Source organism: Pinus tabuliformis, chromosome 5_1 (genome assembly GCF_031772625.1).
Source record: "Pinus tabuliformis cultivar Carrire ecotype Pingquan chromosome 5_1, CPIR1, whole genome shotgun sequence".
NCBI classification, from domain to species: Eukaryota; Viridiplantae; Streptophyta; class Pinopsida; order Pinales; family Pinaceae; genus Pinus; species Pinus tabuliformis.
Genome location: NC_142305.1, coordinates 582224846 through 582296934, shown reverse-complemented (window position 1 = coordinate 582296934; position 72089 = coordinate 582224846).

Genomic DNA, 72089 nt, shown 5'->3' with positions numbered 1-72089 from the left:
ATATGTAAAGATAAGTATTGAATTTAACATTATTAATTAATTTATTCAAATACAAAATTTTATTATTATTATTTAAAAGATAAATATTTTTTTAAAAAAATATATGGGGGTTTTCAAAAGAAAATTAAATAATAAATAAGATTTTTCAAAAATTAATATACATTTCTAATATTAATAGATATATTTTAGAGTGGAAGTAGATTAGTGCAATTATGTGACAAACATCATGGTATGTAAGCCTAAATGACTTATTTTTTAAGACTATTATCATTATTAAACCAATTAAACGAGCTTGCATAGTTGAAGCACAATATCACTTTGACCATTAATGATTATTACAACATGTTTTTGATATACAACCTTTTAAGTTGTGACATCAAGGCATTTGTGAGATGTCTCTTAAACACTAAACATTACTTAGACAAGACATGTTTATAATCTTTGTTACATATCTAGATGAACCAAGCATGCTTATTAGGACAGCCATAATAGAATCACCAAACATGCATATGCTAACATCCTCACCAGAATCACACTATAATTTAGAATTGTTTGTCTTACCTCATTTTTTCCTGAATCTACTAAAAACTATAAATTTTGTAGTGCAACAGATTTGAACACATCAGAAAATAAAGTTCCTTCCATTTAATCCAAGATACTTACATGTTCTCATTGTCTTCAGTTTTTTATTAAACCTGCTAAGAATTAATAATTCTAAGCTCATTTTGTAATTGAATTTACTAAGAATTGAGAACTCTAAACTCAAAGCAAACTCCCTTATTTTCTTTTGGTATTACAAAATAGATATGTACACAAAATCTACATTTCAAAAACCAATCTTTATGTGTTATCAAGTGTTCTATAAATCCTATGATTTGTTGCATGGTATATTTGGAAACATTGTATGCCCTTATGGATTTATATGTATCCAAAAGCTAGATTATCAAGTTATAAATGTTTCCAATGCCCAACTCCCTTGACATATTGTGCACATTAGGCACGTCTCATTAGCTCTTGGAAGGTATGTAGGAAACTTAACATATAGGAGCAGAAAAGTTCACATACAAATTTTGTGAAATTAAGGTTCAAATGCAAACTCTTTTCACTCTTTCACAGAGTTGGTCCACTCCACAATGGTAGTAATGATATTGAACTAATGCGTATATGGCTTGCCATTTAAACTCGTATGACCCTTTATATCATAAAACTCTTCAAAACTCTTGAAAATATAGTAATACATCATAAAAACTGATATATATAAACCGTTATGAATATAACGTTATCTTTTAAAATAATACTAATGCATGAATGAAAACAAATAGAAGTTACTTCAATTACATATACAAAAGATAAATAAATTCAATGTTTTGTACCTATCCGAGAATAAACCTGGGAAACATGGAATTCAAATTAAGAAAACACACCATCTTAGCCTCTAACTGGATACCAACATACCAAAACTTAATGGATTTTAAAGAGGAAATGGATAAAAAAACCATATACCATATATTTCCTTTATAGCATATATATTTGTCATTTAGGCCTTTCACTCCTTAGCAATATGGCCACTAGCTATGCCTCTAGACATTTGTGTTGAGTGTTTGCGGGCTGTGAAGGCCTCTGTAATGACAATTACTCTAGCTAATTTGCCCTCCAGCAAACCCTTAATCCCGAGTATTTTCATCTTTCCAACATAGAATTTGCTGCAACCCCGACAAACAAATAAGAGGTGATTGTAATCAAATAGGGTGCAGAGGTAAAAGGACATTTTATCAAGCATGCAATGCAGAAGTTCCTGCAACGAACAAGAGCACTAAAATCAAATTTGTTTAGAAGGACAGGTGGATAAATATTGAACACTTACCCAATTCTGTAAGACACGTGTAACCATGGAAAGGTACCCTACTGATAGAAAGCTAAAGGCTAATCACAGAAAAAATCTACTTATGAACTACTTCTATCTGAGGTGTTGTGATTGTTGCTCAGTTACACTCAACAATCACCTAATTATGCATTTAGAGGTCTTTATTGATAAAACATTTCTAAAAGAATTGAGGGATATTTAAAGTTGCTCGATAATCATGGAGAGAGGAGCATAGAGGTTCATTGCTGCACTACCAAGGAAAGGGAAAAAGACAGGGGAATGATGGTTACAGAGAATGGAAAAATTTACTACAACTAGTGGACCCTATACATTGTATGATGATCTAAAAATTCCTAGGTTGGTCGGACCTATGGTGACAACGCAGATGCCTACTAAGCAGAGTGAAGCCTGAGCCCCAAGTTTTGGCATCTAAAAATCAAAATCAAATTTCTATAAACTGAGATAGACTGAGACGCAATGCTGATTTAGCATCAGGAAATTTAGGATTAGCAAAGAAAAATTTTGTAATATTTTACATGTTTGCTAATAGGGTGATCATTGCATCACAAGAAAAGAAAAAAGAGAATAATCAACTCCTTGAGATTGATTTCTTGGTTTTTAGCAGGCAAATAAGGAACCTCATATGTACGAGGCACTCACGCTGTAACTGTCAGTACTATTGAGGCTAATGACGATCCAACTGTAGCTAATGCTGACGGTAATAGCAAACAAATAAGGGAACTCATATGCAACCCTGTTTACTCACAACCCAAGTTCTAATGGTTGATGTTGTCGAGCCAAACACCAATGCCACTGCCCAACAAAACACGCATCAGATGCTGCGACCAAGAACCTACAACAGGCCACTTGAATTCCTCCAATATAGGAAATAGCTGGTGAAAAGCCCAAATCCTAGACTCCGACGAGCCAAAAAATTTCCCTATTCTGAATTCTCATTCGGCTATATAACCTGTAGCTGCCATTTCTTTTTCTTTTGGCAATTTTTAATGACCATGTACTAAGTCAATCATTAATTTAATGCATTAGTTTAATAAAAAATAAAACATATCACATTTGGCCCTAAGCATCGTTATGACAGATGTAATTGAAATGCTGGGATCTGAGAGACATGTATGAGAAGTTGAACCCATCTCACTTGACATGGACTCTTATTTAAGTTATGTTCGAGAAAGTCACATATAAATGGCCCATTCAAACCCTTATAACTCTTGCACCAACGATAAAAATCAATTGATTCCGAGATTTGAGCCATTTTTTATGGGCTAGGATCCATACCTTTACCTAAAAATTGATGAAACACTTAAAAATGATAAATGACATGCAGAAAAATCTTTTAATTCAAAACTTGATCAAGGACTTAACCTGACCCCACTAACCACGAAAGACATTTCGTCAAACACATCATGACCATGTAATTTACAGGTCATAATTACGTATCTGAAAATAGAGGTCTCATACTAATCTAAGAATAAAAAATAAGGTCTAATTCCCTCTTATAATAGCTACAAAAACATCTATTAAGTCATGCATTCAATAACCATTAATTTACTAATCAAAATATGTTAAGAGCCATACCTAAAATATGTCATCAAACCATATTTATAACCAACATAATAAAAATGATAGAACAACCATGAAAGCCACATAGTAACAAATCTAAATACTCATGAAATACAAGATGAAAAGAGATTTTATTAGCATATGAAAAATCCAACCAAGTCATGAACTTCCACATACCACCTCACCATAGATTGGGCTTAATCAAATATCTCTTTCATCGAATCACCCCCATGCCATATTCCAAGCATAAATGTTGGATCTCATGGAAATAACCAACAAAAATCAAACCAGGGTTTCCAAAGGCCAAAGCACCTCAACCCTCAACTATTGATTCCACCTCACAGTCAGACATCACTAACCATCACAAGATCAGTCTCTACACAAGTTATCTAGGGATCGAGAGCATTTGTTCCAGCTCGGCTCTATGACTAGTAACTCAACCCACAAATGTCACAGGGATCCAAATAATTTTTCAAACCAAGGCTCCAGGACTAATAAGTCAACCCATCAAAGGGCTCTAGAGCATTTGTCCAACCAAGGCTTCTAGGACTAGTAACTCAACCCAAGTTATTCCACATATTCCATAGTGTTTGTCCAACCAAGGCTCTGGTTACTAATAACTCAACCCACAACCATAAGGAACATAAGCACCAACCAGAAACTAAATGGGAAAACCCACAAAACCATGGCTATCCAGGAAATTGAAACGCTAAGAAAAATAATGTCAATCGAGACAATCCTCCATGTAAATGACACATCATAACCAAAAAACCATATGTATATGTCATGCATACAAAAACTAGCAAGGAAATGTACATATAGAGAAAAATCATTGTAGTTGTTAATACCGTTGTCCTCTTGTGATTTCCTACCTTTCTTTTTCCTTCTTTCTCCAAATCCAAAGTATGCCACAATCCTCCAAAAATACTCCAAGAAAACTCAAAGTGTGAAAGTGTATGAGAGAAAGAAAATAGAATGACAGTGCTAAAGATTGAACTGAAAAAAGATGTGAACTAATCCTTAGAAGCCCTTTTATCATTGTGGCCCTTATTTTCTTATTTTACTCTATTTTTCTTTCAATTTTTATCACATGCAATTTTTTGACCTTTCACCTTTATTTTCTCCTATTTTCTATTATTTCATAAATAATATGTCAATTAATGCCTCTTTTCATTTGCCATTACCTTTGTCAATTTCCATAGCCATTTATTAATAAAAAACGATCCCCATTAGTATGTGTTTTCCAACATTAAGTTTGGAATACATGTCCCATGACTTTGTTCTTATCTTTCCTTTATTAACATTATTACATGGATTTTTAACTAAAATTATTACAATTTTATGATAGATTCATACTAATATATAATTAATGGATTAAAAAATATAATTTATAAGAAGAAAACATTTTAATATATATGTCTATATAAACTTTAGAATTTAAATTTTTACCCTTCAAACCTTATCCAACACATATAAGGTCTCAACACAATTTGGTTTCTACATTACCCTAAACTTATATATATATATATATATATATATATATATATATATATATATATATATATATATACTGTTTTGGAAATTAACATAACTTTATTTATATTTAAAAGTTGTAATATTTATTAATTAATTTTACTTTTAATGTAAAGTATTTTTATCTGTTTCGCTTATATAATTAGTATAAATTCATATAAATAAAATGGAAAAAGTGAAAACCTTTTCTATATAAAAATAGGTTGTAATTTCATAGATTTTATCCGTGTAAAAGCATGATAATTAAAAAATCGGAGGGATGATCTGAATATATATACAGGAATTATGTATCTCTCCTAGATCTTATCTCTCCTATATCTAATAATATAAAATCAAAATGTTCTAGCTTTGAAAACCTTTTACTTTTAATGGGAGCACATTATCAAAATGTTTTAACTTTAAGAAACATTTTACTTTCAATTGACTTTTATATATATAGTGTGGATATTCAAATATTTTACACTTGAATTTTGAAAACATTATTTTTTTAATAATATTATTTTATATGTTATATTTGATGTTTGAAAAAATTATTTTTTATTTTAATATTATTTTAGATGTTACAGGTTGAATTTATATTTAATATTAATGGAATTACATATTTTTTTATTGTAATTTGGAAAGCATTTTAAGTAAGATTTTTTTTTTACTTTTAATTCTTTTATTACCATTTACAAAATATATTTAAGATGGAAATAAAAGATATATTTGATATATTTTACCTTAAATTTATATAAATTTATTTTATTTACCATTAAAATTTAATATGTTTTGGTTATTAATATTTCATTGTATTTGAGATTTAATGGTCAAAATTTTGTTGTTTTGGTTACAAGGTTGGTGTCTTGGATAACTCCTTTAGACTTTTATGTGATTCAGTGATATAGATAATCTGGTCTCCACTTTGTCAACGCCCCGATTACTTTACAACTAAATATGTATCCTTAATTTGGATGTGTCTTGTAATCGAAATGTCTTCCTAGTATAAAAATTGCTTGATACATTCTTCTTAAATAAGAGATTTTAATATGACTCATAGATTTGAAAATCCCATAATATGACACAGATTAATTCCAATATCCCTTCCTATCTTATAAAAATGACAATGAAGAGGGAATATGGATCTTTCCAGACCCTTTTAAAGAATCTCAAGGGGGAAACTATCAGTCTCTAGTCTAGAGGTGTATATCTCATTGGAGATCTTAAACAAAGATTTCATAAAAACCTTAGAATAGTATCTCCTTCTCAAAATGTGTTATATGAAGGAAAATTTTACAAGACTCTATGAGACTGAAGGAATATGGCATTGTACAAGATTCTACCATTATCTTAAACATGAGGTTACAAGGTGGACAACAAAGTTTTGAGATTCTTCCATATATGGAAGGTGCACATATGTGAAATATGTGTACCTTTTGTATGTGTACAATAGATGCACATACATGGAAGATGCACATACACAGAATATGTGCATATACATAATTCTCACATATGTGCAACTTTCGTATGTGTACGATAGATGCGCATACATAGAAGATGCACAGATATGGAAGATGTGCATATACATAATTCACATATCTTCTATATATCCACATATTTTCTATCACATATCCTCCATATATGTGCAACTTTTATATATGCACAACTTAACTTTCGTATATGCACATATGAAGAAGTTATGCATATAAAAGATATATTCGTAAATATGGACGTTTCACAGATAAAGAGGTTTTGTATATATGGAGGTTAAAGTTGTTCACAACTTCTATATATGCGCATTTATGAAAGTTGCACATATACGGAAGTTGCGCATGTACAAAAGGTGCACATATTTTTCATATATGCACAACTTACGTATGTGTGCATATATTCCACATATGTGAAACTTCCATATATGCACATATCTTTGGTATATGTGAAACTTCCTCATATGTGAATATCTTTCGTATATATCTAGAAGTTGTGTTCAACTTTCATAATATGCATATATGACAGTCTCTAGATATGGCTACTTTCTGTATATGTGAGACTTTCGTATACATGCAAATTTCGTATATACAAAAATTTCATATATGCACATATCTTTTGTATGTACGCATATACTATATATGCGAAACCTCAAGATATGTGCATATACGAAGGATAAGAACACATAGAGAAGAATCACATATATGGAAGATATGTGCATATACATATGTTGTGCATCTATGGAAGACATATACATATATGAAAGATGTGCATATATGAAATTCGCAGAACTTTTATATATTCACATATTTTGTATCATATTTCTTTGATATATGCACAAATTTCATATATGCACATATATTTCATATAAACAAAACTTTCATATATGTGCATGTCTTTTGTATGTGCATATATCTTTTCTCCATGTGCAACTTCTGTATATGTGTATATTTCTTGTATATGCACATGTCTTCCATATATTCACTTATATAGAAATTGTGCATATACATAAGTAGTGCATAACTTTCTTAATATGCATATATGAAAACCTCAATATATGCATAACTTTTGTATATGCACACATCTACTATATATGTACAACATCTGTATATGTGCATATATTCCATATATGCGTAACTACCATATATGTACATCTTTTGTATATGCACATCTACTCTATTTGTGCAACCAAATGACCTAAATGGCCGCATTGAGTACTCCTCTATACTTAGCCTATATTGATGATAAATTAATAACAACCTACTTCTTGCTAACCATCAAATATAATCAGATCTCAAAATAAGAACATTTATAGAGGTGGAATCCTTCTCTACAAATGGACATGGAGGAATAAGATTCCCTTTCAGAAGTAGAGGTATCAACTACCATGTTTGGATCAAGGAACAAAACCAATATGGATTCCCTAAAACTTCAACATGTGTTTGACGATTAGATGCATCTCACATATATGCATGCATGGTGTTCTATATGCTTCCTTGGATGGATGCATGCATGGGAATGCATGGTGTTATAAATGCTTCTTTAGATGAGTGCATGGGAATGCATAGCTTTACAACTAAAAGTTCATGTGTGGCATCATCAAATTAAGACCTTGTCAAATTTGCACCATCAACATTATTAATAATCAATAGTAGAGGAATCAAAGTCTTCTTCTATTATTTTGATAGTGAAGGAATCAAATTCATCTTCTATACTTTCAAAAGTAGAGGAATTAAATTAAAAGTAAAAAAATAAATATTAAGTCATTAATATTTATAATTATTAATAAATTACTTTGACTCATTCAAATTACACACACACACACACACACACACACATATATATATATATAATATAATATAAAAATTATTTATTATAATTATAAATATAGTTTATTTTTCTAAGTAATGCTATTCTATAAATGGAAAAGGTAAAATTATAGCGAGGCTCCAGCCTCTGCAGTGCTGAACATAGTTATATCAGTATGGAACGAAAATCCAAAAAACATGACTACCCACTGAGGGGAAACCAGTCTGAATGTATCCATAATCAAAGCCCACACAGGGGTCCCAGATCATAAACAAAAAACAAGTAAAGCCCACATAGGGGTCCTGAGTAACATCCAGCCAAAATGAAACATGTGGCTTGAAAAACATTAGGAAAAGAAAGAGTTGGAATTTGGCTTGCACATCTGTCAAGCGGAGCCCAGTAGGAATCTTGTGGATGCTCCTCCACAATTCGACAGCCATAGTCAACCCAATCCACTCGCTCTTCCTCAATGTGATATTCGTAGTCATCCCCCTCCATCACCACTGTAGACCTGCCACCGTGGTTGCCACCGACCTCTTGCATGCCGCCCGAGCAGCCAACAACTGCATGTTGGCCGCCATCCATTTCCACACCATGCAGGGTGTTGCCATGTCCATCTTTGTGCCTGAGCGAGGATGTCTTTCTATCCATGTTTTATCCAACTCCTTTGTCTCACGTCTCGTCAGCCTTCTCCTGCTTACTGGTCTTCCCTTCCTTTGGTTTAGGTCCTTGAGCTCATGTAGCTTGCTCCTCCTGCTGACTCAATTCTTCGCTAAATGCCACTGTGATTGTGGCAATAATGGTAGGTCAATGTAGCGTGCTTTGAAAACGAAACTTGCAGTGTGGTAAGATGGGTGAGCAGGGTTAGGAGGGCTAGTCATTTGGATGGTAGCATGCACTCTTCAGGACCCATAATCCTATGCCCGGTCTCTGCCACTATGGGTATTCGGGTAATGGCCAGTGTGATGACCATTAGACTGATCAGAAGAAGGGGTGGAGGAAGGGGTCTTTGGTTCAGGGATGGACGGTGAGGCTAGGTGAGTACTACGGCCACGACTAAACCATGTTTTCTACGCATCCTATGGTGAGTCCGTGTCATGGCAGGTTCAGTAGGTTGGTGATTAATGTTTTGGGCTGGGATGACAAAGGTATAATCAGAATGAGTAGTTGGTGAGGTATAGTTCACTTTGGGATTACCGATGTTGTTGAGTCTGGATGCAAGGGATTTTTGGGTATAATTCAGAATACATTGAGTGGTTTGGGTGAAATGGAAGCCATTTCCCAAATCCATGCAGCTGAGTAGCCAATAGCGTCACCCTATGACTATGCAGAAGATCGGGTCCTCAACTTGAGGGGGGTAAGAGCATCTAAGCAGGGAGGAGGAGAAAGAATTATGGCTAGCATTTGCCATGACCTTAAGCCTATTGCAACCATCTCAAATTGACCACCAGATTGATGGTGCATGCATGTTGACAGTGTTGTGCCATAAATTGGCATGGAGGGGGCTGCAGGTGGGCATGTGGCTCAATCGCCTACCGTTCTCCTATCATATCTTCATTAATTTCCATTTAATCACCCGCATTCGGGTGTGCCCCATCACTTTGTACCAGATCCTTGTATTCTTGTAAATGGGAAACATTGGTAATAATATTGCATGAACCTATGTGTAGAGTTCGATCACTATCCACCCCCAAATTTCCCAGGAGATCTGCTGCTTTATTGCCATCTCTTCTTATGTGTTTGAAAGTCATTTCTCTATTATTGGTGCTAATGTTCTATGATCTCTAGCCTTTTTTCCAGTCACCAGCTATTGACCACTTTGTATGCAGGTGTCCCCTAAAAAATCTATTTGGCCATATTGATTAGAATCTGAGAGTCGCCTTCAATAACTAAGGGAAAGAATCTTTATTGTTGGGCTAAAAGAAGTCCTTACCACAACCCTTCTACCTCTGTTGAATTGTTCATATCCCATCCAATTGAGCCCAGAAAGATTAAAAGTGGTTTGCCCCTGTGATCCCAAAATATTCCTGCCTATCCTACCCTGCCTGGGTTGCCTTTGGATGCTCCATCAAAGTTTAATTATATCATATTATGTGGCAGAGTCCATTTGCTTGGGAAATGTGATGAGAAGAGGATCTAGTATGTTTTGCCTTTACCAGATTCATCCGTAGGTTCCAATTCATCCATATGTTCGGTTCTTGTGGGAGGGATGGAAAGTCCTCTTCATTCCAAGTTTGGAGTGTTAAGATTTCCTAAATATTATTGCAAAAGTTGCTCCATAGAACTTCTAAAGATGTACATTGATCTTTGAAGATGTGGTGGTTACTTTCTTTCCATATAGACCACATGAGAAGGCCTGGAATGATTTTCCACAGAGAGTTGAGCAATTTTCTTTTATATGGATTGGTTTCCCATCTACGTATGGTGTTGGTAATATCTTCTTTATCTCTTCCTTCTTTTTGGAATTTGAAAATTACTTTTTCCTAGAGTTTTTTTGCCAATTCACAAGTGTACATGAGGTGCTAAATGGTTTCTTCCTATTGTTTACAGTTGGGACATATGGAGGGTCCATGGAAACTCTTTTTCCTTAAATTACCCTATTTGAGTATTTTTTTTTGGCATATCAGCCATAGAAAAGTGGATACCTTGGGCCAAATATTGGGTGACCAGAATTTATCCCATAGAGGATCCTTGACTGTTTGGTTTCCAATTATGAGTTTGTATGCCTTCTGAGTGGTGAAGGTACCTCTGGCATTATAGACCCATTGTATTTTATCGTTTTTATCAGAGAAATAGATTTTCTTATTATTCAACTTTGTATCCAAATCCTTATGTGAAGATTTAGTTTCTTGCCTTATAATATGTGCCGAGCTTATCGATTGTCTATAGTGCTGAATGAGGGTGGGCTTCCAATGTTGGCTAACTATATCCATTTGATGCGCTTCTCAATCTAGTGCTTCATAAGGTCTGATTAGGTCACTTAAATTTGGTCTTTGCTACCAAGAATCACCATAGAAGCATGCATTATTGCAATCCCTTATTTCCTAGAAGCTGTGTTTTTGGATTATAGCTTTGTGCTAACTGGATGCATTACAAATTAAAGATCCTTTTCCCACTTCTGTGAGTCTAATTAACTCATCTATCGGGTGGTTGTTTGCATATTTGGCAGTCTAGAGGATTTCCCAAGGTGTGTGCGGTGCATAAATCTATTTCCACCATAATTATACGCCCATGACTACATTTCTATGTTGAGGGTCTCTGAGGCTAGTGCCCCCTAATAATTTTGGAAGGCATACATTTGACCATTTGGCCAGTGCCGAATTTCTATTCTATCTTGAGGAACCCCATAAAAAATTTCGTTGCAAATTTTTTCTTTTCATAAGCACCCTTTTTGGTGCTGCCAAAATAGAGAAAAGATAAAGAGGCATAGATTGCAGAACAACTTTGATTAAAACTATGTGACTAGCCATGTTGAGTGCTTTGAAGGTCCAGGAGGAAAGTCGAGTTTCAAATTTTTCTAGGAGCAGTTGCCATGAGGAATGCTTTAAGGCAGAGTCAGTCATGGGGGCACCCAGATATTTGGAAGGGAGAGAGGCGACTGTGAATCCAAAAATATGGGCCATAGAAGATTGAGTGATGGGGGGTATGAAAGAAAAATATTTGGGATTTGACATCATTAATGTTGGCTCCAGAAGCTTCAGAGAACTCATTCAGAAGGCATTTGAATCTAAGGGCTTCTTGAACCGAGGGATGTCCAAATAGCATATTATCATCCACAAATTGTTGATAGGTAAAAGCAGGGGTATTGGGGAATGAAATTCCTCTGAGTTGCTGTAAATGCAGTGCATTTTTTATACTTCTACCTAGCCTTTCTACCATGAAGACAAAAATAAAGGGAGAAAGAGGATCCCCTTGACTTATGCCTCTGGAGGGATGAAAGGGTTTGGTAGGTATGCCATGGACAAGAATGGAGAACATAGTAGAGGTTATCAGACTCATGAACCATCTAATCCAAGGAGGAGAAAAGCCAAAAGCTATTAGCATCTTTTGGATGAAAGGCCAACTTAACTTATCAAAAGCTTTTGAAGGTCAATTTTTAAGAGCATACCTACTTTTTTGAGATGTTTCAGGGAGTGTATGATATCATGGGTGAGAATGATTAAATTTTTTATTTTCCTTCCTTCCACATATCCCAATTGATCTAGCGAGATTAGCATAGGTAACAATGGCTTCAAGCGAGAATCTATGACTTTAGATATGATTTTGTAAATTATATTACAGAGAGCAATAGGACTGAATTTTTCTAGTGTGAGAGATTGCTCTTCCTTAGGTATAAGAGCAATGAAGGTTGCATTCAGAGTGAGAAGCATCCAGTGAAGAGTGTGAGACTCTTCAACTACCTGCCATACCTCCTTTTTAATGAGATCCCAAAAGTAATGGAAGAAGTTGGTGGTGAAACCATTTGGACCAGGTGCTTTTCCTTCCTTGAGCTATCGCATTGTCGATTCCACTTCTTGTATGGAAATCAGACTAAGGAGTAGCTGATTCTGTTCTTCTATTATAATTCTTGGGGTGTTTTGAATAATCTTCTCTATAGATAGTTGTCGGTCGATTTGTTGTTCTTGATGCACTTTTTTGAAATGAGTAAGAAAATCTTGTTCAATATCCTCATGGGTTTCCAATCAGTCTTCTCGTTGATTCTAAATGTGAGCAATATTGTTTTGCATCCTTCTTTGTATGGTGGTGCAGTGAAAAAAATTTGTATTCCTCTTGCCCTCCCTGAGCCATCTGACTCTAGATTTTTGTCTCCAAAGTATCTCCTCCTGCTTTTCTCTTTCTACTATTTGATTCTAAAGTTGTTTTTCCTACACTAAGAGGGCTTCCATTCTTCCTTATGTAATGATTGTCTGCTGGATGCTACGCATTTCTTGATCTAAAGCATTATGAGCCTAAAAGATATTTCCAAAGGTTAGTTGATTCCATTGATTGATGTTCTTTTTGAGATATTTGAGTTTTTGTTGGAATTGAAACATTTTTTATCCTTCTGGAGGACTGAAGCTTTTCCATGCTTATTGGACCAGATTGTTGAAGTCAGGATGGGTCAGCCAAAAGGCTTCAAAATGGAAGGGTCTTTGAGTGATGTTCCCAGGTCTTTTCCATTGAATCAAAATGGGCCAGTGATCTGACCCATCAAGAGGTAAGATCGAGGTTGATAAATCTCCTCCAAGATGTATGGCATTGTTTGAAAGCAGAAATTTGTCAAGTCAGGAGGTAATTTTTTGGGTTCAAGTACTTATATTGTTCCAAGTGTGAATGCCATTGTTGAATGGCATGTCAATAAGCTAGTTGTTTTGTAAGAAATTCTTTAGATGGGTACTATCACTATCCAATTTCTTTCTGCCTCCTCTTTTTTCTTCCATTTTGGTAATCATATTGAAGTCACCTCCTAATATCCACAACGGATGTGTTCTGGTGGATTTGAGGAATGTTAGTGTATTCAGTATTTCTAACTTATTTTCTACGTCCCGGGGGAAGTATACATTGGTGAGGTGACCAAGTAGATTTTTCCCTGGTATATGGAAAGTGGCTTGAATGAAATGATGACTTCCGTGGATGTTTGTGAGTGTGATGGCGCGTTCATCCCATGCTATTTCTAATCCTCCTGAGGCTCCTAGAGCATTCACTATTATTGTTTGACTACCTCGCCATGCTTTAGAAATAGTTTGGCCCAGTGTGATAGTATTGCATTTTGTTTCTTGCATGAATAAAATTTAAGGTTTCCCCTGTTGTATCAAATTTTAGAGAATTTTGTATTTCCAAGGGCTATTTAGCGCTCTTATATTCCAAGATATGAGCTTCATAGTTCATTATTTGGGAGGGGACTATAATACTTTGTAGGCTTTGAATATCTTCCTGGTTCCACCAGCATTTCCCCAATGTGGATGGTTCTTTGTAGGTTTGTCATTCTCCCTCTTTTTTTAGTGTCTTCGGGAATACTTTTCCCATCGAATGACTTCCTGGTTGAATTCTTATAGATCTTTGCTAATGTGCTCTAGAAATAATGAATTCCAAGCTTTCCAACTATCTTTCTGGGATTTTGTCAAATTCCCTTTTCAGTAAAGCTTCCTCTAGGCCAAAAATGCCTAGATCTCCTAGGTCTATAGTTTTAGGTTCTTCCACCATATGATTGGTTCCATCATTTTTTGTTAATAAGTCTATTGAAGCGGTGGGTATTTGATGAAGGATGTCAGTATCCATGCCATGAGGTTTCCATATTGGTGTCTTGCTGAGAGGGGAAGTGTTGGACTCTTTGGTTTCCAAGGGCTTTTTAGTATAGCCTGAGCTTGTGGGAATGACCTTAGAGGTTAACTTGAGAGTTTCACTGGAGGGAAAGGGGGATTCATTATCTATTGATGCATGATGGGCTAGAATGTCAAAGCTATTACTAGTGGAGGGCATTGATGTATTGATAGGAGGAGTTTTGGCTTGAGATGCAGGTGAAACCTTCAAAACCAGGTTTCTCTAAGGAGGTAGAGGTTGTGGGCTTCACATTTAGCGGGCAGTAGTGAAAACGATGGCCATGAGCATGACATTTTCTACATCTTAATGGAACATGTTCATAATCTATTGTTTTTACCCACTCAAAATCATCATGATATAGACTTTCCGTATTCAAAAGAGCGTTGCTTAGATGCATGTAGACACAAATGCGGGCATAGGATGTGTATCATTTGAGTTTTGTCTCTTCTGCAAGTTTTATGAACTCCCCCAAACCATTTCCGATGTCTTTAAGTGAGTCTTCATCCCAATATTCCAGCGAGAGGGAGTAGAGGTGAATCCAAACCCAGCTTAGATCCTCTTTGTTTGGGTTGAATCTCTCGATCCATTCTCTCAAGTAAAGACCAAAAACATTCAAGAAATAGGGTCCCCCATCTATTACCATATTCCTATATTTGATGCAGTTAAGAACCGTCGTGAAGAAACCTTTTGGTCCCAACTGCACGGAGATATGCCCTTTGGGTTTCCATTTAGCTGCAATTTGTTTGGTCAATTTAGTGTTGTCTAAATTGCTATCATAAATTGTCAACCCAGGGCTCGTAAGCTGATGAAGTGAAGTGTACAATATATACTTAAGCAACCTTTCCTAGTTCTTTTTGTCGTTTTTAGTTCATGTTTGACTTATCTTCCTAATGTGATGTGATGAAGTTATAAACAAGTGAGTGAATGTGTGTGTATGTGGCGATTTCTAAATGCTTCTTGAAATTTAAAGAGAAAACTTGAACAATAACTTGGAATGAAATTAAAGCTTCAAATGAAAGTAAAGCATCAAACAAAAAGACCAATGGCACTAGTCCAATACCTTTACTGTTGATAAGAATAAAAATGACATCTACATTAACTCAATTGAAAACAAGAACACTACTCTAACTCCTCTATTGAATCTAAAGCAATGCAAAAATTAAGTGACAAATCACACTACTTAATTCTTCCTTAACATTCTGCCTTTAGCTAAATTGATCATGTGAAAAAGAGTTAGGAGTGAATTAGCAATATGAGTCTAAAACTAAATAAACCAAGCTGCAATTAAATGATGTTTTGGTGCCATAAAAGTTAGTGAATTATGATAAAAAGAACCATAAAGAGATTAGCAACTTGACAAAAATTGATAAAGTAAACTAAGCAAGGAAACTAAATAAGCGAGGAAACTAATGAAAATCAAAGCAACAGTCAGCAGTTTAGATAAGACAACTTCAAATGCCACTAGTGATAAAAAGAAGGAAAAGCACACTGTCCCGGGCTCCTAATAAAGCTGCAAAAACACACACTGATCAATCATGAAAAGTACGGAAATGTAAAACAGCATAATTCAAACTGTACAATAATATACATGTCAAAAGAAATCAAAATTGCAGAAATCAAACTGTACATTAATATACATGGAAAATTAGAAAAAAGAAATGCAGGACAATAAATTTAAAAGCTACTGTACGATGGTTGTAGCAGACAGGGGCCCTCCATCGACTTCAACCAATTAAAAATATCAGCTACGCAGGTAAGAACATAACTGTCTTCTTGGTATTAAATCAGCACATAATAAAATACAGTGGGGAGTGTGAATGTTGTGTAAAATAGTCTTGAAACAGAGTTTTACAAACTAAATAACAACAGCAAAAGACTAACTTAAAGGCTAACTAATCAGCGTGTGGAAACGCTTTATTTATAGCAGAAACACAAACTGTTCTATGCGTAAACTAAGCTAACTAACAGCTGTGCAAAAGACACGTTCAGCAGCACCGTGCACGGATTTAGGAAACGGTCATCATGGTTGATAAATCCGTTGTTGGATTCTTGTCCCCTGCAGTCTTCATGGCTAAAGAAGAGGCCAGCTGTGCGTTCCGTGCTCCACCTGAACACGCAGAGCCGTCCCACCGTTTGCAACCTTGCCGTTTGACCAGAGTTACCTCTGCGTTGACCAGGGGTGTAGATGACCAGTTTGGCTGAGCTGACAGCACACGCACCATGTACACAGTCATACAAACTTGCCCATGTGGCTCTTTCCACTGGAGGACACCTGGAGCATAGAAAATAAGAAAATGGCTCCGGAATCTGGGATCGGCTACGGAATCAGAGATCGGCTGCGGAAACCCTGTATAAGCTGCGAAATTACAGCATTTGAACCAAAAATCTAAGCCAACAGTCAATCATTAGCACAATTAGCAAATCATGTTAAAAAGTCCTATAATGCAATGAATTGAACAAGTTGATGAAGGAAATGATGACAAAAGAAGGAAATGAGTAGGAAAAGGCTACTGGGAGGATGGGTAAATGGGTGCAGGTTTGAGGCTCAACATACCCCCACTGTGAAGGTGTTGCATTTCCTCATGCAACCAAAACTTTCTCATGATTTTTCAGTCCATATGCTCAGATGCCTCTGCCAAGGCATCCAACCTTCTCCTTTTTCTTCTTGCTGCCAAATTTGTTCTTGGTTTTCTAACCAAACACCTAAATTTCAAGTTAATCAAGGTCCTGCTCAATTTCTTGCATTTCCTCTTCAATTTCCTATTCTTTTTCTGCCAAAGACCCAAGTGAAGCATTGTGTTGTCATGGAAAATTTTGTCCACCTTGATCTATTCTCTCAATGCTTCATTTTCCTGTTTAATATGGCGATTCAGGACTTCTAGCTCGAACACTTCTTGTTTTAGAGATTGAACCTGTTCATCAAGAGGCAAGATAGTGCTAGGACCGGTAGCTGATTGCTCTAATGTTTCCAAGTAATTATACACCTCCTGCTGGTCAGGGTCAATGTCAGGTGATCTTCTTGGACTTGGTTCATATTCAAACTCTGTTTGAGGGTCTTGCTGAAATGGGCTTTCTTCACGTGGAGGTGTGACCTCAACACGTGGGGAACTTGATTCAAAATCAAGTTGGGTAGCAACCGTTTCAGGTGTATTTTCTCCCAAGTCAATAAAATGTGGCTGTTTGTCTTTATTGACCCTCATTTTCCCTTTTAGTCTGTTGCTCCTTCTCACGGCACTAGTGCTCTTTTGCTTTTGCAAGGTACTTTTTTTTTGCTTTTGTTTCTTCTTTGAGAGGGCAGTAGCATGGAGTTGAGCAAGTCTATCAGCTAGTGTTTGGGAGTCTTCTTCAATTGAGGGCTCAGGTGAAGGGTATGACTCTTGCACAATGGCTTTCCCTTTATCCCTCTTTTGTCTTTTAGTTCTGCCTCCCTTTTTCCTTTCTTCTTGAGCAATTTCTTGGGCAGTTTCTTGAACAGTTTCTTCAGCAGTCTCTTGGGCAGTTTCTTCAATTTCTACAGCAGTTTCTTGGGCAGTTTCTACAACAGTCTCTTGGGTAGTAACTTCTTTCCCTCTTCTCCTACTTCTCTTTGGTATCCTAGGAGAGCTGCTAGAGGCTTCAGCTACCTCTTGAAAATGGTTTCTAACTAGAAACTTCTCCCACGTATCCTTTTTAATTTTCAACTGCTCCTCAATTAAAATTCTAATGAGTCCATGATGATACAAGTGGGGTTCAATGTTTCCCACGTGTTTCTGAATAGTGGTACTCATCTTCCTTAGACTAGCTAACAAGAAATAAGGTAGGTTGATAGCATGGTCATCCATAAAGTGCATCATGATTCTTGCATGGTATACATACATGGTATCGAAGCGGCCTTCACATGTTAAAATTTTTTGAACAAGCAACAGTAATGAAGTTCACTCTTCCTTAATGACATGTACAGGGATTCCCTTAGTGAAAATGGAGGTATCCATACCTGGATTCTTGAGCATATTTTTCCACTCTTGATCTTCAACTGTTCTGTTTTTGAACTAGCGTTCCCCTGTTTGAGGCAAACCGGTTGCTGTGGCCAAGGTGCTCTCTGTTATGGTGAACTACAGGTCTCCTACCTCCACGGTATTTCCATTAAATGACCGGGAAAATGCCTTTGTCACCTCTTTATTGTACCCTTTAAATTTCTGGATGAACTTCAACCATTTGGGTTTCTGCAGTGCTTCCTTTGTCTGTGGGTAACCCTCTAAAAATTTCGAACCCTCCGGTTCTGCTCTTAACAATTTCCCCATTTTCGGCTCTCAGTTTTACTTGAGGGTCTGACAGTGGTATATGGACGCTTGAGGAGAATGCTCACGGGAAAAACAGGGGAATTACGGTTGTAACAGAGTAGCCGTAATGTAATAAACAGTATGGTGCAGAACTTGTGATCGGGGTTTTGAAGAGAGAGGTGAGGAAAAAGAAAACAGATAGGTTTACAGTAAAAATGAGAGTGGTGTATGAAAATGAGAATGGAAACGGTGGTATGAGAGAGTAGAGAACAACACGGCAATGATTTTATGCATGCGGGAAATGGAGATATGAGTAGATGAAGCAACGGCCAATTAAGCGTCGGGTGGTTACGTACACTTGGCTGCGGAAATGATCATATGTAGAGCCGTAGTACACTGGTATACGTCACTGAGGTACGAGTAGTTAATGGAAGAGCAGCCCATATTAAGTTTGAATCAATAGTAATTAGGGGACCGTTAGGAGGGTGATGAGGTGGATTAGGCGTGATCGTGGACGAGGAGTGGACGAGGAGTGGGATAATCTTGTCAATCATTGCATTAAGTGACTCCTACCACGATTTGAAAACCATGCATAAATGACATTAAACTGTTGGTTAAAAATTTGGAACATACCTTCATACATTTGCATTTGATCCCTTTGTTGATTATGGTGGCTAACTTTTGATTGCTTTCTGACCTTGTAGGTGCTATGTATCCTTGCTTCCCTTTGATGATGATGATACCTCTGACTGTAAATTTTTCTTTTTGAAAACAGAGTTACTTTGATTGCAGAGACAGAGTGTGCTGGCTGCGGAAACTTGGTATGAGCTGCGGAAACAGTTTCCTAGCTGCAGAAACTGTAACAACACTTTTCTGCCTGCACAAAGATGATTAGAACAAACTTAACTGAATGGAATAGTCCTAACAGGGACTTTATTGGTGGAAATGAGATGGAATGAATGAACTGGAAGAAAAAATGAAGTGGAATGGAGATGATGAGATGGATGAAATGGCGGATAAGATGGACAAAATGGCGGATGAGATGGAAAGAGAAAGAGAGATTTTTTTTTTTATTTGGAAAATATAAAGTGTCGGGTGACCCTGATTTTCACTTTATATTTTCTGCATAAGACCGCCAATCCAAGATTGGTTTTCAGGCTTATACCAGAGATTTTTTTTTTCTTTCTTTTTTTTTTCTCTTTTTTTTTTATCAACTGAAAGAAATAAAGACTAGGCTGATGGAGGAGAATAATTCTTCTCGACCAGCCTCATTGCAGAATCTTCTTGGAATATTTTAACAAATTCCTCCTTTGAGAGTGGCTTGTGGTAAACTTTCAATCGGTGGTCATTCACAATGAGAGGAGTCTGAAGCTCATCAATGGTCTTCACTCGAACTGCTCAATTGTTAAAGAATTCATCAATCTCATATGGTCCAAGCCAATGAGTTTGAAATTTTCCTTTGAAGTCCTTAAACTTGGAATCAAACAATAGTGCCCAATCTCCCTTTTGAAACTGTTTCTCTTTGATGTGTCGATCATGCCACTTAGTTCTTTGGTGCTGAACTAGATCAGTCCTTAAAATTGCATCTTGTCTTATCTCATCTAGCTCATTCAGCTACTCCATTCTGTGCTTTTGGGCTTCTGATAGGCTCATCCCCAATTGAACTGCCATCTTGAAGGTCTAGACTTGGAACTCAATGGGGAGCAGGACTTCTTTCCCATAAACAAGTTCATAGGGAGAATGTCCTGTTGTGTTCCTCCATGTAGTTCTATAGGCCCATAAGGCTTCAAGAAGCCTTTCTGCCCAATCTCTTTTGTGGAGATGAACAGTTTTGGTGATGATGCTTTCAAGAACTTTGTTTGTAGATTCCACTTGACCATTTTCTTGCGGATGGTATGGAGTAGATGTTCTGTGCTTGATTTTGTATTCTTCCATTAGCTTCTCCATCAAGTTAGATGTAAATTGACTTCCCTGATCTGTCACAATTTCTCTTGGGACACCAAAACGAGTAAAAATATCCTCAAAAAGAAATTGAACAACTGAATTTTCAGTGGCAGAAGGCAATGCCTTTGCTTCTACCCATTTAGTAACATAATCAGTACAAACCAATATATACTTCTTTTGCTTAGATGGTGGGTTAATAGGTCCAATGAAATCTAAAGCCCATTTTTCAAAGGGTTCGATGCATACCTATGGCTGTAATCGCATTTCATTTGAAAGAGTTGGTCTCCCAACTCTTTGGCAGCTGTCACACCTTTTGACATATTGTTTTGCATCTTTGAAGAGAGAAGGCCAATAATATCCTAAAGAAAGGATTTTATAGGCCGTCCTCTTGTCAGCAAAGTGTCCGCCGCATGGTTCATCATGACATGCTTTAAGGATGTCAGGTATTTCATCTTCCCGAACACATCTTCTGATCACACAATCTGGCCCTGTTTTGAACAATTCATTAGAAATCCAGGAATAATGTGAACTCTCCTGAATGATTTTCCTTTTCTCATTAGGAAATAAGTGTGGAGGTAGCTTCCCTGTAACTAAATAGTTAGTAATATCTGCATACCAAGGAGTTTTAGTAGTTACTACAAACAAGTATTCATCTGGAAACTTATCCTCTACAGGAGAATCTTCGTTAATGTTTTGGATTCTAGACAAGAAATCAGCTACTGTGTTTTGTTTCCCTGGTCTATCTAACATAGTAATATTGAATTCTTGTAAAAGTAAAAGCCATGTTGTAACTCTGCCATTAGTAACAGGTTTGTTCATAAGATATCTAATTGCAGAATGATCAGTATGGACAAAAGTTTCATAGCCGGTTATATAATGTCTAAACTTGTTGATTGCATGAACAACAGCTAAGAACTCTTTTTCAGTCACAGTATAATTTAACTCAGTGGGAGTCAAATTTTTACTGGTGTAGTAAATGGCATAAGGGACCATATCCTTTTGTCCCAAGACAGCTCCTAGAGCTGTATCTGAAGCATCGGTAGAAATGTGGAAAGGGAGTTTCCAATTTGGCCCTCTCAAAATGGGTGCTTCAGATATTCTAGTCTTTAAAGTTTCAAATGTAGATTGACACTCAGGATCCCATTTGAATTCATAGTATTTTGTAAGTAATTTGAAGAGCGGAGATGCTATCTTGGTGAAGTTTTCAATAAATCTTCTATAATATCCAGTAAACCCAAGAAAACTTCTAACATCTTTCTGACAATTTGGAATAGGTAACTTGGAGATGACTTCAACTTTTGATCTATCAACTTTAATTCCATCTCCTGAAATATGATGTCCTAAAACAATCCCTTCAGTAAACATCATAAAACATTTTCCATGACTTAATGAAAGATTTGTTTCTTTACATCTAATAAGGACTTTTTCCAAATTTTCTAACGCTTCTTCAAATGAGTTACCATAAACTGTAAAATCATCCATGTAGACCTCTACACAATCATGAATTAGATCGGAAAAGATTCCTAATACTGCCCTTTGAAATGTTGCGGGTGCATTACATAATCCAAAAGGAAGTACTCAGTAAGCAAAAGTTCCCCATGGACAGGTAAATGTGGTCTTGTCTTGATCTTCAGGTGCTACATGAATTTGATTGTAACCACTAAAACCATCCAAAAATGAGAAATACTTTTTCCCTGCTAAAGTATCTAATACTTGATCAATAAAGGGCAAAGGAAAGTGATCCTTCAAGGTTGCTTTGTTCAATTCCCTGTAATCAATGCAAACCCTCCATTTACCATTCTTTTTAGGTACTATAACCAAAGGAGAAAGCCACCGGCTATCTGAAATGGGGTAAATGAAGTTTACATTGAGTAACTTTTGGAGCTCTTCTTTCACTATCTCCCTAAGATTTGGATTCATCCTTCTTTGAGGTTGTCTGATTGGTCTGCTATTTTCCTCGATATAGATGTGATGAATGCAAGTCTTAGGATCAATACCTTTCATATCGGTATACTCCCATGCAAATGCAGTAGAATGCTTTTGCAAGACTTTGGTTAGCTCTTCCTGTTGTGATTTTTCCATGTTTTTGTTGATATTCAGTGTCTTTCCTGGAAAAATTTCAATGGCAGAACTACCAAACTCTTCCATAGAGAAAAGAGACATTTGTATAGATGATAGACACTCAATGTCAGAATCCAACTGAAATTGTGTGGAATCATATTCTGAAGATGGTTCAAAGTTTTCTAATGTGTTCAGAATTTGACTATCTTCACTAATCTCAGAAATGGTAAAGACAGGTTGTATAGTATCTTCATCATCAACCCACTCATTATCTCCTATTTCTGTAATTTCTTTCACTGGAGGATACAGATTGAACTTCTTTGTTGAATTACCATCAGAAATATACATATCCCTAGACCTAAAACTTATGAAAGCATCATTTTTGGCTAGCCAAGGTCTTCCCAAAATAAGAGGATGTCCTCCTAGATTATTCTTGGGAGTTAAAATCATAAAATCAACTGGATATTCCCAAGAGTCTAGGGAGACTGGAATGTCTTCCAATACACCATCAAGTTTAATGATTGATCGATTTGCAAGTTGCAGTAAAGTAGGTGTAAAGAGAAGATTAGGAAGTTTTAACTCGTCCATGGTCTGTCTACTCATAATGTTGATAGCGGCTCCTAAGTCAATCAAAGTATTTAGGATTTCTACCCCATTGATATGTGTTTTGACAATTGGACTACCGGGGTCTACATATTTCTGCATAGTAATCTTTCCCATCATGATGTCTGCAATTTTCCCTACCAGGTGGATCCTTCTGGTATCTCTTGGTTTCCTTCCTGGTCTTTTAAGGCTCAACTCCTTTATTGTTTTTGCTAGAATAGGAATTTCCTTAATGGCTTGTAACAAGGGAATCTTGATACAGACATTTTTCAATTCATCTAGAAAATTATAGTCAGGCAACCAAATTTGTTTTTCCACTCCTCTATCTATTTGTAATCTTTCAGGAAAAGGAGGTGTGGATAGAGATGTAGGTTGCTCAACTATGGGAGTTGTGGGGGTTGATTCTTTTTCTTTTACTTTTTGAGTGTTTAGGTTTTGAAGAGCAACTTCAGAACCCTTATTGGCTTCAAGAGATTCTTCCTCAGAAATGCTTGGCTGTTGAGTATTTATAGAAGGTTTATCTAGAACTCTACCTGATCTGAGTTGTACTTCATTAAGAGGAACAATCATATAGGTAGGGAATGGTTGACCTTCCATCATGTAAGCATTTTGAGGGTTTTTATTATTGGGGTTTGGCAATGGCTGAGAAGGAAGTTGATTTGACTTCTGTTGGGATGGAAGCAAGAGTTGAGAATTTTGATTTTGTGGAGAAGGTTGTTGTTGTTGAGGGAATGGCAATGATAGTTGTGGACTTTTATTTGGAAGTTGCGGAGCTTGTTGATTTTGAAAAGATGGAGGATATTGGTAGAACTGAGCAAATCTCCCATAAGGATTTTGGATACCTTGTACCCATGATTGAAAGGAATTTTGAGGTTGGGGCCAAGGTTGTTGCCAAGGATTCCAATTTGGTGGGGGTTGAAAATTCATAGAGTTTTTAAACCCTTGATTTTGTTTCCCTTGCCAAGGTCTCCTTGCAACAAAACAGAGAGATTCAAGTGTACTTGGATCTTCTTGAAGCTTTGAGCCCAAGGATTGAAGGACAATCCTTGGTCTCATGGTTCTCTGAACAGATTACACATGTTTCTACAACTTTTGCATCCAAGGGGCATTCCCTTAGAGCATGTTTCTTTCTACACTTTGGGCAAAAGATGGCCAAGGCCTCAACTTCTACTTTCTGTTTATTGTGGATCTTAAGGGTGTCTAATTGTTCGCTAAGACTCCCTAAGATGTCAGTTTTGAATTCATCAAGCATATTACCGATCTCAGCCCTACTTACTGATCCAGTTGGAGATTTGTTTGCTCTGAGGAGAGAAGGATCTCTAGGCCCTTTTTGAGTTTTGGATTTCCCCCTTGAGAGATGGACACATAATTCTGCTATATCAGAAAGTGGAAGCTGAGATATATCTCCCTTCCCCATCATATTCAAAAGATCTATCCATTCATCTCTAATGGCTTTTAGTAATAGGGCTTTCAAGGTCTCTTCATCTAAGTTACTCATTTTTGCTCTTTTCAGATTATATTGAAATCTTTCAATCAATTCCTCCAAGTTTTCATCTTCCTTTTGTACCATTTTGAATACCTCATCCTTATGATTGGTGGGCATACAATAGTCCAGGTACCTATCCAAAAATGTTTGTTTCATATCATTCTAGGACCTAATGGATTGAGTGAGTAATCCCATGAACCATTTCAAAGCTTGTCCTTTCAATGTTGAAGGAAAAAATTTGAGTTTTTGAGAGTCATCCAGATAATCATAAGTTCGACATACGACTTCAAACTCAAATAGAAATGTTTCAGGGTCCTCATTCCTTGATCCATGAAAGTTCGAGAGGACAGATGGTGAGATGTTCTTCATGGTGGCTCAGGAATCCTCATCGACTATAGGGAACCGGAATGAGTTATCCCCATCCCTATTTCCTCCAATATTACCTCTACCTCCTCCATTGTTTCCTCCTCCTCCTCTACCTCTACCTCTACCAAATCCAGGTGCTCCTTCCACTGCCATGGTAGTTTCCCCAGAGACTTTAGAGTCTTCTGGTTCTTCTACTAAGGGTGTATGAGAAGGATTCCCTCCTTCTTCTTCAGGTGATTCTACTTCTTCAATTATAATTTGTCTCTCTGGAGAAAGAAGGAAAGGATCTCTCTCTAATTCAGACTCGATGGAAGGTATGGGAGAGTCGACTCCTGCTTCTTGAATTCCGGGAACCCTAGGGCTAGGAGTGTTAGTTGGAGATGAGGGAGGTGTCTCTTGTCTATCCCTTGAAGTAGATGGACTTGTAAAAATCGAACTCTTGGCTCTAGCTAAAAACCTTCCCCTAGAATCTCTAGCTCTATGCATGTCATTTTTATTTTTCTTCAAGTCCGGATACTAATTCTCTTTCTGATCTTCCAGGTCACTCTAGGTGCAAGAAGAGAGCATACTTAAGAAACTATTAAACCAATAACTTTCTCTTTTCTGATCCTCCAGGTCACTCTAGGTGCAAGAGGAGAGCATACTTTGAGAGGTTATCAATTTCCTTCCTTGAAATTTTCTTGTTTTTTTTTTCTTTTTAAGAATTGGCTACCTAATTTCACTTCCCCGACAATGGCGCCAAAAAGTTTGGTCAATTTAGTGTTGTCTAAATTGCTATCATAAATTGTCAACCCGGGGCTCGTAAGCTGATGAAGTGAAGTGTACAATATATACTTAAGCAACCTTTCCTAGTTCTTTTTGTCGTTTTTAGTTCATGTTTGACTTATCTTCCTAATGTGATGTGATGAATTTATAAAAAAGTGAGTGAATGTGTGTGTATGTGGCGATTTCTAAATGCTTCTTGAAATTTAAAGAGAAAACTTGAACAATAACTTGGAATGAAATTAAAGCTTCAAATGAAAGTAAAGCATCAAACAAAAAGACCAATGGCACTAGTCCAATACCTTTACTGCTGATAAGAATAAAAATGACATCTACATTAACTCAATTGAAAGCAAGAACACTACTCTAACTCCTCTATTGAATCTAGAGCAATGCAAAAATTAAGTGACAAATCACACTACTTAATTCTTCCTTAACATTCTGCCTTTAGCTAAATTGATCATGTGAAAAAGAGTTAGGAGTGAATTAGCAATATGAGTCTAAAACTAAATAAACCAAGCTAAAATTAAATGATGTTTTGGTCCCATAAAAGTTATTGAATTATGATAAAAAGAACCATCAAGAGATTAGCAACGTGACAAAACTTGATAAAGTAGACTAAGGAAGGAAACTAACTAAGAAAGGAAACTAATGAAAATCAAAGCAAAAGTCAGCAGTTTAGATAAGACAACTTCAAATGCCACTAGTGATAAAAAGAAGGAAAACCACACTATCTCGGGCTCCTAATAAAGCTGCAAAAACACACATTGATCAGTCATGAAAAGTACGGAAATGTAAAGCAGCATAATTCAAACTGTACAATAATATACATGTCAAAAGAAATCAAAATTGCAGAAATCAAACTGTACATTAATATACATGGAAAATTAGAAAAAAGAAATGCAGGAAAATAAATTTAAAAGCTATTGTACAATGGTTGTAGTAGACAGGGGCCCTCCATCCACTTCAACCAATTAAAAAGATAAGCTACGCAGGTAAGAACATAACTGTCTTCTTGGTATTAAATCAGCACATAATAAAATACAGTGGGGAGCATAAACGCTGTGTAAAATAGTTTTGAAACAGAGTTTTCCATACTGAATAACAACAGCAAAAGACTAACTTAAAGGCTAACTAATCAGCGTGTGGAAACACTTTATTTATAGCAGAAACACAAACTGTTCTGTGCGTAAACTAAGCTAACTAACAGTTGTGCAAAAGACACGTTCAGCAGCACCGTGCATGGATTTAGGAAACGGTCATCATGGTTGATAAATCCGCTGTTGGATTCTTGTCCCCTGCAGTCTTCGTGGCTAAAGAAGAGGCCAGCTGTGCGTTCCGTGCTCCACCTGAACACGCAAAGCCGTGCCACCGTTTGCAACCTTGCCGTTTGACCAGAGTTACCTCCGCGTTGACCAGGGGTGTAGACGACCAGTTTGGATGAGCTGACAGCACACGCACCATGTACACAGTCATACAAACTTGTCCATGTGGCTCTTTCCCCTGGACGAAACCTGGAGCATAGCAAATAAGAAAATGGATGCAGAATCTGGGATCGGCTGCGGAATCAGAGATCGGCTGCGGAAACCCTGTATAAGCTGCGAAATTGCAGCATTTGAACCAAAAATCTAAACCAACAGTCAATCATTAGCACAATTAGCAAATCATGTTAAAAAGTCCTATAATGAAATGAATTGAACAAGTTGATGAAGGAAATGATGACAAAAGAAGGAAATGAGTAGGAAAAGGCTACTGGGAGGATGGGTAAATGAGTGCAGGTTTGAGGCTCAACACAATCCATCCCTGCAAGGCTTTCTCTATGGGCCAAAAGCTAATAAATTTCCCTATTAATGCATGATCATTCATGTATAGGATTTGAGTGTTGATTCTTTGACTGAGTAGCTCAATCTTTGGTCTTATTGCTGCAACAGGTTTGCATGTTGTCAAGGCTACTTTAGGAACCTCATTAGTTCCTGTGTTAGCTGCTTGTGTGTGATGTTTCATTTTCCCTTCTTCCTGTGTCTATTTTTTGATTGCTTTGATTTTTTTTATTTTCCTACTCTGTCTGGATGTTCGTCTGTCCCAAAACTATTGTTGCATCATTTACCTATTGATTCGGAGGTTCTCTTCGATCATTGGGGGGAGGCTCGGATTCCACTCCCACCCCCTGGTAGGTAATCCATTACAAGTACTCTATTCGGTGCTTTATGTTGGTGCCAGTGCTTGCAGTTGAGCTGTAGCAGGGGTGCAGTGGTCAGAGCAGGTCTGCCATTGCAGAGTTTAACAAAACCCTAAGTCTCTATTACCCCCAAAAACCTCCACACCATTCCTTATACGAAGGATGATTGGTTCTAACAATTAATTAATCATAATTATAAATATAGTTACAATTAGTTATACTTAATAATTAAATCATCTTAGATCGATCTTAACTTTGGATCTACCAAGTGTAGAGAGGGATAAAATCTCTTGAGGTGGAAAAATCTTTTCAATTGAAAAGAGATTTGATGCATGTCAACACTTAGTACATCCAAAGTCAAGATGGATCTAGGCTACTTTATTTTATAGATAGTTAATTTTTAATATTATAAACAATTAAAAATGCAATACTTTATTGAGGATTTTGTTAAATTACATATATAGTTTACTTTTATTATTTTAAATATAATTACTTTTACAATTTTTTATCATTAATAAATAAAATAAATATAGACTTTTAAAATTTAATTTAAAAAACCTTGATGGGGGTGTCATGTGGTGATTTCAACATCGATGAAACTTGACACACCCTCTTGTCACCATCCCTTGTCCATGTCATATATTCGAGGAACATTTATGTGACCTCACATTCCAAGGAGAGAGGTGGAGGCCCCTTTAAAACATTTTTATATATGCATCTATGCAATTAGTCGATGCTCTAGTGTGTCCTTCATCCCTTATTGGTGGCTTGAGATTATATTCCTCTATTATCTCTTTCTACTCTTGTCTTTACTAACCATCGACTTGAAATAACCTAGTTTCGTGGGTGGGTTTCTTCCCATCCTTATCATTGAGTTTCCCCCTTCAATTGTTTCATTTTTTCAATCAAGAGAGTCTAAAATCAAGGACAATGATAATGTTGCCTGATCGGAAAACTCTTATGGAAACACTCTTTCACGAGCACCTAATGTTGCTCCTCTCTCATCTTCGTTTTGGTCCATGTGAAATATTTCTTCCTTAAACATCCATGCCACATCAAAGAGAGTATTTTTAGTGTGGTACTACTGGCCGTGATGCTTCAAGAGGAACCTACATATTCTTATGAGAAAAAATTCGTCCTGGAGCTTTCATTCTAGCACACCACCATATATTAAGGAGAAAATTGATCTCGTGGAGGGAAAATTCGTCATGAAAGACATGTCATGGCTTCCATTGCATCTTGATTTCTCAATACAAGTAATTCATGAGGCCTCCAAAATCATTATCTACATAATATTGATTTCTAGTGGCATGTTAATCTACAACTAGAAAATGTTCTAGTTGATAAGAGATAGTCGCCAGTCATTCTCTTACGTAGGCTAGATAAGCTCGGATACTTTATGCTTGACATGGTAGGTTGACTATGTAGGCTTGAGACAGACTCTCTGCCTAGCTCTCCAAATCCTCTGCCATGTAATGTTGAGGACTATCCTATCAGAGATACTTTATTGTCATCCTAATGCTCTTGAAGGCTTGTAGTTTCATTTTGAATTCTTGGTATTCCAACCGGCCCTCTGGGTTATAGTCATGTTTCTCTTTGACTCTATGTTAAGTTTATTTTTCTTGTTTTCTCCAAATTTTAATTTAAATAAGGCTTCTAAATTTTTTCTCTTATTGCTAGTTTCAACCCTTGTGGGGTAGAAATTATTTTAAGCATTTTTTAGTCTTGGACACTTTGTTAATTTTGTTATTTTTTTACTCCTTTGTTTAGTGCCTTTGGTTTGGTTTCCAAGGTGGCAAGCCAAAGACACTAATATTGCCATATTTGATGTAAATATTTGTTATTACAATGCAAAAACAACTTTATAATAATAATAATAATAATAATAATAATAATAATAATAATAATAGATAATAAATATTTTCAGTTATTTTATTACTAAAAATACAAATTATAAATATTATTAAACCTATAAATTTTAGTTATTGAGATAGACATGTCTATTTTGGAATTAGATATCCATAGTGTTAATTTAATTAATTGTAATTAATGGCTGGATAGTTATGATTGAAACACCAGTAATTTTTTTTTTATAGTATTTAGGATAGAGGGTTTAGATTTATCTCAAAAATAGTTATGTTCCTTTTACATTTTAATTTAATTTAAAAAGTTATAAATTTAAAAATATATATATATATATATATATATATATATATATATATGAGTTATGATTTTCTGGCATATGATATTGATAAAGCATGATATTGGCTCATGGTAATGTAGCAATTCCTATGTATAGGTTAAGAATCTATATTAAAGAAAGGTGCATTTCCATGGTTAACAATTTTGTTACATTACTCTTTTCGTGTATGTTGATGACATCATTATTCTAGCCAGGAGCCATTACAACCTCATCAAGAAGCTTAAAAGCCTCCAAGATTACTACTTAACGATGTTTATCACTATTAATGCTATCAAGACTAACATATTGATAATTAAATCCAAAAAGATAAATTACAATAATATCATTTACGATAATAACCACTTAGAGAAATTTTCTTCATACAAGCATCTACAAATCAACATTCATCATCAACATAAACGAAATTATAACATTGAGGAAATAATAATTAGGGGCTGAAAATATTATTCTACGCTTTAAAAAAATTGTAAGTCAACAAATGTTATGGTATGGATTAAAAAAAAAATCTATTTGAGAAACAAATGTGGTAGGATTCCAAACTTCACTTAGATGCTAATATGATGCAAGATGAAAAATGTGTTGTTGATTGGTGTACTCAAAATTTTTGTCATGGATGTGATAATAGAAGTGATAAGTCTATCTATAAGTTTTTTTGGCATATAGTTGATGTTGATGATGAACATACTTATACATGTAAAATTATACTAGGTATAAGGTCTTTTCATTTTGTTAGAAGCATAGATCAGAATAATTGGGTTTTACATGTCAAGTAGTGTGCTTGCTATTGTGGATGTTGTTCAATGAATGAATTACAAGATATGTGCATAAATGTACAACATGGATGTGTTGAAGAATGTTGAAAAACTATATTGGAGCCTTTAGATCATGTTGGTCCTATTTAGATGCACATTCTAAAGGAGGAAAGAGATGAGGGCTCCCATTTCTCTTCAAGCTATAATATTATTTTTGTATTAGTAAAAGAAGGTATGCATTCATATATATCTATAATTTTAAATATTGAATTATAAAATTCATTATATTTAAATTTTGTATTCTAATTAGATAGTAATTAAACTCGACATGTCTTTTTATGTTTCAAATATGTATAAAATTCCATACAAGTGATGTATTTGTTGTTATAACACCTAATAATGTGGAAGGGTTGACTACCATATGTTGTGATGTACTATAATAAAAAAAAAATTGTTGGACATCCAAATTAGGATCTGTTATCCTTAAGGTAAAAGTACTTTGAAAAAGTTGAAAGGAAGAGTGGATATATATAATTAAGAGTATGAGCCACATAATGTAATTATGCAATATAGTCATCATGTTATTTTTACTCATTAATAGGATTTCATGGGTAACTCGTGTTATGTTATTTATAGAATCTTTATTAGGGTTTATATACCACGGGTTTATAATATTAATCCCTTGGGTTTATTATTATCCCCTTTGTTTTACAATCCCTTTGTTTTTAGTATTAATCCCTTAGGCTTATTATTCCCTTCGATTTATAATATCAATTGGTGAGCCCTTGTATTACACCAAGAGTGTTCTAACTCCGAAGGGTTCCTCAAATCTATTTATCAACTTGGGGTTCCTACAGACTTTGAGGTGACAGGGTTATATACACAGTAAATGGGATTCTACTCATTCCTCCCTCAACTAGGACATTTGATCAATAATGCTCCAAGGCCATTCTTTCTACTATATTAGAAAGAAACTAACTAATGAAGTTGTAATTCAAAATAACTCTAATGATAAAAATGAAAATAATCTTTAAACCTAAAATTTTAAATCCTATTGAATCAATCCATGAAAAGACAATAGCTACACTACTTGGACAAAGGGAACTACATTATATTACAATCAAACATCTAGCTAACAAATCCACTTGCAGACAATAAAACCAACCTATCAAATCATAACTCAAGATTTCATGCACCATCTATGTAGTGTACACTTACATATAAATCAATGTTCTATTTGTGCTAAATCTATGATAAAGAGACTAATGTTGTTCTATTTTGTAGTGAAGGAAGAGGATGGATGGAATGGCCTAGGTGTTTCCCTTGATCATGGATTTATAGATGGTTGTAAACCTACTTCTAAAATAAGTAAAAATTGCATCACAGGTCAAAACAGATGGTGAAACAGGCTACAATAGGTATGATATAGGAGGCTGCTATAGGTGCCACATATTGTTATATGAAGGCTCGTAATGTTACCTGAAGGGTTCCGAGAATTTTTAGGACGTAGGAATTGTGACTTCAAGGGATAGTAAGCTAGATGGAGGTTGGGGTAGATGGATGAATGGAAAAAAACAGACCTAGGCAATCTCATCACCTTACGAAGGCCTATTTTGAACTAGGAGTGCTCATAGTGGCCTAAGGGAATGAGATCAAGAACATAAAATGGAATTCCTCAAAGAGGGTGAAGAATTCTAGGATGGAGATGGTGGAAGGCCCCTTGCCTATCGATCCAAACATCCCTACAACATCACATGCACATATTCTTTTATCATTGACAAAATGAAACAACTAATAGTGGAAAAGATGAGTTGAATTTAAGTGCCATCTAATCTATGTCGAAACATCTGATATAGTCAATAAATTAAATCCCAATCTATAGTAAGAAAATGAAAAGAAATATGACTGAAAAAAAACCTTCTTCCAAGAAATCATAAGCATATTATTTTTTAACTGTTCTTGTAGATCCTTCCATTCATGTTCTCATGGGAGAGATGGCATAGAGGTTGCAATTACAAGATTTTGAGGGGTAATTTTCTAATGAAATGCAGAATCATTAAGGAGCACTCTAATGTAAGAAAAAACATATCAATACATAAGAGTGACCTAAGCCATTGGGGTTCTTCCTAAGCCGAAGAGACTCAACCCTTTTGAACTAACTCAGTGATTAACCAATAAGAAAATCCTTATTATCTTTGCATCAATGTCAAATGCATAACATAAAGAGTCAAAAATAAAACTATCAATTTCTTAATCTCGATAGCTTTCTAGCTAGAAATAAAGTTTGTATCCTAATGAGCTATTTTTCATGTTTATTTATACAAGACGGTAGCTACTAAAAACTCCCTAGAAAATATGAATGTTTGTCTCCAAAACTCGAGAAGGGTGGATCTTGATCTTCTTTAATTGCACTTGCTTGACTACCACTGACCTCAAGGTAATGAGAGAAAGTTCGCGACTTTGGTTGATTGAGGGTTAAGGAGGTGGAAAGCCTCCTAGAATTTCTCCTAGTTGTCGACTCTGAGATCCTTCATTGAAATCATCTCAAAACCTCTCCATTTCCTACATTTAAACCATATTAGGCCCAACGATATATAAAAACATATTTTATCCCTTTCACTAAGCATAATATAACAAGAAATGTAAATAAATATGAGAAAGAGATAGTTCTAAATATGTACAATTAAATTATGACCCTTGTGATGTACCTATTGATGAGTCTCATCATCACCCCCTATTGAATTTGTTTATAATCCTCTAAGAAGATTAGTCATATATGTCCATGTATTTCATGGCCCTGGTTGCCTCTGTGACATCCCATGATTTCTTAGATGGTGTGCCTTATTGTGGATACAATCCTACATTTTTTTCTATATTTGTCCACTCCTTCTTCTCCTCGACTTCATTTCTTCCTTCCTATAGGCCTAGCAAGACGGGTGGACTGACCTTGTGTCCAATCCAATTGACTTTTAATATTTGAATGATTATTTTGTACAAGAGTGTCCTCTCTAATGCATTCCTCAGCCTTTCAGGAGAGTGATATTCTCTTATTTGGAGACGGTGGGTTAAGGCATTCCATCTCCTATGGCATACTTGGTGACTTTCTTTTTCCAACAACCTAAGTGTGTCTTCAAAATGTGAGATGACGTGTTCCTGGGTGACAAGGTGTTTGGGTGCAAGAACAACATCATTGGAGATGATTCTATGATTGCTAATGACAATCATTAGTCTCATTAGCTCTACCTTGATATATAATGGTTCCTTTTCTTCATTTTCCATGACTCTTTCTACTTCCTCAACTCTTCCCTCCTCATGAGTCAGTTAGGATGTTAGGGAAAGCAACTGTGTATCTCCCAATTTGGCATTGGGATCATAAATATTCATATCAGACAAGGTGAGTTTATGAAGGTAGAACTCACCCAATTTCCTTTAATCTTTTATGATAACCTAGTTGCAAAATTAAATGAACTATTTGTAATCTTTAAATGGCATTGAACCATGTTGTGCTAAGGTTTTGAGTTGGAATTGCATCCACTGCTCTTTAAGAAGGAGTGCATAAGACTTGGATGGATGTCTACACTAAAATGCCTCCATGGAGAGGCTTTCCATGGTGTCCAACTGATTTTCCTTCTCCTGTAACTTCTCCCTCAACAACCTATTTTCTACCTATAGTTGCTCCTTCATTGTGGACTTCCTCTCTCTTAGATCACTTAATTTCTTTTCAATTTCAAGGACCTTTTATTCCATGAGGTGCATATCTTCCACCTTCTTAGACTTAGAAATTTTCATCCATGTACGGGTTCTTCTTCTTTCTGTTTCTAGCTCAAAGAAAAGTGGGACTACAAATTTTTGGGGAATAATTCACCCTCCTTCAATGAATTTATAATAGGAGCTTAGGAAAGGTTGTGGACTAGGCTCCTTCAGCTCTGGGAAGTCCCTCTCAATTTTTTCTGGGGAAGCCATTACCTTTTGTAGTTGTTGTGTCACATTCTTCCCTTGCTATTGCTCATTTTGCACCTCATGTAGCATCCTCTGCTGCTCCTGTAACATAGTTTTCCCCTCCTATAGCTTCCCCTTTTCTTCTTGTTGGAGGGTGGTAGGTGTCTTGGGTTTCCTGAAGGAGTTTGATATGTTGGTGTTCCTCCTTACATATGCAATAGGAGTGTTTCTGTAGAGATGACCTCTTTAATTTTTATTTCATTGGGCCCCACCTCCTCTTTCTTTCTTGGGGACTCTTCAATTGTAATAGGGGCCTTTGTATGAGTTTTTGGCCTCCCTTTCTTGATCTTGGTGCTTTTCCTAGCCTTAAAGTATAGGGGGGATTTCATTTATATCTTCCTTTTAGGCTTTACTAGGGTTCTCAAGGGAGCTAAAGTTGCATTTACCTCTTTTTCAGTGGCTCCTATAGACACACTTTCTTACTTTCAGGATATCGTTTTTTCCATAGGCTTAGTAGTCTTCTCAAGACATGATTTTTATTGTTTCTCCCCCTCTTCCTCTTCATCTTTCTCTTTTCCTACCTCTACCTCTAGTTATACCCCTATTCTTTCTACATCTACTCCTCTTTCCTCTTATTCTAACCCTACTACTTCTTCCTCTCTTGTCCTTTCCCCTTCTTATTCTTCCTCTATTTCTCCCTCTATTCCTCGTTGGGGTCTCACCTAGTGTGAGGGTTTATGTGTCAATGAAGGCCTCTCTATCCATGTCTATGAATTTGGACCAAATGATAAGGATTTTCATTTTTTTTCAAGGCATCCACCACTATTATTTTAATGAGGGCATGGTGGCCTAGGTCTTGGTGTTTTCCCTCTCTCTCTTTTGACTCATGTCCTAATGGATGATCGGAGTAAGTATGGCACACTACGTCATTGAGCCAGAGGAAATTATTCTTGAAATCTGAGCTCGTGAAGTAATATAGAATAGTATGCCTAGAACACACTCAACCTTACCTCACAAGAGATGTATTTCAAGATATTATAGGCCACAACATCCCAAGGATAAGGTAAGAGTTCCTTCCTAACTCCATTCTTGTCTTGTATAGGCCTTTCATTGGCAATGAATGTTTCATTTTTAGGAGTGGGACTAGTGGTTTTTTATTCTCTACCCCATTTCATAACTAGAGGTATGGTTCTCACTATGCTAATTAGTTCAAGCCTGAGTGAGATAGATAACCCCCTCACCATAGTGGTGGAACTGTCTTCCTTTTGTGAGTTCAGGGCCATGGAAAATTCAAACGCAATGTTGTCATCATACCCTTTCTGAAACTCGAAGAATCCTAGCCATTGGTGTCTCCTAAAAATCTTTATCATAGGAGGGTGTAGATTGATTCTTTTAGTATCTAAGGGATCTCTTCTGTTAAATCCTCCACCATATCTTCTCTATGATTTTAGCTAAGTGAAGGAGAGAATTATTTTAATAGATTTAGTGTATAATTTAGTGGTAGAGATGAATTAAAATTCCTTGTTGATTATAATTTCCTACGTTCCCTTTACTGTACAGTGCAAAAAGGTCTTTCAATCTCATAGTTAGATTCCTACTCCCTGCAAACTTTGAAGGGCACCTTACATAAAAAATTATGGATGGATAAAGGAGATGATGGAAATTACCTTTTATCCAGTGGTATAGGATGAAGGTAATAATTTGGAGATCAATTTGACCCGTTGTAGCATTCCTTCACCCTTTTAGTCTTCCTGTAGCAGTCTTTTGACCCTCTTGTAGTAGTTGCAAGCTTTCCTGTAGCTTCCTCCTGTAGTAATGGAAGAACAAGGTTCAAGATTACTTGGTGGAACCCCGATCTCATCCTCTCCCTAACTATTTTTGAAATGAGTGATTGTACAAAATAATTCGAGTCTGTGTACATAATATGCCATTTCTTTCTTAGGCTTGGAGCATTGTGGTGACTTGGTAGTCACATGAGGTTTCCTCTCTTGGACTGTTGTCCCCACTCAGAGTAATTTTTCCATCTTTCCTCATAATAATCACCCACTATTTGTGATCCCAACTCGAGTGATGTGACACCTCCACATTACATGAGTGCTTACTATCAATTTTAGTTTACTAGTTGATGGCATCCAAGTTAACTAGCCACCTCCAGCTTATTAAAACTTCTCCTCTCAAAATTTACACATTTTCGTTATTTACACATAGGGATGAGGTGAGAATTTTCCATAACTGTGCCTACCTCATGATTGAACTGATGCAAATATTTTCATGCTGGAGTTGGACCACATTATTGGCATCAAGGGATTTGACTTGTTTTGTTTCTTTCTTTTGTATTTGTTGATTGCTCCTCATGATATTTGATTGTTGTGTTTGTTGTGTGTGCAAGTATCTTGTTGATGTCCAATATTCTATTGCTGGTGGAGAGTCTTGCTGGGAGTGATATGACTATTTTAGAGTGCCCTCATAATTTTTCATCACCCACTACTGATGAGAAAAGAAAATATTATTTCCTTCTGTGATGTGTGCACAAGCTACTATAGGAGGACGTTTTCTTCCTGGAGAAATCCACTCCTTTTCATTTGGGGTCTTCAAGATGCATGTGGGTGATGAGAGAGGATGTCAAAGATATTGACGAAAATGCTAGCAATTTGAGGGAGTGGTGTATTTTTGTAGAAATGAAGAGGATTTCCTCTGTGTGTTTCTCCAAAAAAATTTAATAGGGGTAAGACAAGGTGGGGGAATATTAGTGGATTTTTTCCTTTTTTTATGAAATGGGATGGATGAGTGATGGATGGATGGTGGACCATGATGGGGGAATCTTATTCATCCTTTTTAAGGTCATGGTGGGTTTTCCATTTCTTCGTACCTCCCTCTTGTAGCTTTTCAAAACCCTCTTGTAGCACTACAAGACCTTCCTCTAGCATTTGTAGGTCCTTCTTGTAGTAGTCCAGAGAGGGGGTGAAACTTGAATTTTGGGATAATTGGATGGTGGAGAGGGGTGACCACATGAATCCAGATGATGGATATGAAGTTTATGGATGGAGGAGTTAAGAGAATCTTGAGAATTTTTTCCCTATAGCTATGGAATCTGCCACTGTCTTTAATCCTATAAAATGACAGAAAAAATTAGCAAACATGGTGTAGATCCATTTCTTGTGTATTTCTATTTTGTTTTCTTGTTTGTTTGGTTTTTTCTCCTTTTTTCGATAGACAATCTTAATCAAAGGAGATTTTCAACCTATATGCCTATCGTAGGTTCCTCAAGAGATTTTTTCACCTACTGATCTTTATTATTTTTCTTCTCTTTTTGTTTTTTTCTCCTCTGCTGCCTCAAAGAGGTTTCCAACCCAAGATTTGGCATCAGATGTCTCATAAAGGTTTTCATCCAAGCCTTTTATTTATTTTTTTCCTTTAAAAAAAAATGCATCTACAAATGTTGTGGATTAGAAGCTATGACGCTACTAATCACATTTACTTCTCTGCTAATTGTATTGATGAGTTCTTCCTTAGACATAGGTTTTATGCATACCTTCAACCTGTAGCCATTGACAAGAAATGGAATCCCGTCCTCATCAATGGTCCCGATTTGAAACAACTCCATTTTCATGACATTTCTATATCTGATATGGGCCTAACCATCTTGTCATTAGTTTTCCTTTGAAATCCTTGAACCTAGAATCATATAATAGTGCCCAATCCCCTTCTTGAAAAACCTTGTCCTTGATATGCCTATCATGCTAGACCTTCCTTTGCAATTATATAACTTTAGTGTGTAGGAGGGCCTATATTCTAAACCCTTCTAAACCATTCAATTGGAGCAACCTCTTTTGTTGTGATTTGGTGACATCTAAGTCCAATTGAGATGAAATTCTTAAAGTATTACTCAAACTCAATAGAAACCAGATCATATGGAGTGAACTTAGTAGTTGTATTCCAAGTGGTGTTATAGGTCCAAGTGGCCTCCACTAATTTGTCTTCCCATTCTCTCCTATTGTTTCTGACAACCTTTGTGAGGATTCTCTCCAATTCCCTATTTGTAACCTCTACCTTCCCATTTTTCTGAGGGTGATAAGCAGTAGATGTTTTGTGTTTGATATGATAATTCCCTCTAAGATTGTTGATTAGATTTGATGTGAATTGATCTCCCTAATCAACGACTATCTCCCTGGGGTAGCCACATTTGTAGAAAATATTTTCCCTTAAGAACTCAAACACTTTCTCCTCTATTCTTTCCTTGACAACCTTTGTCTCAGCCAACTTTGTAAAGTAATCAATTCGCAGAATGATGTACTTTTTCTACTGTGATGGTGGATCAATTGTCCCAATGAAATCCATGCCCCACTTGTCAAATGGACCCAAGTCTACCTGGGGTTGTAGGGGCATTTCATCCTTGGGTATGGATTCTCCCATCCTCTAGCACTGATCACATGTGTTGGTATACCTTCTTGCATATTGGTGGAGAGTGGGACAATAATAGCCAGCTTGTAGAGCTTTGAAAGTTGTTCTCTTGGTAGAGAAATGACCTGCAGAGGGCCCATCATGGAAGACCAAGAAAATATCAAAGAATTCATATTCCTTGAAACATATCCTTAAGATTTGTTCTGGTCCTAGCTTAAAGAGATTTTCCCCAATCCTAGTGAAAGGGGTGTTTTTCCTTACCATTATGCTCTTCTCCCTAGATGACGGATTTGGGGGAAATTTTGCAGCAACTAGGTAATTGGATATGTTAGAAAACCATAGAGAGAGAGATCAGATATAAAATGGGTGCTCATTTGGAAGTTGATCATCAATCATCCCTTCATCACTTATAGCCAAAGCAAGTCTAGACAAAAAATATGCAACTACATTTTCTTTTCTTGGCTTGTCAATCATAGTTAAATCAAATTGCTTTAACAATAGAAACCATCTAATGATTATAGCATTCAAATCAGGCTTATTAATCAAGTATTCAATAGATGCATGGTCAGTATGCAAAAAAATTTGGTATCCAGTGATGTAGTGTCTAATTTTGTTTACGGAGTGTACAACAACTAATAGTTCTTTCTCAGTTCTAGTGTAGTTCAATTCAACCTTAGACAGATTTTTCCTAATGAGATAATTGACATAGGGTAGCTTACCATCTATTTTTCTGAAGGATACCCCCACAAATTTTTTGGATGCATCAGCATGGATATTGAAAGGCTGAGCTGAATTTGGGACCTTAAGTATGGGTGCAATGGTTAATTTCTCTTTCAAAAACTTAAGGTATGCTTCACAACTATTTTTCCAATAGAATTCTGAATCCCTAGCCAACAATCCAAAAAATGGTGAAGCCAATTTACTAAATTCCTTGAAAAACCTCCTATAATATCTAGGTAAGCCCAATAACATTTAACATCCCTCTAATTTTGAGGAGTAGGGACTCTTTTGATGATGACAATATTTTCTCGATCCACCTATATTCCCTCCTAAGACATTTAATGGCCAAGGAAAATCCATGCATTCATTAAGAATTCACATTTCACAGGACTAAGTGATAGCTCCGTTTCAATGCATTTCCTCAGAAATTTTCCCATGTTAGAGAGAGCCTCCAGGAAGTCACACCCATGGTCAGTGAAATCATCCATGTGGATCACCACAAATTCATTGAAAAACTTAGCAAAGATGCTCAAAACCTCCCTTTGAAAAGTTGTGGGGGAATTTCATAAACTAAAATGCAATACCCTATAAGCAAAGGTACCCCAAGGGAATGTGAACGTAGTTTTGTCTTGATCCTTAGGTTTGATCTAGATCTGATTGTAACCACTCAATCCTTCTAGGAAAGAGAATAACTTCTTCCCTGCAAGGTCATCTAAAACTTAATCAATGAAAGACAAATGGAAATGGTGTTTCTTGGTGGATTTGTTCAGTTCTCTATATTTAGCAACTTTTACAATTCATCCCTTACTATGTCGTTGAGGACTCCGTTGATTCTCCTCTAATGTTGGTGCATAGGTTTCCATCCCTCTTTGATGTAGATGTGATGAGTAAAAATTGAGGGATGCACCCCCTTCATTTCCTTATAGTTCTAAGAAAATGTATCTAAGTGTTCTCATCTTGGACAGCTTCTCTTCTTATTTGGCTGAGAAATAGGGGTTGATATCCAAGGTTATAGATGAACCAAATTCTACAAATTTGACATTGGTAGGACTTGGGTCAACGAGGCATAAATCATTCCAAGGAATACTATGAGAATCTTTCAAAAACTCATAAAGAGGCATGGTATTGGGGGGTTGGTTCTGCAGGATATGGTCAATGATTTCATCTTCATCAGGTTTCCCCCCTCTTATAACATCATCTAGGGTAGATATTGGATGGTATGTTCTATGATACAATTTATCTTCCTCCTCCTCTTATAGACACAAGGGTAAGTCATGCTCAATGGATAGCTTATCAGGAGGGTACAATACCAATTATTTTGACAAATTCACATTCTTAGTGGTCATGTTCCCAACCCTGAAACTAATGTAAGAATCAACAGTGTCTAATCATGACCTTCCTAAGATTAGAGGATAAAAATTGAATTTGGTTTTTTGGCTGGAGAACTAAGAAGTCAGTAGGATACTCCAAAGAGTCAATGGATACTATTACATCCTCAACAACTCCCTCAGGTGCCATTGTGGATCTATCTACAAGTTGCAGTACTTTAGTGGTCTTTCTTAAGGCTCCTTGGAGGTTTAGTTTTAGCATGGTTTCTTTAGTCATGACATTGATGGGAGCCCCAATATCAATTAGGGTATGAGGTACAATGATCCCATTAATGTGCACATATATTACTGGACTTCTAGGGTCTAAATATTTGGACAAATCACTGTCCCTAACATCAAATTAGATAATTGACAAATAAAATTGACGGTGGGGGTGTCTCTTTTTCTCCTCCCAAGTTGTTTGAAATATTTATCCTTGATAAGATTATTATATATAGGAACACTCTCAATATCCTAGAGGAGGGATATTTTAACAAATAATTTTCAATTCTCCAAAAGGTTTAGTCTCATATCGGGTGAGTTAGTTAGGATGGATCAATCTCTCAAAAAAACGAGGTGAATTTACTTGAGGGGTATTCTCTTACTTTTCTTCTTTAAGTTCTTCAGGTGAATATGGAGGTTGGTTATTTGGAATCACTCTTCTAGACCTAAGGTTGATTTCTTGAATCTCCACAGCATAGGCAGGGTAAGATGTCTCTCCATTATAGACATGTTGTGCTTGCATGTTATTCTAGTTCGTATTGGGTTGAGAAGGCGTATAAGATTGCTTTGGTGTATCATGATGAGTGAGTTGTGGTTGAGGTAGAGGTGGAGGAATAAAGTAGGATGTTGTTTGAGTTGAGGATTCACCCTTGTGATAGTTTATTCCATTGAGGAGGTTGAGAAGCATATGGTTGAAATGGTTGATTGACAGGTTGGGGAGGATATTGAGGAGAATAAGCCAAAGAAGGAGGTGTGGACGATGATGAATGAGTGGAAGAGTACCGAGGTGGCGAGGGTTCATTTTGGTTGGGATAGTAATAAGAGTAAGATGCATCTTGCATGCCCTATTGGTATGGTGGAGGTCCTTGAGGCCTCCTTTGATTTATAAAGGAGAGTTACTCAGTCCCACCTTTTGCCCCTTAGTACACAACTTTTGAACCAAGAAAAGAATGAAATATATCTGTGGAATGGTTTTCCTCACATATTGAGTAGACCTCTATGAAATTTAATGGACATTCATTTCTGGGGTGCTTTCTAGTGCATTTAGGGCAGAAAATAGCTAAGACCCTCTCTTCTTCCTCTTCTCTACTCTTGATCTGCATGGTATTCATTTGGAAAGCAACAATATGCAACATTTCAGGTTTAAAGTCCCCCAACATGTTCCCAATCTCATTCTTGATGGATGTTGTGGAAGGAGAGGAAATGGCCAAGCCTTGACTAGCCCTACCCTTCTTCCTAGCAGCCCTAGAGTAATTTTTGAACATTGCTTTGATGTCATCATAGGATAACTAATATATGTATCCCACGTAAATCATGTTGATGTTTTCAGCATGTCCTCCCTGATCCCTCAGAGAACAACTAGCGTGAGTCATTCAAGATCAATGGTGCATCAGGCCCTCCTATAACTGAATTGAAATCTCTCCTCATATTCCTCTAGGGATTCATTGAGTCCAAGATTCATTCTAAATATTTATTCCTTGGCTTCATTGGACCTAGAAGAGTCCTTGTACTTGTTATTAAAGACTTATTGCATTTTAGCTCAGGTAGTGATGTTATCCCTAGGCACACTCATAAACCAGCACAAGGTTGCATCCTTAAGAGTAAATGGTAATAAATTCAGCTTCTCGTCATTAGAGGCATAGACATAGGTCCTATAGAAAAAGGAAAATTCAAACATAAAAGTATCAAGATTCTCAAAGATTAAGCCATGGAAGTGTGGAAGTGCATTAATGGTTATATTATTCATTCTAGCATCTCCATTAGTCACTTTGATAGGGAAAACCTCATTGTTCCTTTTTTCAGCCATGGTTTGGGTAGGTCAAATGGGTTCTTCTCCTTTCCCAAATGATTCTTGAAATATCTTACATTGCTCACCTAAAGGGTATTTTAACTCCGACGTAGTCATAGGGAAGCTAACAGTGACCAAAGAAGAGTGAAGGTTGATTGTTTGAGGGTGTGGAGGTGTTTGGTAAGAATTTTCCTAGAGTATATCTATTCCTACGAGGCATGAAATAATTTTTTTCTTCTTTTATGTGATTTTAATAAAACTGAATGCAAAAGAGAAATGATGCTTAAGAAGAAAGAACATCTACCTAGAAACCTCCCCGAAAATTATGCCAAAAAGTGATGTGCCTTGGTATTGTACCAAGAGTGTTACAACTTCCAATAGATCCTCAACTTTATCTATCAACCCAGGGTTCATACAAACTTAGAGGTGACACTTCTATATACAAAGTAGATGGGATTCTACTCATGCCACCCTCAACTAGGAAATTTTATCAATAGTGCTCCAAGGCCATTCTTGCTACTAAATTAGAAGGAAACTACCTAATGAAGGCGCAACTCAGAACTATCTCTAATGATAGAAAGAAAAATGATTTTCAAACCTCAAATTGTAAATGTTGTTAACCTGTAAATTTTAGTGAATCAATCCAAAGAAAGGCAAGAGCTACACAAATTCTAGGAAGAGATATAACTTATCTTGCAACCAACCATCTACCTACCAAATCCACTTGTAAATAGGGAAATTGATATGTCAAATGATAACTCAAGAATTCATGCATAATCTATCTATCTTACACTTGCATATAAATCAATGTCCTATTTGTGCTAGATATGTGATAAAGAGACTAATGATACTCTATTTCGTAGTGAAGGAAAAGGATGGTTGGAATGGCCTAGGTGCTTCCCTTGATCATGGAGTCACAGTTCGGGGTCAACATACTTCTAAACTAAGTCAAAATTGCATCATAGGTAAGAAACCATGGTGAAACAGGTTGATATAAATATGGTACAAGAAGCTGCTACAGGTGCCTTGTGTTGCTACAAAAAGGCCTGTAATGCCACATAAATGTTGTCGAGAAGGTTTAGGAGGTAGGAATGGTGACTTCAAGGGATGGTAAGGGGGATGGATGCTGGGGTAGATGGATGAAAGTTGGCCAAAACCCCTAGCTATGCTCAATGCCTTAGGAAGGGTTGTTTTGAACTAGGAGAGTTCCTCACAGTGACTTAAGGGAATGAGCATAAGAACACAGTTTGGGATTCATCAAAGAGGGTGAAGAAGTCCAATATGGAGATGGTGGAAGGCCCCTTGCCTACATATCAAAATAACTCTACAACATCACATGCACATACTATTTTATCACTAACAAAACCAAATAACTAAGAGTGGAAAAGATGAGTTGGTTTCATCTAATCTATGCCAAACACTGTGATCTTGTCAATAAATCAACTCCTAAGCTATAGTAAGCACATGCAAATAAATATGACAAACATAAACCTTTTTCCAATAAATCATAAACATAATATTTTTGGATTGTTTTTATAGCTCCAAACCTCACTTTTGATGTTTGTGATGTTGCACTCATGGCCTAGGGCAACCCCTCCTTCCAGACCTGGTCCAATGATTCAAAAAATTGTGTTTTGCTCCCTATACATGACATTTCCCTGAGCTAAACGCATGTGTATGCGGGTCTGTGTATACCCAACCTGCGTATATGTCTTAAAACACTTAAAAAAATTATAACTCCTTAATTTAAGGTAGAGATCGTGGGTTTCACCTGCTGATTACCTATTAGTGCTCGTGGCCCAACTGCTCCCAACGGATTCCCAAGTAAAAAACTGCTTTGGGAGAAGTATAAAAAGCCTTCAATGGGAAGGCCTAAAGGAGGAGAGAATAGAGAGAAATATCACTCTACTGAGATTTTCCCTGACCAGGTCTAAAGATCCTTGTGCTTCCAACACTTCCCCCATTTTAAGGAAACCCTTTTTTCCTTGTGTGATGATGTCTTTCTACTTGAGAGATCATGAAGTAAGTCATGGAAGGAGTTTGTTGAAGACTTGAGACTGGATGAATCCGGAGGATGGCTCTGCTTGGAGCCCGCGAAAGGACGAATCAAGTGAAATCATTCCTTTTTGTACTTTAGTTATTTATAATAAAAGAAACGCTTGTCTCGTTCCTGATATAAATCTTCTTCATGTTCATGATGTCAATGTTATAATTCATATGTGAATGGTTGTTTCTAATCATATAACTAACTAACTTTTCTTATGTTATGGAGATGATTTCTTTATGATTCTTGGTCAATATACTGTTGTACTTTCTGGAATTGTTTGTTTTGCAGGTTGAAGGACTAAAAGGAACTCAAAGAGGGTTTGGACCCTAACTGGATCTTCTAAAATGAAGGACCCTCAAGTACACCCCTTTTTCATATAGTTTGTTTATATTAGCATCATGGCTGTATGGAATGTGTGTTTCTCTCTGTAAATAACCACTGATCTGATAGGGTATCAACCTAAAGACCCTAGGGGAATTTATCCCTTAACAGAATTGGCGACTCCACTGGGGAAAATAGTATTGATGTTCCTATTTTGGGTTCATTCAAGCAAATCAGGGCTCAACTGTCTGTTTGCTTGTTGTTACTGTGTAGTCTATTCCTGTAGGAACTTGAATTGTATGTTTGATCAGTTTCTTCAGATTGTTTTTTGTTTTCTCTTGAAATCTTTTATATGCACTATTTTTCCAATTTACAGAAGCATATATACGCATGTTTCCTTAAGTAAACCTACGTATATGCATGTTTCCTTAGGCTGAGTCACATATACACGCAGCTGTGAACTAACATAGTCACGTATATCTTGTAATTTTCAATATTTTTCAAATCTTTTTGTTTCTGAAGGTCTATCTGCTGGTTTAATTCAGTCCTTAACAGTTACTTTTCTGTGTCAGTCTTTAGTTTTACATCAAGTATCTAATTTTAAATTCTCTCTGATTGTGGAAAGTTTTGGTCTTATTTGTTTTTGCAAGCATCATAATTTTTGTTTAAGCACGCAAGATTTCTTGCCAGGAATCTTGGTTGCTCTGATCCCTCAGGGCAGGAATATTGATCTCAATCTTTGTGTCAAATCTTGTTTTGGTGACCTTTTTGTTTGCTTGTCGAAACTACATTTTTGAGACCATCTACTTTTCTTGATTTCCGAAAGTTGTTGATTGAAACTTTCTTGGAAATTGTCTTTTTGATCTTTTGGTTTTTGTTGCCAAGCTCTTATTACTGCTTTTGATTGTTAAGAGCATCTTGAAACACATTTTTGTTGAGTTTTCATCCATTTTGTGTTGTCAACTTGTTAATTGTTTTGTTGTCGATTTTTCAATCATAAAATTTCAGTCTTGTTGAGAGCACTTTTAAAAAGATGTTTTTGCTTTTTCTTTTGAAGAAAACTTTTTGAAAAACTTGTTTTTGCTTTCTTGAACTTTGTTTTGATTTAATTTATTTTAGTGAATGAAAGTGCATTTTTGTTTGTCTTGAAACTTGCTTTTAGTGTAGAGACGAAAATGAGCATTAGCAACTCATATTCCATCTAAACATTTTAAGTGGAAAATCATATTGATAAATAAGTTACCTTCGTTTCTTGATTTACAGTAGTCTTAAGTCTCGCATCAGCATGTACTCATTGCATTAGGATAAATTTTCCAATCTTTTTAGGACATCCATAGTTTTGTTAAATTTTGTGAGTGTGAAGCTTGAGTAAAAGAAAAGAAAAGAAAAATTTGTTTCTTTCTTTGAAGTTCCTCTTAACTTAGTAGAAATTTCTTTCATCGAAGAACAAAACGAGTGCATTTGCATATAGTTTGGTTTTTATTAATTTCTTTTTCGTCAAAACACCACAAGTTTCATTTCCACTTATCCCTTGACTTAGGAACGGCCCATTCAAAAACAAGCGCTAATTAAAATATACTAAAACTTTTCATAATTGTCAAGTTAGACACACCAACAAGTTTTAGGATATTTTAGGGCCTTGGATTAGGCGAGTGGAGAGAAAACTCTCCAAGGCCATTTAAAGTGTCAAACATAAGAGTCTAAATAGTGAGTGAAAATTCAATAGCGTTAGGGAGACCGGGAAAGCTCTGGATCTAGGAGTTAAGCACAAGGGTTTTTTAAGATAAGGAAGAGAGATATCCCCTCTCCAACTTGTAAGATCTAACCTCGAGACTATTCCGCCTGGCTTCTGATACGAGTTGATAACCTTAGTTGCTACTCCTATGGATCTACATAGGTGGTCGCGGAGGGGAATCCCGCGGCACTTGAGGTCGATGTTGTATCACTCTCAACGGTACTACTGGAGGGCACCCTTGCGAAGATTGGGGGATTTCACCGGCGTAGGCTATTGTTAGGAGGTCAACATAACTTCCTCTGTTACCTTCGTTGGTAGGAATGGGCCTTCATTATCCCAGACTATCTTCGAAAGGCCCCTTACTTCACTTTCTTGTATTTTGGAGTCTGGTCTTCATCACCCGGAGCAGAAATACTCGCAAGTTGTTTGACTGGCTGATATCTTTTAGGGACTTATAAGTGTGTGCTTTGTGCTCTTAGTTGGCCTAGCTTTCATTTTTTCTTGAGTCTTTATTTAGAACTTAATAAAAAATTCAAAGTGGCTGACCGATCACCTAGATGGTCTCGAACACTTCGTGGTCTTTCACCACTAAGTTTAGAGCCTTCTCAGAAGGCGTAGAGGTAATACTACCAGTGGGTTTCATCCCGTGGCAGCTGACGCATCGGGGATTGATCCTCCTCATAAGGAAATTAGTGTTCAAAACAGACCTAGAACATCCACAGAACAAGAGAGGAACACTCCCGTTCTTTCTCGAGTTCTCTTTCAATCGGAAGATAACATAGGAGTAGAAGAATTTCATGAGTCGTTAGCGGCTCCAAATTCTCCCTTACCTTCTAGCTATCCAAAATTGTTACAATACGTTGGGTCTCTGATGCGTAGACCGTGAAGTCCAAGTCATCTTATGCACTTACCATTGATGGCTACTACTGGAAGCATGGCTTCTACAAAAAGTGCTACAACTATGCAGACTCCAACATTTGTACAAGGGGGAGGAACTATCTCAATCCCCTCTGCATCTTTATTTGGGTCTTTTGCTAGCACATCTTTAGTTGGGTCTACCTCATTCCTTATACGAGTGGAAATTCCCAAGCCAATGCTTTTAGTACTAGATTCTTCCCATTTGGCACTCATTCACAGGGTATTCCGTTAGTTCCATTTAGTGCCTCCACACCCATGGTCGGTGTATCGTCTTCATTTCAGGGTTTTCCTTTTGGAAGTGGTCATATACCACATTCCAACCCGATGATAGGATCTATGCCTTTTTCTACTATAGGACAAAGCAGTAATCCCTTTCACGGTTGGACTAACCCTGTGGTTAGTGGCATGGGAACTAGGAATCCGTTTTTTGGCCAACAAGGGAATAGGCCATACTCCACAGTTATTTCATTTCAAAGTATTCCTCCCTTAGCTTCTGCTCGGAGTCCTTATCAGGGGTTATCGACTCCTTATAATCCTTTAGGAGGGAGCTTCATCGGTTATGGAGGTTTTTCAGCCGGAGTTGGTCAAACTTCAAGTTTTTCTGGATGACAAGGTTTACCTTTTGGTTCAGTTGGCTCTGCAAGTTACTTCGGGTAGCCTGGTGCCTTCCAAAATCTAGGCCAATCTTTTCAGAACTTTGGGAACTTCGCCCAGTTTGGGTGGAATCCCCAAGGTCCTCCTAGGCTTCCTTTTCTAGCAACATTGAAGTTGCTAGATCTCACGAAATTAACAGACAATCCAATGAAATACAATCCGGCCTGGCCTCTGGTCCCAACCAAACTCCCTTCGGACATTCCAAATTTTGAGGGAAAGGGCAGTGAAGACCCGGGCGACCATGTAACCACATTCCATCTGTGGTGTTCATCAAATTCCCTTATTGATGACTCAATTAGGTTGAGACTTTTTCAATGCACCTTGACTGGTAATGTGGCCAAGTGGTATATAGAGTTGCCAAAGGGCAGCTTTAGATCTTTTGCTGACTTAGCTAATATTTTCTTAAATCATTTCTAGTTGCCCGCTCGTTATGATGTAAGAACTGAACTTCTAGCCAATTTCTGTCAGGACAGGGCAACTCACATTTCTAACCACATTCAGGAATGGAGACAAAGAAAGAGGCTTATTAAATCCGAGATTCCCTTAGAATACCATCTCGAATGGTTTATGAAATCTTTACAACCTGAAGTCTCTAAGGATGTCTCCCTATCCGGAGTCTATTATGAGGAGCAAGGTATTTTTAGAGCCTAGCAATTAGAGTTGATTTATTCTCAGTATGGGATTCTACAAAAAATCTTGCCTAATGCTCCCGGGACCAAGGTTGGTATGGCCAAGTCAAAGCCAGGTCCCCACGCAGATGGTATCATTGGATCGATAGACACAAATGTGGTGAACCTGTTGAGTCAACTGCAGTAGTTGTCCTTACAAACTGCTTCTAACAACCAGGTCACATCATCTAACCCTTCATCTTCCCAACCCTCTTCAGTTAATGTCATCCGATCTGCCAACTCCAAAGGAAATCAAAATTCCAATGGGAAGAAGAAAGGACAAGGTAAGAAAAAGAGTCAAGATGAGAAGACTGACATAAATAAATCTGGCAATAATGTTGGTGGTGGTAGAAATGAATCGAAAAAGAAAGTCAAGTTTCCATGCAAGTTATGTAGTGGAGACCATTTAACTCATCTCTGCCCCAAGATTCATGATGCTCAGCACTTGTTAGGGCAGCAAGGTACTTCTAGCTATCAAGCTGTGTTAACCAACCCTTTTCCCCAAGGGTAGCAACTTCTTGCTGGCGCGAGTTCAAACCCTGGTACCTCTGCAGGGGGAAATCGGGAAGGGGAAAAGTCAACAAATGATTTCATGATGGGTTCCAATGTCCATGTGGCCACTCAGTCACGTGATTATGGCGATGTAGAAACTTCCAAGGACAAAAATGCTCTTGGAAATACCGACCTTCATATTGAGCGACCCCCTATCGAGACTATACCATGGATACCGAAAGGTTCCGCTAAATGTGCGACTATTAATCCTAATGCTAGGGCCACCCAAAATTACTCCATTGTTGAGGATTTTTCTTATATTCCATGCGCCATATCCATTTTAGAGGTTATCCAGTCGTGTCCAGCTCAATGAAGTGCTTTACTTTTGGTGATTGGGGAAGTTTATCCAAATAACTCTTTAGTGCTCACTTTCGACATGTTAAATGTCAAAAAGTGACTCCTTGATCATATGGCTTTCCAAATAAAGTCTACATGCCAGAAAATTATCATTTTTTGTACCATTATTGATGAAGGAGCTTCCACGTGCGTCATGTCTATGTCATGTTGGAAGGCTATTTGATCGCCTTCGGTTGTTCCTTCGCCTACCCTCCTGACTGCATTTGATGGACATTCTCATAATCCACATGGGATTATCCTGGCCCTTCCCATATGTGTTAGGGGGAAGGTCATTAATATTGAAGTGGAAGCAATTGATGCTAACCTAGACTACAATATCCTCTTAGGAAGGAACTGGGTATAAGAAATGGACATTGTTGTTTCATGTCATTTTCTTTCGTCATGAAGGGAAAATCGTTAAGGTTGATCAATTGGATTATTGTCCAGTCGATCCTCAAGCAAATTCTGACTCTACTGTTCCTTTAGTGGATAACCCTTTTCTGCCTACTGAGAATCTAGGAGTTGGGATATATTCTTCATTGATGGGTACCTTTGATCTTCCCTCTCTTATCGCTAGAATCAATGTCATTTCATCATCTAAGGAGTCTCCTCGAAAAGAGTTCTTCTAAACTCATTATTTTTCAAGAGCTTGGACCTTGCCTTCACCTACGACCACATTAGCTGAAGGACAAGCTAATGGAATGGCATTCCCTATATCTACAGCTGAGCTTAGATACCAGTCTATGGTTAAGTTTGCACAAAACAACTCTACTCCTTTTTCTGAGGAGGAGCTAGATGGTGATGTGGCCCCGACCTGGACCCTTGATTCTACCTCTGCCTTTGACTACTTAGATATGGTTTTACCTTCTGAAGAAGAAATCCTAGAAGTAATGATGGGTGTAGATCGACCTTGGGAAGACTTACACCATCGCTCATATTTTCTTCCTCCATTGTAGGAAGTAGAATCTAGGTTTTTCGAGCTCTTTACTAGTGATGTTTGTACGGTATCAAATCCTTTGGCTCTAGCACACTTTCGTCCTGAACGTAATGTGTCGGTGATTTCAAAAACAATATCTATAAACATCTGTATGAACCCTAACGTGATTGAGAATCTCTTCATCAGAGTTAAGTGCTCCCCTGAAGAAATTCAAGTTTACATTGACCTTTTCAATGAATTTCGAGATGTATTCGCTTGGTCTTATGAAGAATTCCTCGTATCGATCCATCTATAGTTCAACATGAGATCAAGATGTATGAAAACGCCAAACCAGTTTGTGAAAGGCTTTGGCCGGTTAATCCTAGGATAGCAGCAGCCATTAAAGCTAAGGTAGAGAAGCTACTCAAGGCGGGTTTTATATACCCTATTCCTCTTACCGATTGGGTTTCTAATACAGTCCCTATGGATAAAAAACAAGGAACAATCTGAGTCTGCATTGAATTTAGGGACCTAAATAAAGCTTTTCCCAAAGATAATTACCCCACACCATTTACTGATCAAATTATTAATGAGTGTGCGGGTAATGAGATTGTTTCCTTCATGGACGATTTTTCCGGTTATAATCAAATCTCTATTTGTCCTGAAGATCAACATAACACAACTTTTATATGTCCTTGGGGTAACTTTGCATACAAAAATATTCCTTTTGGTCTTAAAAATGTTGGAGCTACTTTCCAGCGGGCCATGTCATATGCTTTCCACAACATTAAACATATCATTGAAGCATACATGGACGATCTAGCTGCTCATTCTCGAAAGAGAACCGATCATCCTAGTCACCTTTGATTGGCTTTTGAGCGATTTGTTTTTATAAGATCCGGTTGAATCCCAATAAGTGCGTTTTTGTTGTTATGTGCAGTCATTTATTAGGGTTCATCATGTCAAATGAAGGGATTTGAGTTGATCCCTTCAAGGTTGAGGCAATAATTCAATTGTCTCCCTCGTACTCAATTCGACAACTTCAAAGTCTTCAAGGGAAAGCTAATTTCTTAAGAATGTTTATAGCAAACTATGATGAGATCACTAAAGGATTTATGCATTTGCTATGTAAAGGAGTTCCATTTGTATGGGACAAATTTGCACAACGGCCGTTCAATGCTTTGAAAAACGCATTAGTCTCTGCCCCACTTTTGAGTCCACCGGATTATGGTAGGGACTTCCTTTTATATCTCGCTGTAGAAAAATCAACCATTAGTATGGCTCTCGTTCAGGAAGATGATGCTCTCATGGATCATTTGATTTATTATTTGAGCCGAGGCTTAATAGGTCCTGAACTTCGCTATTCTCTGGTTGAGAAGTTGGCTTTGGTAGTTGTCCATGTTGTCCAGTGACTCTATCATTATATCTTGCTGCGCAAAAAATTTTGTCTTAGCAGCGGTCAATCCATTTCAATTTGTCGTCAGTAGGTGAGTGATTGGGGGAAAATATAATCAATTGATAGTCATTTTAAACGAATTGGATCTCGAGTTCTTGTCCACCAAGTCTAAGAAATACATGGTTTTCGCTGAGCTAATTTCCAAGCTACCTTATGGAGAGGATACTATTTATGAGGAAAGTTTTATCGATGAACATTTATTCCTCATCTCTTCACTCGACCCTTGGTATGGAGATATCATTGTCTATCTCTTGACTTTGAAGTTTCCCTCTACTTTCTCTAAGGATGAACGCCGGAAATTACGTCACCTGGCTAAGAACTATGTTATCATAGGTGATACATTATACCGTCGGGGGGTTGATTCAATCCTTCGGTTCTATTTAACCTTAGAGGAAGCAAAGTCAGTGCTTAATGACTACCACAATGGAGGTTTTGGTGGTCATCTATCTAGGCTTGCTATAGCCCAGTGTATCTTATGTGCCGACTATTTTTGGCCTTCGCTCTTCAAAGATTATGTTGAAGCGGTCAAACGCTGTCATCCCTATCAAACCTATACTCGGAAGATGTGCACACATCTAACTCCTCTTTTTCCCATTGTCACTGTTGGTCCTTTTACTAAGTGGGGTATTGATTTTACAACTTGTAATCTGCCTTTAGCAGCGAATCACAAGTACATTATCATGGCTATAGACTACCTTATGAAGTGGGCCGAGGCCATGCCCACTTATAAAAACAATAGTGAAATGGTAACATTTTTCCTTTTTAATCAGATTATCTCAAGATTCGGTATCCCGAGAGAGATTATCACTGACCATGGCAGTCAATTTCCAGAATCAACTAATGTCTGAATTGGCTCTTAAATTGGGTTTCCGCTAGGAACATTCATCTCCTTATTATTATTAGGCCAATGGATAGGTTGAGGCAGTCAAAAAAACTCTCAAGACGATCCTGCAACACACAATCGACAAAAATCGGTCCAATTGACATCTTATGTTGTATCTGGCTCTTTGGGCATACCAAACCTCTGTAAAGACTGCTACTGGTTTTACACCTTTTTAGTTAGTTTACGGGATGGAATCTATCATTCGTATCGAATATGAAATTCCATCTCTTAAGTTAGCTATTGAGCTCCTTCTAGAGACTTCTAGTCTCGGAGAGCGCCTCCTTCATTTGGAACATCTCAATGAGCAGCGTCGAGATGCCGCCAAAATCAATGAGGCTCATAAGAAAAGAGTTAAAATGCAATATGATAAAGCTGTCCATCCTCGAGTCTATTCTACAGGCGACCTCGTCTTGGTCGACGAACAAGATAAGGACACCTTGGGGGCAAGCAAGTTCAAGCCTCTGTGGTACGGTCCCTTCATTATTAAACAAGTTTTGCAAAAAGGGGCGTATGAGTTAATCGATTTTGAAGGAAACAAGTTGGCTGAGCCTCGAAATGGGCTCTACCTCAAGAAGTACTTTGCTTAAATGGTAACTAGGCAATGGATTCTTTGTACATTTTGTATATTTGTACATATCTCATCGAGAGTTTTTGATATCGACACTTTTGTTCTGCTATGGCAGGAGTTGATGGACGACTTGGTCTATTTTGGATTTGCCGATGGTGCTAGTCGGCACACTCGGAACCTCACTTCTGTAGCTTGGGTACTCTACTATCCAAATGGTCAATTGATGGTGTCAAGGGGAGTATGAATTGCTCCTGCTTCAAAGAATATGTCTGAGTATACTACCATCATTAATCTACTATCTGAAGCTATTTCTTATGAAATTGTTTTGTTGGTAGTCTATCTTGATTCACAATTGATAGTGTCACAATTAAATAACATTTATCGGGTAACGGATCCATGTTTATATCTCTAGTATTTAAGGGTGATGTTGTTGCAAAGATCATTTACTTACATTAATTATTTGCACATTCCAAGATCTCATAATTGGTTAGCTGATTCTATCGCTAATCAAGCATTAGACTGGCACATCAATCATTCATCACAATAAAATCAAGCATCAAAATGTCGAACTGTATATATATATATATATATATATATATATATATATATATATATATATATATATATCATAAAACATCTCGAGTGTACATAAGTGTGTCGAAAATAATATACAAAAATTGGGACTCAAAGCCCATAATCATGTCCAACACATCTAATGTCTGGCTCAGGATCAACGGCTAAGTAAGTAACTATCGAATTGGCTACATGCTGAAGAGTGTGAACCCAATCACATGGCATGCCAACCACATGACGCTGCATATCTACAGGAAGATCCTCTACGGCAACCATCGGTACTCCGTGAGTGAGTCTCACCAAGTGTCGCTAAACTGTGTGTAGCAGTTGCTCTGTGTCAGTATCTGCCTCTTCGGCCCCTCGGCCATGACGTCTGTGCTGTGGGAACTCATCTGATCATACCGACCCAATATCTGGAACATGATCATCACATTAATCATTTGAATCCTCTCAAAGATATTTTTCAAAATTCATTAATTTGAAAAAATCACGAAAAGTCATAAAAATAAAAATACTTACCTATGTTGCCCCATGCTACATTCGGTGGTAATACTAGATCGAGATCCCCTCATAAATCCAACCCCGCATAAGGGTAGTCATCTATGGCAATGATTTAATCCTCCCACCAGGAGAAGAAGTCATCATCAAATGCAGTCCGTGGGATGTCCTCACCTCCTAGACATTTCATCAAGTCAGCCCACCTGCCCATTCGTGGATCTTGTGGGGTGATGATTGAAACTGGTACTCTAGGTCGAAGTGTAAGGACCCTCTCAAAAAAAAAAGAACAAAAAATAGTCCCATATCCGAAGTTTTTGGTATACCCTCTCTTGATGGAAGTAAGCTAGTTTTTCAGGCTGGCCAAAAGAGGAGTACACCAGTCAAATACGGTGGTTAGACAATCTACCACCAAGCTCATGGCCAGCCGTGATGCCTAGTGTAGAGAAGCTAATCTGTTCACTCTAGCTATAGTGAACAAGATTATCCTCAGTGATAGACTCTCCACATGTTTGATTTGAATTTGACTTCCAACCTTCTCTGGATGTCTTGGGCAATATATATGTACGTAGTCCTCGATCAAGAGACCGCCTCCTGTCCTGCCCCTCGAATGTACTACCTCTGCCCTTTGGGAAAGGCGTGTGATGAAATAAATGTTGTCCACTTCTATCCTAAGTGGCATCTAGTTAATCATAAATGAATCATCCTCAATGCTCCAGTAATGAATGAGCATCTCAAGCAGGCGTGTGTTTTCTTTCATCTTTGGCATTTTGAAGAATTTTGGCAAACCACATCCCCATAAGGCATCCAAAGCATTGTGATCGTTCATGACCTCATCATCCACTGAGGTACACTCTATTTCTTGCCAGGTGACTGGCATCTTGAAGAAAAAATGATTTTGGACGGTTAGTTTTTTTATTTGAAATATTTACGACATATATACGGGTCCCTTTACACACAGTTGCATGTAGGGCCCACGTGTACGCGGGTTTCATATACCCAACCCACATATATGCCACGGTGAAATTTTTGACGAAAAAATTCAATGACAAAACTTAAATTAAAAATTCTAAAACTAGTCACAATTGAATGCAAGACAAGTATAGAGGTTACCTGCTAATTTTGGAAGGATTTGAATGGTTGAATTTTCCGTATAGAAAAATTTGCTTCTTCTGCTCCTCTCCTCTGATCTCAAACTCAAATGGTGAAAATGGTGAGTCTAAAAACTATTTTATAGGCTTTGAAAATGAAAAAAATATTTCAAAACTTGATTTTGTTTGGTCTCATGTAACTTTTAACTTGTGAGCTTAGAATGTTGAGAATGGTTTGATTTTCAAGACATTTTGGACGTTTTTTGACAGTTTCAAGTCGATTCCATGATTGTTGACCCGTCATGGCAGGTATCGTTTCTTACTAGCATATAGGTTAGGCAAGCCATTTTTCTGTTGCATTATGTATACTAGCCTCCATCTGCCGATACACTTGCCATAGGGTCAATCCCATCATCTTATGGTTCCTAAGCCACCTTCACTTGCCATTTTTTTTAAAATCATGACATGATGGTAGAGCCATCCTTTTCATCGGCATCGTAGTTAGCACCTTACTAACATTTTTTGTCCATGCTGCTCCGATCTGAGTAGGCTCAGGAGTCCTCTGTAGTCCCACCATGACTAATGCGATGAAGACTCATTCCTCTTTGCTTCTTCACTTCGTTCTAGCCTTATACCCTAGAGGCTCCTTTGTGTTTAGTTGTACTACTGCATTGCATTTTGACCATTTGCACCCTCTTGGCCTTAAGCCGGCTTCACTTGGACTCATGTTTAAGCCAACTTTTGACCATGACTACTATGAAATCAAACTTGCATGCCCTTGCCTTCTGCAACTTGACACACCTTGATCTATGGAAGGAACACACCTTTGAGTGTCTTTGACCAGTTTTCACCTCCCTGCATTGATCATAGGAACGTTCCAATCCCAGGAACTAGATCATCTATTTCACTGACACTCATTCTTTCCATTGTACTATAGCATTCTTTCATTCTTTTTCCAACTTGAAGAAAAATACAAAGTAATTATATATTCCAAAAAAAGAGCGGGAATGGGACAATATTTCCACTTATTGTTGGTAGCTAGAGTCAGTCGTGTTGCCCTTGAAAAAATCACTGAAAGAAAAGTCTCCTTCGTTTGGGCAGGATTTAGTTTGACCTAGGTACGCCTTAACCTTGTTATTGCGTCAATCCTCCCCCGATTGGTTATCTCTTCCAATAATATGGAGGATTCGTTCGTGCCTCCTGCATGACGAACTTATACAGAGTCGTCATATGCTGCCACATAGTCACATTGAGTCGTGCTTTTGTTCAAGGGAAGTTAGCCTGAGTTGGTGTCTTTGCGGTGTCTCTTGACTAATCTTTCAGTTGGCCATCCCTAGTTGTCAGTATCATGTCTATCATCACATCAGCTATATTGGTCCTCTACTCGGCTAGTTTGAGAAGGTCCCCATTGACTTCTTTCTCACGGGTCTTGTCCTTATCGACGACGACATCTTGCTCTGAGGATAGGCCTAGAGCTACACCTTAGCCCTATTTTCATTATTGATAGGTCACCTTGTGCTCAGCATCGATCGGTATCATGGGTCTTTGACTAAGTGGTTTCCCTTGTGTTCGACATCAGCTTACATTATCACACATTGGGATTCATGCAGTACCTTGGTTTCCATCTGAACCTATGGGTGGATACCTTGCCTCTGTCTCAGATTTCATTATTGGTTGGTTCAGAGGGTTTCTGTCGTACGCTAGCCACATCTTGTGTACACCGTAAAGGTGCTTCGGTCAGGTTACTACATTTTTTTCGTCTGATTCCTTCCACATTATTGGCCTACAAGTTACACTCACGCTAGATTGATGAAGGATGCCTTAATGCCATCCTTCTAATGGATCCTTCCCTATCGACTACGACACATTACTCTGGGGAAAGGATATAGAGTCCATTTGGCAGTACCTTGGGGTTTGCAGCCATTAGTGGTAGATCCTTCGCTATCGATAGTGGGAAACCATCATTGTCTCTTGATTGATAGATTATGATGGGTGTTCAACTCCAGCTCATCTATTCACACTTGTTAGATTTTACTGGGTACCTTGACGCTCATTATCATTATCAATGAGTAATCTCACATTTGTTAACAATATACATCAATGACCGGTAATCAAACAATTTCTCACATGGTTGACTCCAGATCATTTATTCCCATAGTGCATAAATGTACCACGGAGGTCGGTGAAGACCTCAGGTTGCATCAGCATTCATTGGGTCACTTGACAGTTGTTCCTGTTGCTGCTAGTTGATACCACTCTACCTTATATGTTGTAGGCATTCATGCTGACATTCTATATATTGGAACCTGAGTTTGCAGTGTAGTACCATCCTACTCCATCATGTTCATTTGGTACCTTTTGTGATCAGTCTTTGATATCAGTGATCCAGTTCATTCTTCAACATCATTGACATTCTTATATGGGATATTCAGACATGTACTTTTTTCGATCATGATTAGATGATCCATTATGTATTTTCTAGTTCTTTATACTTGTATACTTAGTGGATCGGCTTGTATTTGATATGACATGCTTTACTTTCTCTGGGCATTCGTATGCCCACCTCAAACAGTGTTTCTTTCTGATCTCCTTTTGTGGCCTGGCAGGCTAACCTCTGCTGAAGTCCTTCTTAGTTTTTGGTAGATTTCCTTTCCATGAACTTGCTTAATACATTTCGGCCATCATGTACCCCTTCTGACCTCATATATTAGGGGGCATCTGTTATAGCTACAAACCTCACTCTTGATATTTGTGATGCTGCACTCATAGCCTAGGGCAACCCCTCCTTCTAGACCTGGTCCAAATATTCAAAAACAGTGTTTTACTCCCTATACGCGACTGCCCTGAGCTAAATGCGTGTGTACGCAGGTTTGTGTATACCCAACCCGCATATATGTCTTAAAACACTTAAAGAAATTAAATCTCCTTAATTTCGGGCAGAGATCACGATTTTTACCTACTGATTACCTATTATGCATGTGGCCCAACTGTTCCCAATGAATTCCCAACTAAAAAAATACTTTGGGAGAAGTATAAAAATGATTCAATCTGAAGGGCTAAAGGAGGAGAGAATAGAGAGAAAGATCACTCTGCTGAGATTTTCCCTGACCAGGTCTGAAGATCCTTGTGCTTCCAACACTTCCTCCATTTATAGGAAACCCTTGTTTCCTTGTGTGATGATGTTTTTCTACTTGAGAGATCATGGAGTAAGTCATGGAAGTACTTTGTTGAAGGCTTGAGACTGGACAAATCCAGAGGATGGTTCCGCTTGGAGCCTGTGAAAGGATGAATCAGGTGAAATCATTCCAATCTGTACATTAATTATTTATAATAAAAGAAACACTTGTCTCATTCCTGATATAAATCTTATTCATGTTCATGATGTCAATTTTATAATTCATATGTGAATGGTTGTTTCTCATCATATAACTAACTACCTTTCCTTATGTTATGAAGATGATTTCTTCATGATGCTTGGTCAATATACTGCTGTAATTTCTGGAATTGTTTGTTTTGTAGGTTGAAGGACTAAAAGGAAGTCAAAGAGGGTTTGGACCCAAACTAGATCTTCTCAAATGAGGGACCCTCACGTGCACCCTTTTTTCATATATTTTGTTTATATTAGCATCATGGCTGTATGGAATGTGTGTTTCTCTCTATAAATATCCTTTGATCTGCTAGGGTATCAACCCAAAGACCCTAGGGGAATTTATCCCTTAACAATTGTGATTGTAGATTGTTCCATTTGTTGGGCTCCAGTATTGCAGTAATAATGTTGCAACTCCTCGGACTCCCTTCTTTACTTTTATCAACCCGGTAGTTCGTAACAAACTTGGAAGCGACGGTGTTGTATGCACAAGTACTAGCTCTTGCTGCAGCTATCACTTGGTCAGCTGGCACAAGTCCGCTAGGGGCTTAAGCCAACTTATATGAGGTCTTAGAAGAAGCTTTTTAACTGATGGCTCGAAGTTAATTAAGAGGAAACTGATCTACTTGCAGAAAGAAACTAAAAGCCAAAAAGTAACATAAACCCTAGCAAATCGTAATTCTAGCAGCTAGTCTTAAGAGGAGGGAATGAAAACTACTGAAAGAGATGCCATTACTCCTATGAAGGTAAAATACACGTGTCTAGACTACCTCTATCTGAAGAAAGCATCTTTTTGTATTTTTGAATAAGTTATTGGAATTATCATGCATGTGCTTTTTAACTGGCTTTTTAATGTGCAGGGGTGGATCAAGGAAGAGAAATGCTTGGAAAAAGTTGGGAAGGTTCAGGGAGGGTCTAAGGAGTCGCTAACACCCTTCCAGAGAGTTTCACAAAGTTTAGCTATCCAACAGCCTCATTTGTGAGCTTATACAAGAAGTCTGTAGGGGTTCTACAGGATGTTTCAGGGATTTCTACAGGATGTTCAGAAATTTTTACTAGATGTTCTAAAATTGGATTTTGGAGGATGGGTGAGTGAAAGAGGATGAATGAATGGATAGGGAGGTAGGGTAGGGGTCTGAAATGGCCCAACGACTGATGGATGAAGTGATGAGAGCGTGTGGAAAGCTAACTTGACTTGAAGAAGGCTAAGACAATGGAAGAGCAAGAAGGTAAGGTTACGTGGGCAGAAGAGTAGTTGTGAGATGAGGAACCTAACTAGGGGATGGAGCAGCTAGCCTGGATGAAGCTTAGGTGGACGAGAGAGTGATGGAGATGCCCTTCACGGTGCACACATAACCGAATCAAAAGAGTCCTGCACACAATCAAAATCTTAGCTAATCTATCCTAACTGTCAACGAAGCAAATGAACAACAGCTTTATTTATAAAGAGAACCATGTACAACACTTAATCAAAGAAACATCTCAAAAGTTCTGAACACATGACTAACTTCTACAAATGAAGACATTACACCAAAGATTGCATGGTCAAGCAAACTAGTGTTTTTGTTGGGCTGTATTGTTTCTGCAATTCCAGCCCCTGATCCAATAAGGGAGAGGTGAAACTGAGAGTTTAGACAACCCATTTTTCTTGAGATTTATCGATTATTATCCTATCAATCTATTCTACACATCTGAAGCAATTCTATTCCTCAACAGTGACCTATTTAACCAACACGACTAAATCTTGCTCAACAAAACCATGTTTCAAATGCATAAAAGGAAAATCACAATGCATAAAGGAAAGATAACAATACAAAGGAGGAGGCCCTATGCTCTCAGGTTGGGCCCAACCCCGAGAGCTATGGCTCCTATAGAAAACTCAGAGCTGATATCAAATATGACCGCTTCTGATTATCAAAAAATAATCATATGTCAAGAGTTATGCCAACAATGGCTACAAGAGAACAAAATAGAGCTAGTAGCATTGTAGTGAAAAATATGCAAGAGTTTTTCAAAAGTCCCTCAAAAAGGTTGAGGCATTAACATTTATACACCACGAGGCCCTAGCTAGCCTCCTAAATCCATGGGACTTGGCTGCCCAAACTATGAGTGAACAGCTCGTTCCAAAAAATCTGTTTGGCTACCTTTTAGATCCGGTTTTGGTGGCCTTTGGAGCTCGGAGTTGGGAGTGAAGATCCCAAGGGAGGCTGTTTAATGCCATAGACAGCCCCCCTACAAATCCTCAACCCAAGCTTGGCTGTCTCCTAGCCCATGTTTGCTCGGTTTTGCTCCAACATGTGTCAAAAAATCCTGAAATGAGCATGTGTTAGCCACCTAGGAAGAGTGACTACCCTTATTGATACAAATGACATAAACATACTAAAAAATAATGCATAAGTTATGAAAAATGAAGGATTGAACAAGGATAATTAGGCCAAATGAGCCCAAAATGTTACCAAATTTGGGGCTTATCACCATTCATGTTCCCATGGGAGGGATGAGATAGAGCTTGCAATCACAAGATTTTGAGGGGTTATTTTGTAATGAAATGTAGAAGACTAATAAGAAATATAAGATCAAAATAAATATCAATACATAAGAGGGACCTAAGCCACTAGGGTTGGGCCCAAACCCAAGAGACTCAACCCTCTATAACTAACTCGGTGATTAACGAATAACAACCTTCTCATTGTCATTGCATCAATTTCAAATACATCACATAACGAGTAAAAAATAATAGTAGCAAGTTCTTAAGCTCGATAGCTTCCTAGCTGAAAGCAAAGTTTGATTCCTAATGAGATATTTTCCATTTTTATTTATACAATATGGTAACTACTAACAACTCCCTAAAAAATAGGATGTTTGTATCCCAAAACTCGAGAAGGGTGGATCTTGATCTTCTTTAACTGCACTTGATTGGGTGCCAATGACCTCAAGATAATGAGAGAGAGTGTGATGATTTTGGCTGATTGAGGAAGTTGAGGAGGTGAACAACCTCCTAGAATCTATCCCTACTCTCCACTGTGAGATATTTCATTGAACTCATCTAAAAAAGCTCAATTTCATACATTTAAACCATATTAGGCCACATGATATAGCAAAAAATATCTTACCCCTCTGACTAAGCATAATATAACAAAAAGCATAAATGAATGTGAGGAAGAGATAGTTCTAAAGATAGAAAATTGCATTATTACCCTTATGATGTACCTATTGATGAGCCTCATCATCAATCCCTTGGGTTTATTAATCTAAGGGTTCATATTTCTAGGGTCTATTATTATTCATAGCGTTTATAATATTAAGTTGGGTCCCCATAATACTAGTGATTGCCCCATTACTATTGTAGTTATGCCCCTTATTAATATTGTTGTGACCGTATTGCCCCCATATTGTTATTACTGTGCCCCATAGAATCCCTCTATTGTTATTTTTGTGGCTTTATATTATTATTGTTAGGTCGGTTGGATTATATTGTGACTCCTTAGACTCCTATATATAGAAAGGAGGTTTTGTCATTTAAATCATCCAAGAATTGTTCATTTATGTAATGTAAAGGAGGTTGCCCCCTCGAAGAGGCTGAATTCTAAGGCGTTGATCTATCTTTTCTATCTTTTCTTGACTTGGTTTCATAACATATGGTATCAGAGCTTTGGATTCTAGGGTTTCGCTACTCCAAACAGGTCATCGTGGAATTTTCGCTATAACTTTTTTCTGCAACCTTTCAGAAGTTACGAAAAAAACCCATTTGAGGAGAAATCACGCTAAACCTCGGATCCGAATTTTAGAGCTCTTCACGCTATATTTCTGGAGATATGATCTGAGGAAGTTGGTCTTTTTGCAGACTCCTGAATTACATTCCAAACAGGTGACCTGGGGAAAATCGTCATAACTTTCTTTCTGAGCATCAGATTGAAATTTTGCAAGAAGTTACAGAAAGAGGACGGACTTTAGTTTTATTTTATATATTTTTTAGATTCAAAGGTTGAAACAATGACACGTGGCACTTCATACAGGTTCACTCTACTGAACTAGTGTACAATCAGGTCACTGCAGGAGATTGTACATAAATATTTCTTGGACATTCCAATTTGGATTAGACTAGTGGCATTGGAAAGAGGACACAGAAGGCTACTACAGGTCACAATTTCAAAACTGGATAATTCGAAATTACAGAGATACATCAAATTCAATATCAGGCTTCTTCAAAGTGAAAAAAGTTGTGTAGTTATTTTTTAAATTTTTGCGTAAGCTTGGTTTGAAGGAATTCAAAGGGCATAGTAAAGCATTATTATTGGTAATTGATGCCTCGAGGAAAGAAAATGCGAAAACCTAGTAAGAAACCTGAAAACTCTAGCATGACTTATGAAGAAGCGGAAGAAATGCAACATGATATAGCAAAATTACGAGACCAAGTGCAACAAGTGTCACTTGCATAAAAAGGAGCAGAATCTAAGATGGATGGTTTAAAGAAAGATGTAGAAGCTAATATGGATGGTTTAAAGAAAGGCATAGAAGCTAAGATGGATGATTTGAAGATAGATTTAAAGATAGACATGGAAGAATTGAAAAAGTTGCTACAAGAAAGGGTCACTAATGGTGAAAGGGTAGTAAAGGAAACTCATGATGAGAACAAAAGAAATGTTAATCATGATTCGATAGGCTCTAATGTTGGATCAAAGACCCACCATATTCCAAAAATCGATATGAGGAAGTTTGATGGCAAGGATCCCGCAACATGGATATTACAGATAGAGCAATTCTTAGATCTCAATAATGTGCAAAACACACAAAAGGTATGTATGGCAACTTTATATTTGGAACCAAATCAGCTTGTATGGTGTCAATGGCTTTGCTCTCATAAACAATTTATCACTTGGGCAATTTTTACGAAAGAATTGATAGCACATTATGAGGATACAAAAAGCAACACTTTTTTTAGCCAATTGATAAGTCTCAAACAAAAGGGTTCAATAATGAAGCACATTGAGGAGTTCCAAAAATTGAACATAAGGGTAAAAGATATTCCAGAGGAGCATAGGATTGATGTGTTCATAGGGTCTTTAAAGGATAATATCCAACATGATGTTCACCTTTGGGAACCTGATTCATTAGAGAAGGCATTCAGGTTAGCAAGAAAAATGGAAAGCAAAATTATGGCAACAAAGAAGCATACCACTCACAACTATAAAGATGGAAGTTTTGTTGCCCCTAGTCTTCCACAACCTATAAGTTTGACACCATAACAATTGGAAGAAAAAGGAGCAAAAGGGCTTTGTTATAGTTGTGATAGAAAATACACTAAAGGTCATAAGTGTGCTGAGAAGAAATTATTCTATATAGATTGTGAAGAGGAAGAAGAAAAGGAGCAAGAAAGGTCAAAAGAAGAGGATATACTCCAGGAACAAAGCATAGATGAAGAACAAATAAATCCGACCAAATCTTGTAATGCACTGGTGGGAATTAACACTCCTCAAACCATCAAGATAGAAGGACAAATCAAGAAGAAAAAGGCAATAGTGTTGATTGTGGAAGCACCCACAATTTTATTCATTGTAAGGTAGCAAAAGAATTGAATTTCTTCCTATATCCAACACCAGAGTGTCAAGTGATGATTGCAAATGGAGGAACAATAAATTTCTCTGCAAAGTGCCATAATATCAAGCTATCCATGGGAGAATATGTCTTGACTAGCCCAATGCTTTCCATTCCAATGGGAGGTGCCGATGTTGTACTAGGATTCCAATGGCTACAATCCTTGGGTACAATAGCTTTTAATTTTCAAGAACTTTTCATCAAATTTTCTACGGAAGGAAAGGAAGTTGAATTAAGGGGTATTGTAGGGAAACCAGGAAAGATAATCAGCTCTAATGGTATGACAAAGCTTCTAAAAAAGGAGCAAAGAGGTGTAATTGCACAATTGTGTTCGCTAGATGTTTCCACATCAGAATCATCTATTTCTCGAGATCTCCAAAAAGTCCCGGACAATCATTCCAAGGTATTTGAGACTCCCAAGGGTCTCCCACCTATGCGTGATCATGATCATGCTATTCATCTGATTCCAGGAAGTGTTCCTCCAAACATCAGGCCGTACAGATATCCCTATGTCCAAAAGAGTGAAATTGAACCTATGGTTGCAGAAATGCTAGAGGCTGGTATAGTTCAACTGAGTCAAAGTTCTTTCTCTACTCCAGTAGTATTGGTGCATAAGAAGGATGGATCATGGTGCATGTGTCCAGATTATAGGGAGCTCAACAAGCTCACTATTAAAGATAAGTTCCCCATTCCTGTCATTGATGAATTACTGGATGAATTGCATGGATCAATTTACTTCACCAAGTTGGATATTCGTTCAGGATATCATCAAATCAAAATGAAGATTGAAGACATTCTGAAAACATCATTTAGAACTCATGAGGGTCATTATGAATTTTTGGTCATGCCTTTTGGCCTTACCAATGCACCTTCAACATTTCAAGGTTTGATGAATTCAATTTTCAAACCATTCCTTAGAAAATTTGTGTTATTATTTTTTGATGATATACTAATCTACAACAAGTCTTGGAAGGATCATGTTGAACATGTTGACAGGGTGCTACAACTATTGGAGGAGAAACAATTATATGCAAAAAGATCCAAATGTTTCTTTGGAGTCCAGGAGGTGGAATATCTGGGTCATATTGTATCTCATGAAGGAGTTAAGGTAGACCCTAGCAAAATTAAATCCATTAAGGAATGGAAAATCCCCACATCCATAAACCATCTGCGAGGATTTCTCGGGTTGACAGGGTATTATCGCAAGTTTGTTAAGAATTATGGGAGAATAGCAGCACCTCTAACAACATTATTGAAGAAAGATGCATTTTAATGGACTCCGAAAGCAACAAAGGCCTTTGAACATCTTAACGAGGCAATGTGCCAAGCACCGGTCTTAGCTACACCGGACTTCACAAAAACCTTTATTTTGGAATGTGATGCTTCAGGAAATGGAATTGGTGCTGTTCTAATGCAAGATGAAAGACCCATTGCTTTTGAAAGTCGTCCAATCAAGGGAAAGTTTTTAAGAAAAGCTATTTATGAGAAGGAAATGTTGGCAATACTCCATGCACTTAAGAAATGGTGACCCTACCTAACGGGAAGACACTTCAAGGTAAAAACGGATCATGATAGCCTTAAATACTTTTTAGAACAAAGATTATCCTCTGAAGAGGAACAAAAGTGGGTCAAAAAGATGTTGGGTTATGACTTTGAAATCATCTACAAAAAAGGGAAGCAAAAGGTGGTGGCAGATGCACTCTCAAGAAAGGATGAGGATGTGGAAGCATTGTTGTGCGCCATTTCTATTATCCAACCAAATTGGATAAATGAAGCAAGGGAGGAGTGGAAGAATGACGAAGAAGTGTGGGAACTTATTCGAAAGTTACAACAAGATTCCATTACGTTTGATACATTTAGCTGGCAAAATGATTCATTATGGTACAAAGATCGCTTATACCTCTGTAAGAATTCCCAACTAAAACAAAAGATTCTTATGGAATTGCACACTTCTCCCTTAGGAGGGCACTCAGGATTTTTAAAAACTTACCACAGGGTTAAGAGGGAATTTTTTTGGGATGGCCTTAAATCAGATATTCAAAATTTTGTGGTGGAATGTTTGGTTTGCCAACAAAATAAAGTTGAAACAATTAAGACACCTGGTCTATTACAACCTTTATCCATTCCAAACCAATGTTGGGAGGAGGTTTCAATGGGTTTTATCACAGGTTTACCCAAGTCTGAGGGAAAGAGTGTCATCATGGTGGTAGTTGATAGACTTACCAAGTATGCACACTTTTGTGCATTATCACATGCATTTAAAGCTAGTACAGTTTCTACTGCATTTATGGAAACAATTTAAAAGCTACATGGAAACCCAAAGTTTATTGTAAGTGACAGAGATCCTGTTTTCACTGGAAATTTTTGGACATAATTATTTTCTTGTCTTGGTACTTAGTTAGCTCATAGCTCATTTTATCATCCTCAATCTAATGGGCAAACTAAGATAGTAAACATATGTTTGGAAGGATATCTTCGTTGCTTTGTATCTGATAATCAGACACAATGGGTCAGATGGTTGCCTCTAGCTGAATGGTGGTATAACACTTCCTTCCATACAACAACAAAAATGACCCCATTTATGGCACTTTATGGGTATCAACCACCATCCATCACATCATATTTAAGAGAAAATTATAAGGTTCAGGCAGTGGAACATCACATTGAATATCAACAACAAGTCCTCCAACTCTTAAAGGATAACCTCGTGTTGGCACATAATAGAATGAAACAACAGGCAGATCAACATCATAGTGAAAGAAGTTTTGATGTAGGTGATTGAGTATTCCTACGGCTACAACCATATAAGAAAATGTCCCTCAAGCAAGCTAAGAAGGATAATAAATTATCACCAAAGTATTATGGTCCGTGCAAGGTGTTGTAAAAGATTGGTACTATGCCATACAAATGAGAGCTTCCTGCAGCTTCTCGATTGCACCCAGTTTTCCATGTTTCATGTCTAAAGAAGGTTATAGGCGACAAGCTCCCAGTTCAAACAATATTGCCAGAACTTGACGAGGAAGGAAAAATTATATTGGAACCGAAAGCAGTCACAGAAACAAGAACTCGACAGCTACGAAATCGATCAATTTCAGAGTATCTTATCAAGTGGAAGAACTTATCCACTGAAGATTCTACATGGGAGGATGAGAATTTTATGCAGAAGTATCCAGAACTACTCAAGTGTTGAGGACAACACTTTTTTGAAGGAGAGGGGCATGTTGGGTCCCCATAATACTAGTGATTACCCCATTACTATTGTATTTATACACCTTATTAATATTTTTGTGCCCCTATTGCCCCCATATTGTTATTACTGTGCCCCATAGAATCCCTCTATTGTTATTTTTGTGGCTTTATATTATTATTGTTAGTTCGGCTGGATTATATTGTGACTCCTTAGACTCCTATATATAGAAAGGAGGTTTTTTCATTTGAATCATCCAAGAATTGTTCATTTATGTAATGTAAAGGAGGTTTCCCCCGCGAAAAGGATGAATTCTAAGGCGTTGATCTATCTTTTCTATATTTTCTTGAGTTGGTTTCATAACATATTAATCCTAGGGTTTAATATAAATCCCTTTGGTTTATAATAATGGTTAACTATCATCCAGATTTTCATTGTGACAAATGTTGTCTCTATAGGAAAATCAACTATGGTCATCAATCATCAACCTTGGGAAATCATGGTCAATCATGGTCCAACATCACATTGTGACAAATATTGTCTCAATATGAAAATAAACCATGTTCAGTAATAGTAAACTATGATAAATCATGGTCATTAATGGTCAACCATGCTCGACCATGGTTAACCATGGTCCAACATTGCATTATGAAAAATATTATCTCAATATGAAAATCAATCATGGTGAACCATGGTACAATTTCATATTATGGAAAGATTGTCTCAACTTGTAAATCAACCATGATCGATCATGGTCAACCATGTCAACCATGCTTATTTTAGCATTTATAACATTTATCATAGGGTTTATATACCTTAGTTTATAATATTTATCTTACTCTTTATCATAGGATTTTCTCGATGTGAAAATCAATCATGGTTAGCCATTGTCCAACATTACATTGTGACAAAGATTGTCTCGAGATGAAAATCAACTATGGTAAACCATGTTTATTTTATGGTTTACATACCTAGTGCCTATAATGTTAATCCATTGGATTAAATATTATTCCCATGGATTTACAATTCCTTCATATTTTAGTATTAATGCCTCAGGCTTATTATTCCCTTAGGTTTATGATAAAAATTTGTTGGCTTTGTTAATCTAAGGATTCACATTCCTAGGATATAATATTATCCAAAAGATTTATAATATTGATCCTAGGGCTAAATACAAATCCCTTGGGTTTATAATCATGGTCCAACCTCACATTGTGATGAAGGTTGTCTCAATATGAAAATTATCCATGTTCAACGATTGTCAATCATCATCAGTGATGGTCAATCATGGGAAACCATGGTCCAACGTGACATTGTGGAAAATATTGTCTCAATATTAAAATCAACCATGGTCAACCATAGTCAACAATGGTCAAACATTGCATTGTGACAAATATTATCTAAATATCAAATCCAATTAGTCAACCATGGTTTATCATGGTCAATCATGGTAAACCATGGTCAACCATTGTCCAATGTCACATTGTGACAAATCATGTATCAATATGAACATAAATCATGGTTAACTATCGTCAACCATGCTCAACCATGGTCCAATGTCGCATTGTGGTAAATATATATCATGGTGAACAATGGTCAATCATGGTCAACCATGGTCAATCATGGTCAACCATGGTCAATAATCATGGTCAACCATGGTCAATAATCATGGTCACATTGTGACAAACATTGTCTCATGGTCCAATGTCACATTGTGTCAACCATAGTCATCCATGGTCAACCATGCCCAACCATGGTCAACAAGTGTGCCACATCACATTGTGACAAAGATTCTCTTAATATGAAAATTAATCAAGGTCAACCATGGTCCAGAATCACATTATGACAAAGGTTGTCTCAATATGAAAATCAAGCATGGTCAGCCATGGTCAACGATGCTTTTTCTAGGGTTTATAATATCTATCTTAGGTTTACAATATTATTCCCTCAGGTTTAATATTATTTGCCTAATAATCCCTTAGGTTTATTAATCTAAGCATTCATATTCCTAGAGTATAGTATTATTGATAAGGTTTATAGTATTAATACTAGGGCTTAATATAAATCCCTTGGGTTATAATATAAATTTCTTGGGTTTATAATATTAATAATATCTTCAGTTAATAATATCAATATTTATTATATTATTGATAATATCAATAATGTTATTATTTTATTATAATACAATAATAATTATTATAAATTGTCATTATAATTGTTATAATTATTCTGTATTTATGGTATAATGATAATAATATTTTATTATATAATTATTATTATATTTATTATAACTATGAATATTAATATTAATATTGAATCCATATCAATTAATGTCTATGGACTTAAATCAACCACATTTATTTGTGGTTGTTCTAGTTTTAAAAATATTAATAACAATAAAATATAAAATATTTCACTATGCAAGATTAAGTAATATCGATGTACATTTATAAATATATTAATAGTACTAAATCATTTTTAATATGGAAAACCTGGTACATAAATAAAATATTTCAATATATATCTTTTAATGTGAACTATGGACATGTGTATATATTATATTAAATAATTAAAAAAATATTATGGTTAAAACAATTCAAGTAGCCACCCCAACCCTCACAAAACATTTAAGAGGGGGACAACATGGCTAGTGGCCCCATGCAAAACTATAATAGCATTATTTCTTTATTTTATCAAGATGACAAGTGTTCACTCTAGCTTCAACAACATTTTTTGTTTGCAACTTTTTTGGTGTAATATGGTCGCTCTCCCCCTGCCCCCCCAAGGTGGCATTTATTTTGGGGTCTTAAAGAACTTATGGAATTAATGAGTATGTGCACACTTGATTACTTGTAATATCTAGGACTTATTTTCTAATTTTTCCTTAATCATGTGGTGTTGTGGTGGTTTGTTTTTATTTATGTCATGGCTTGGTCTAGGATGGTTTGATGGGACTTACGTTTAGACATTGCGACTTTGAGGAGAGCTAGTTGTTTTTCTTATTATTTAAGAGACCTTCCCATCTTCACGCATTGCACCATTTGAAGGTTTGGACAATTTGTGATAATTATATTAAGGTACTTCTGGAGACACCTCACTCTATTAACATATGCTTTGGTC